Genomic DNA, 72,089 nt, shown 5'->3' on the forward strand with positions numbered 1-72,089 from the left:
ACAGCCGATCGCGCTAGCCAATTGCGCCACGGAGACAGTCGTGCTCCACTCCCATCACCATCAGAACATATCTTCAAAGCTATCATCCTAGAGAAAAAAAAGCACCTCACCTCCACTGGGTGGGCTCGTACCTCCAACCTTTCGGTTAACAGCCTATCGCGGTAGCCAATTGCGCCACGGAGACACTCCTGCTTCACTCTCACCACCATCAGAACATATCTTCAAAGCTATCAGCCCAAAGAAAAAAAAGCGCCGCACCACCACCGGATGGGCTCGTACCTCCAACCTTTCGGTTAACAGCCGATGGTGCTAGCTGATTGCGCCACGGAGACAGTCGTGCTCCTCTCTCACCACCATCAGAACATATCTTCAAATCTATCAGCCTGAAGAAAAAAAAGCACCTCACCTCCGCCGGGTGGCTCGTACCTGCAACCTTTCGGTTAACAGCCTATCGCGGTAGCCAATTGCGCCACGGAGACAGTCCTGCTACACTCTGACCACCATGAGAACCTAACTTCAAAGCTTTCAGCCCAAAGAAAAAAAAGCGCCGCACCACCACCGGGTGGGCTCGTACCTCCAACCTTTCGTTACCAGCCGATCGCGCTAGCCAATTGCACCACGGAGACAGTCGTGCTCCATTCTCACCGCCATCAGGACATATCTTCAAAGCTATCAGTCCAAAGAAAAAAAGCGCCACACCACCACCGGATTAGCTCGTACCTCCAACCTTCCAGTTAACAGCCGATGGTACTAGCCAATCGCGCCACGGAGACAGTCCTGCTCCACTCTCACCACCACCAGAACATATCTTCATAGCTATCAGCCCAAAGAATAAAAATCAACACACCACTCCCGGGAGGGCTCGAACCTCCACCGTTTCGGTTAACAGCCGATCGCATAGCCAATTGCGCCACGGAGACAGTCGTGCTCCACTCTCACCATCGTCAGAACATTTCTTCAGAGCTATCAGCCCAAACAAAAAAAAAGTGCCACACCACCACCAGGTGGGCTCGTACCTCCAACTTTTCGGTTAACAGCCGATCGCGCTAGCCAATTGCGCCACGGAGACAGTCGTGCTCAACTCTCACCACCATCAGAACATATCTTCAAAGCTATCAGCCAAAAAAAAAGCGCCGCACCACCACCGGGTGGGCTCGAACCTCCAACCTTTCGGTTAAAGGCCGATCGCGCTAGCCAATTGCGCCACGGAGACAGTCGTGCTCCACTCTCACCACCATCAGAACATATCTTCAAAGCTATCAGCCCAAAGAAAAAAAAAGCGCCGCACCACCACCGGGTGGGCTCGTACCTCCAACCTTTCGATTAACAGCCGATCGCGCTAGCCAATTGCGCCACGGAGACAGTCCTATGCCACTCACCGCCATCAGAACATATTTACAAAGCTATCAGCCCAAATAAAAAATAGCAACACACCACTCCCGGTAGGGCTCGAACCTCTAACCTTTCCGTTAACAGCCGATCGCATAGCCAATTGCGCCACGGAGACAGTCGTGCTCCACTCTAACCACCGGCAGAACATATCTTCAAAGCTATCAGCCCAAAGAATAAAAAGCAACACATCGCTCCCCGGAGGGCTCGAACCTCCAACGTTTCAGTAACAGTCGATCGCATAGCCGATTGCGCCACGGAGACAGTCGTGCTCCACTCTCACCATCGTCAGAACATATCTTCAAAGCTATCTGCAAAAAGAAAAAAAAGCGCCGCACCCCCACCGGGTGGGCTCGAACCTCCATCCTTTCGGTTAAAGGCCGATCGCGCTAGCCAATTGCGCCACGGAGACAGTCGTGCTCCACTCTCACCACCATCAGAACATATCTTCAAAGCTAACAGCCCAAAGAAAAAAAAACGCCGCACCACCACCGGGAGGGCTCGTACCTCCAACCTTTCGATTAACAGCCGATCGCGCTAGCCAATTGCGCCACGGAGACAGTCCTGCGCCACTCACCGCCATCAGAACATATCTTCAAAGCTATCAGCCCAAAGAAAAAAAAGCAACACACCACTCCCGGTAGGGCTCGAACCTCCAACCTTTACGTTAACAGCCGATCGCGTAGCAAATTGCGCCACGGAGACAGTCGTGCTCCACTCTAACCACCGGCAGAACATTTCTTCAGAGCTATCAGCCCAAAGAAAAAAGGCGCCGCACCACCACCGGGTGGGCTCGTACCTCCAGCCTTTCGGTTAACAGCCGATCGCGCTAGCCAATTGCGCCACGGAGACAGTCGTGCTCCACTCTCAGCCCCATTAGAACATATCTTCAAAGTTATCAGCCCAAAGAAAAAAAAGCGCCGCACCACCACCGGGTGGGCTCGAACCTCCAACCTTTCAGTTAACAGCCGATCGCGGTAGCCAATTTCGCCACCGAGATAGTCCTGCTCCACTCTCACCACCAACACAACATATCTTCAAAGCTATCAGCCCAAAGAAAAAAAGCCACACACTACTCGCGGCAGGGCTCGAACCTCCAACCTTTCAGTTAACAGCCGATCACATAGCCAATTGCGCCATACAGTCGTGCTCCACTCTCACAACCGTCAGAACATTTCTTCAGAGCTAACAGCCCAAAGGAAAAGAAGTGCCGCACCAACACCGGGTGGGCTCGAACCTCCAACCTCTCGGTTAACAGCCCATTGCGCTAGCCAATTGCGCCACGGAGACAGTCGTGCTCCACTCTCACCACCATCAGAACATATCTTCAAAGCTATCAACCCAAAGAAAAAGAAGCGCCGCACCTCCACCGGGTGGGCTCGTACCTCCAACCTTTCGGTTAACAGCCGATCGCGCTAGCCAATTGCGCCACGAAGACAGTCGTGCTCCACTCTCACCACCATCAGAACATATCTTCAAAGCTATCGGCCCAAAGAAAAAAATGCGCCGCACCAACACCATGTGAGCTCGTACCTCCAACCTTTCGGTTAACAGCCAATCGCGCCAGCCAATTGCGCCACGGAGACAGTCCTGCTCCACTCTCAACACCATCAGAACATATCTTCAAAGGTATCAGCCCAAAGAAAAAAAGGAACACACCACTCCCGGGAGGGCTCGAACCTCCAACCTTTCGGTTAACAGCCGATCGTATAGCCAATTGTGCCACGGAGAAAGTCGTGCTCCACTCTCACCAGCGTCAGAACATTTCTTCAGAGCTATCAGCCCAAAGAAAAAAAAGCGCCGCACCACCACCGGGTGGGCTCGTGCCTCCAACCTTTCGGTTAACAGCCGATCGCGCTAGCCACTTGCGCCACGGAGACAGTCGTGCTCCACTCTGACCGCCATCAGAACAAATCTTCAAAGCTATCAGCTCAAAGAAAAAAAAGCGCCGCACCACCACTGGGTAGGCTTGAACCTCCAACCTTTCAAATAACAGCCGATCGCATAGCCAATTGCGCCACGAAGACAGTCGTGCTCCACTCTCACCACCGTCAGAACATTTCTTCAGAGCTATCAGCCCAAAGGAAAAAAAGCGCCGCACCACCACTGGGTGGGCATGAACCTCCAACCTGCCGGTTAACAGCCGATCGCGCTAGCCAATTTCGCCAAGGAGACAGTCGTGCTCCACTCCCATCACCATCAGAACATATCTTCAAAGCTATCAGCCTAAAGAAAGAAAGCACCTCACCTCCGCCGGGTGGCTCGTACCTGCAACCTTTCGGTTAACAGCCTATCGCGGTAGCCAATTGCGCCACGGAGACAGTCCTGCTCCACTCTGACCACCATGAGAACCTATCTTCAAAGCTATCAGCCCAAAGAAAAAAAAGCGCCTCACCTCCACTGGGTGGGCTCGTACCTCCAACCTTTCGGTTAACAGCCTATCACGGTAGCCAATTGCGCCACGGAGACAGTCCTGCTCTACTCTCACCACCATCAGAACATATCTTCAAAGCTATCAGCCCAAAGAAAAAAAAGCGCCGCACCACCACCGGATGGGCTCGTACCTCTTACCTTTCGGTTAACAGCCGATGGTGCTAGCTGATTGCGCCACGGAGACAGTCGTGCTCCTCTCTCACCACCATCAGAACATATCTTCAAATCTATCAGCCAAAAGAAAAAAAAGCACCTCACCTCCGCCGGGTGGCTCGTACCTGCAACCTTTCGGTTAACAGCCTATCGCGGTAGCCAATTGCGCCACGGAGACAGTCCTGCTCCACTCTGACCACCATGAGAACCTATCTTCAAAGCTATCAGCCCAAAGAAAAAAAAGCGCCGCACCACCACCGGGTGGGCTCGTACCTCCAACCTTTCGTTTAACAGCCGATCGCGCTAGCCAATTGCACCACGGAGACAGTCGTGCTCCACTCTCACCGCCATCAGGACATATCTTCAAAGCTATCAGTCCAAAGAAAAAAAGCGCCACACCACCACCGGATGAGCTCGTACCTCCAACCTTCCGGTTAACAGCCGATGGTACTGGCCAATCGCGCCACGGAGACAGTCCTGCTCCACTCTCACCACCACCAGAACATATCTTCATAGCTATCAGCCCAAAGAAAAAAAAGCAACACACCACTCCCGGGAGGGCTCGAACCTCCACCGTTCCAGTTAACAGCCGATCGCATAGCCAATTGCGCCACGGAGACAGTCGTGCTCCACTCTCACCATCGTCAGAACATTTCTTCAGAGCTATCAGCCCAAACAAAAAAAAAAGCGCCACACCACCACCAGGTGGGCTCGTACCTCCAAGTTTTCGGTTAACAGCCGATCGCGCTAGCCAATTGCGCCACGGAGACAGTCGTGCTCCACTCTCACCACCATCAGAACATATCTTCAAAGCTATCAGCCAAAAAAAAAGCGCCGCACCACCACCGGGTGGGCTCGAACCTCCAATCTTTCGGTTAAAGGCCGATCGCGCTAGCCAATTGCGCCACGGAGACAGTCGTGCTCCACTCTCACCACCATCAGAACATATCTTCAAAGCAATCAGCCCAAAGAAAAAAAAAGCGCCGCACCACCACCGGGTGGGCTCGTACCTCCAACCTTTCGATTAACAGCCGATCGCGCTAGCCAATTGCGCCACGGAGACAGTCCTATGCCACTCACCGCCATCAGAACATATTTTCAAAGCTATCAGCCCAAAGAAAAAATAGCAACACACCACTCCCGGTAGGGCTCGAACCTCCAACCTTTCCGTTAACAGCCGATCGCGTAGCCAGTTGCGCCACGGAGACAGTCGTGCTCCACTCTAACCACCGGCAGAACATTTCTTCAGAGCTATCAGCCCAAAGAAAAAAAAGCGCCGCACCACCACCGGGTGGGCTCGTACCTCCAACCTCTCGGTTAACAGCCGATCGCGCTAGCCAATTGCGCCACGGAGACAGTCGTGCTCCACTCTCAGCCCCATCAGAACATATCTTCAAAGTTACCAGCCCAAAGAAAAAAAGCGCCGCACCACCACCGGGTGGGCTCGAACCTCCAACCTTTCGGTTAACAGCCGATCGCGGTGGCCAATTGCGCCAGGGAGATAGTCCTGTTCCACCCTCACCACCAACAGAACATATCTTCAAAGCTGTCAGCCCAAAGAAAAAAAAGCAACACACTACTCGCGGGAGGGCTCGAACCTCCAACCTTTCGGTTAACAGCCGATCGCGCTAGCCAATTGCGCCACGGAGACAGTCGTGCTCCACTCTCACCACCATCAGAACATATCTTCAAAGCTATCCGCCCAAAGAAAAAAAAATGCGCCGCACCAACACCATGTGGGCTCGTACCTCCAACCTTTCGGTTAACAGCCTATCGCGGTAGCCAATTGCGTCACGGAGACAGTCCTGCTCCACTCTCACCACCATGAGAACCTATCTTCAAATCTATCAGCCCAAAGAAAAAAAAGCAACACACCACTCCCGGGAGGGCTCCAACATCCAACCTTTCAGTTAACAGCCGATCGAATAGCCCATTGCGCCACGGAGACAGTCGTGCTCCACTCTCACCACCATCAGAACCTATCTTCAAAGCTATCAGCCCAAAGAAAAAAAAAGCGCCGCACCACCACCGGGTGGGCTCGTACCTCCAACCTTTCGTTTAACAGCTGATCGCGCGAGCCAATTGCACCACGGAGACACTCGTGCTCCTCTCTCACCACCATCAGAACATATCTTCAAATCTATCAGCCTAAAGAAAAAAAAGCACCTCACCTCCGCCGGGTGGCTCGTACCTTCAACCTTTCGGTTAACAGCCTATCGCGGTAGCCAATTGCGCCACGGAGACAGTCCTGCTCCACTCTTACCACCATGAGAACCTATCTTCAAAGCTATCAGCCCAAAGAAAAAAAAAGCGCCGCACCACCACCGGGTGGGCTCGTACCTCCAACCTTTCGTTTAACAGCCGATCGCGCTAGCCAATTGCACCACAGAGACAGTCGTGCTCCACTCTCACCGCCATCAGGACATATCTTCAAAGCTATCAGTCCAAAGAAAAAAAGCCACACACTATTCGCGGCAGGGCTCGAACCTCCAACCTTTCAGTTAACAGCCGATCACATAGCCAATTGCGCCATACAGTCGTGCTCCACTCTCACAACCGTCAGAACATTTCTTCAGAGCTAACAGCCCAAAGGAAAAAAAGCGCCGCACCAACACCGGGTGGGCTCGAACCTCCAACCTCTCGGTTAACAGCCCATTGCGCTAGCCAATTGCGCCACGGAGACAGTCGTGCTCCACTCTCACCACCATCAGAACATATCTTCAAAGCTATAAACCCAAAGAAAAAGAAGCGCCGCACCTCCACCGGGTGGGCTCGTACCTCCAACCTTTCGGTTAACAGCCGATCGCGCTAGCCAATTGCGCCACGAAGACAGTCGTGCTCCACTCTCACCACCATCAGAACATATCTTCAAAGCTATCGGCCCAAAGAAAAAAATGCGCCGCACCAACACCATGTGAGCTCGTACCTCCAACCTTTCGGTTAACAGCCAATCGCGCCAGCCAATTGCGCCACGGAGACAGTCCTGCTCCACTCTCAACACCATCAGAACATATCTTCAAAGCTATCAGCCCAAAGAAAAAAAGCAACACACCACTCCCGGGAGGGCTCGAACCTCCAACCTTTCGGTTAACAGCCGATCGTATAGCCAATTGTGCCACGGAGAATGTCGTGCTCCACTCCCACCAGCGTCAGAACATTTCTTCAGAGCTATCAGCCCAAAGAAAAAAAAGCGCCGCACCACCACCGGGTGGGCTCGTGCCTCCAACCTTTCGGTTAACAGCCGATCGCGCTAGCCACTTGCGCCACGGAGACAGTCGTGCTCCACTCTGACCGCCATCAGAACAAATCTTCAAAGCTATCAGCTCAAAGAAAAAAAAGCGCCGCACCACCACTGGGTAGGCTTGAACCTCCAACCTTTCAAATAACAGCCGATCGCATAGCCAATTGCGCCACGAAGACAGTCGTGCTCCACTCTCACCACCGTCAGAACATTTCTTCAGAGCTATCAGCCCAAAGGAAAAAAAGCGCCGCACCACCACTGGGTGGGCATGAACCTCCAACCTGCCGGTTAACAGCCGATCGCGCTAGCCAATTTCGCCAAGGAGACAGTCGTGCTCCACTCCCATCACCATCAGAACATATCTTCAAAGCTATCAGCCTAAAGAAAGAAAGCACCTCACCTCCGCCGGGTGGCTCGTACCTGCAACCTTTCGGTTAACAGCCTATCGCGGTAGCCAATTGCGCCACGGAGACAGTCCTGCTCCACTCTGACCACCATGAGAACCTATCTTCAAAGCTATCAGCCCAAAGAAAAAAAAGCGCCTCACCTCCACTGGGTGGGCTCGTACCTCCAACCTTTCGGTTAACAGCCTATCACGGTAGCCAATTGCGCCACGGAGACAGTCCTGCTCTACTCTCACCACCATCAGAACATATCTTCAAAGCTATCAGCCCAAAGAAAAAAAAGCGCCGCACCACCACCGGATGGGCTCGTACCTCTTACCTTTCGGTTAACAGCCGATGGTGCTAGCTGATTGCGCCACGGAGACAGTCGTGCTCCTCTCTCACCACCATCAGAACATATCTTCAAATCTATCAGCCAAAAGAAAAAAAAAGCACCTCACCTCCGCCGGGTGGCTCGTACCTGCAACCTTTCGGTTAACAGCCTATCGCGGTAGCCAATTGCGCCACGGAGACAGTCCTGCTCCACTCTGACCACCATGAGAACCTATCTTCAAAGCTATCAGCCCAAAGAAAAAAAAGCGCCGCACCACCACCGGGTGGGCTCGTACCTCCAACCTTTCGTTTAACAGCCGATCGCGCTAGCCAATTGCACCACGGAGACAGTCGTGCTCCACTCTCACCGCCATCAGGACATATCTTCAAAGCTATCAGTCCAAAGAAAAAAAGCGCCACACCACCACCGGATGAGCTCGTACCTCCAACATTCCGGTTAACAGCCGATGGTACTGGCCAATCGCGCCACGGAGACAGTCCTGCTCCACTCTCACCACCACCAGAACATATCTTCATAGCTATCAGCCCAAAGAAAAAAAAGCAACACACCACTCCCGGGAGGGCTCGAACCTCCACCGTTCCAGTTAACAGCCGATCGCATAGCCAATTGCGCCACGGAGACAGTCGTGCTCCACTCTCACCATCGTCAGAACATTTCTTCAGAGCTATCAGCCCAAACAAAAAAAAAGCGCCACACCACCACCAGGTGGGCTCGTACCTCCAACTTTTCGGTTAACAGCCGATCGCGCTAGCCAATTGCGCCACGGAGACAGTCGTGCTCCACTCTCACCACCATCAGAACTTATCTTCAAAGCTATCAGCCAAAAAAAAAGCGCCGCACCACCAACGGGTGGGCTCGAACCTCCAATCTTTCGGTTAAAGGCCGATCGCGCTAGCCAATTGCGCCACGGAGACAGTCGTGCTCCACTCTCACCACCATCAGAACATATCTTCAAAGCAATCAGCCCAAAGAAAAAAAAAGCGCCGCACCACCACCGGGTGGGCTCGTACCTCCAACCTTTCGATTAACAGCCGATCGCGCTAGCCAATTGCGCCACGGAGACAGTCCTATGCCACTCACCGCCATCAGAACATATTTTCAAAGCTATCAGCCCAAAGAAAAAATAGCAACACACCACTCCCGGTAGGGCTCGAACCTCCAACCTTTCCGTTAACAGCCGATCGCGTAGCCAGTTGCGCCACGGAGACAGTCGTGCTCCACTCTAACCACCGGCAGAACATTTCTTCAGAGCTATCAGCCCAAAGAAAAAAAAGCGCCGCACCACCACCGGGTGGGCTCGTACCTCCAACCTCTCGGTTAACAGCCGATCGCGCTAGCCAATTGCGCCACGGAGACAGTCGTGCTCCACTCTCAGCCCCATCAGAACATATCTTCAAAGTTACCAGCCCAAAGAAAAAAAGCGCCGCACCACCACCGGGTGGGCTCGAACCTCCAACCTTTCGGTTAACAGCCGATCGCGGTGGCCAATTGCGCCAGGGAGATAGTCCTGTTCCACCCTCACCACCAACAGAACATATCTTCAAAGCTGTCAGCCCAAAGAAAAAAAAGCAACACACTACTCGCGGGAGGGCTCGAACCTCCAACCTTTCGGTTAACAGCCGATCGCGCTAGCCAATTGCGCCACGGAGACAGTCGTGCTCCACTCTCACCACCATCAGAACATATCTTCAAAGCTATCCGCCCAAAGAAAAAAAAATGCGCCGCACCAACACCATGTGGGCTCGTACCTCCAACCTTTCGGTTAACAGCCTATCGCGGTAGCCAATTGCGTCACGGAGACAGTCCTGCTCCACTCTCACCACCATGAGAACCTATCTTCAAAGCTATCAGCCCAAAGAAAAAAAAGCAACACACCACTCCCGGGAGGGCTCCAACATCCAACCTTTCAGTTAACAGCCGATCGAATAGCCCATTGCGCCACGGAGACAGTCGTGCTCCACTCTCACCACCATCAGAACCTATCTTCAAAGCTATCAGCCCAAAGAAAAAAAAGCGCCGCACCACCACCGGGTGGGCTCGTACCTCCAACCTTTCGTTTAACAGCTGATCGCGCGAGCCAATTGCACCACGGAGACACTCGTGCTCCTCTCTCACCACCATCAGAACATATCTTCAAATCTATCAGCCTAAAGAAAAAAAAGCACCTCACCTCCGCCGGGTGGCTCGTACCTTCAACCTTCCGGTTAACAGCCGATGGTACTGGCCAATCGCGCCACGGAGACAGTCCTGCTCCACTCTCACCACCACCAGAACATATCTTCATAGCTATCAGCCCAAAGAAAAAAAAGCAACACACCACTCCCGGGAGGGCTCGAACCTCCACCGTTCCAGTTAACAGCCGATCGCATAGCCAATTGCGCCACGGAGACAGTCGTGCTCCACTCTCACCATCGTCAGAACATTTCTTCAGAGCTATCAGCCCAAACAAAAAAAAAAGCGCCACACCACCACCAGGTGGGCTCGTACCTCCAAGTTTTCGGTTAACAGCCGATCGCGCTAGCCAATTGCGCCACGGAGACAGTCGTGCTCCACTCTCACCACCATCAGAACATATCTTCAAAGCTATCAGCCAAAAAAAAAGCGCCGCACCACCACCGGGTGGGCTCGAACCTCCAATCTTTCGGTTAAAGGCCGATCGCGCTAGCCAATTGCGCCACGGAGACAGTCGTGCTCCACTCTCACCACCATCAGAACATATCTTCAAAGCAATCAGCCCAAAGAAAAAAAAAGCGCCGCACCACCACCGGGTGGGCTCGTACCTCCAACCTTTCGATTAACAGCCGATCGCGCTAGCCAATTGCGCCACGGAGACAGTCCTATGCCACTCACCGCCATCAGAACATATTTTCAAAGCTATCAGCCCAAAGAAAAAATAGCAACACACCACTCCCGGTAGGGCTCGAACCTCCAACCTTTCCGTTAACAGCCGATCGCGTAGCCAGTTGCGCCACGGAGACAGTCGTGCTCCACTCTAACCACCGGCAGAACATTTCTTCAGAGCTATCAGCCCAAAGAAAAAAAAGCGCCGCACCACCACCGGGTGGGCTCGTACCTCCAACCTCTCGGTTAACAGCCGATCGCGCTAGCCAATTGCGCCACGGAGACAGTCGTGCTCCACTCTCAGCCCCATCAGAACATATCTTCAAAGTTACCAGCCCAAAGAAAAAAAGCGCCGCACCACCACCGGGTGGGCTCGAACCTCCAACCTTTCGGTTAACAGCCGATCGCGGTGGCCAATTGCGCCAGGGAGATAGTCCTGTTCCACCCTCACCACCAACAGAACATATCTTCAAAGCTGTCAGCCCAAAGAAAAAAAAGCAACACACTACTCGCGGGAGGGCTCGAACCTCCAACCTTTCGGTTAACAGCCGATCGCGCTAGCCAATTGCGCCACGGAGACAGTCGTGCTCCACTCTCACCACCATCAGAACATATCTTCAAAGCTATCCGCCCAAAGAAAAAAAAATGCGCCGCACCAACACCATGTGGGCTCGTACCTCCAACCTTTCGGTTAACAGCCTATCGCGGTAGCCAATTGCGTCACGGAGACAGTCCTGCTCCACTCTCACCACCATGAGAACCTATCTTCAAATCTATCAGCCCAAAGAAAAAAAAGCAACACACCACTCCCGGGAGGGCTCCAACATCCAACCTTTCAGTTAACAGCCGATCGAATAGCCCATTGCGCCACGGAGACAGTCGTGCTCCACTCTCACCACCATCAGAACCTATCTTCAAAGCTATCAGCCCAAAGAAAAAAAAAGCGCCGCACCACCACCGGGTGGGCTCGTACCTCCAACCTTTCGTTTAACAGCTGATCGCGCGAGCCAATTGCACCACGGAGACACTCGTGCTCCTCTCTCACCACCATCAGAACATATCTTCAAATCTATCAGCCTAAAGAAAAAAAAGCACCTCACCTCCGCCGGGTGGCTCGTACCTTCAACCTTTCGGTTAACAGCCTATCGCGGTAGCCAATTGCGCCACGGAGACAGTCCTGCTCCACTCTGACCACCATGAGAACCTATCTTCAAAGCTATCAGCCCAAAGAAAAAAAAGCGCCGCACCACCACCGGGTGGGCTCGTACCTCCAACCTTTCGTTTAACAGCCGATCGCGCTAGCCAATTGCACCACGGAGACAGTCGTGCTCCACTCTCACCGCCATCAGGACATATCTTCAAAGCTATCAGTCCAAAGAAAAAAAGCCACACACTATTCGCGGCAGGGCTCGAACCTCCAACCTTTCAGTTAACAGCCGATCACATAGCCAATTGCGCCATACAGTCGTGCTCCACTCTCACAACCGTCAGAACATTTCTTCAGAGCTAACAGCCCAAAGGAAAAAAAGCGCCGCACCAACACCGGGTGGGCTCGAACCTCCAACCTCTCGGTTAACAGCCCATTGCGCTAGCCAATTGCGCCACGGAGACAGTCGTGCTCCACTCTCACCACCATCAGAACATATCTTCAAAGCTATAAACCCAAAGAAAAAGAAGCGCCGCACCTCCACCGGGTGGGCTCGTACCTCCAACCTTTCGGTTAACAGCCGATCGCGCTAGCCAATTGCGCCACGAAGACAGTCGTGCTCCACTCTCACCACCATCAGAACATATCTTCAAAGCTATCGGCCCAAAGAAAAAAATGCGCCGCACCAACACCATGTGAGCTCGTACCTCCAACCTTTCGGTTAACAGCCAATCGCGCCAGCCAATTGCGCCACGGAGACAGTCCTGCTCCACTCTCAACACCATCAGAACATATCTTCAAAGCTATCAGCCCAAAGAAAAAAAGCAACACACCACTCCCGGGAGGGCTCGAACCTCCAACCTTTCGGTTAACAGCCGATCGTATAGCCAATTGTGCCACGGAGAATGTCGTGCTCCACTCCCACCAGCGTCAGAACATTTCTTCAGAGCTATCAGCCCAAAGAAAAAAAAGCGCCGCACCACCACCGGGTGGGCTCGTGCCTCCAACCTTTCGGTTAACAGCCGATCGCGCTAGCCACTTGCGCCACGGAGACAGTCGTGCTCCACTCTGACCGCCATCAGAACAAATCTTCAAAGCTATCAGCTCAAAGAAAAAAAAGCGCCGCACCACCACTGGGTAGGCTTGAACCTCCAACCTTTCAAATAACAGCCGATCGCATAGCCAATTGCGCCACGAAGACAGTCGTGCTCCACTCTCACCACCGTCAGAACATTTCTTCAGAGCTATCAGCCCAAAGGAAAAAAAGCGCCGCACCACCACTGGGTGGGCATGAACCTCCAACCTGCCGGTTAACAGCCGATCGCGCTAGCCAATTTCGCCAAGGAGACAGTCGTGCTCCACTCCCATCACCATCAGAACATATCTTCAAAGCTATCAGCCTAAAGAAAGAAAGCACCTCACCTCCGCCGGGTGGCTCGTACCTGCAACCTTTCGGTTAACAGCCTATCGCGGTAGCCAATTGCGCCACGGAGACAGTCCTGCTCCACTCTGACCACCATGAGAACCTATCTTCAAAGCTATCAGCCCAAAGAAAAAAAAGCGCCTCACCTCCACTGGGTGGGCTCGTACCTCCAACCTTTCGGTTAACAGCCTATCACGGTAGCCAATTGCGCCACGGAGACAGTCCTGCTCTACTCTCACCACCATCAGAACATATCTTCAAAGCTATCAGCCCAAAGAAAAAAAAGCGCCGCACCACCACCGGATGGGCTCGTACCTCTTACCTTTCGGTTAACAGCCGATGGTGCTAGCTGATTGCGCCACGGAGACAGTCGTGCTCCTCTCTCACCACCATCAGAACATATCTTCAAATCTATCAGCCAAAAGAAAAAAAAGCACCTCACCTCCGCCGGGTGGCTCGTACCTGCAACCTTTCGGTTAACAGCCTATCGCGGTAGCCAATTGCGCCACGGAGACAGTCCTGCTCCACTCTGACCACCATGAGAACCTATCTTCAAAGCTATCAGCCCAAAGAAAAAAAAGCGCCGCACCACCACCGGGTGGGCTCGTACCTCCAACCTTTCGTTTAACAGCCGATCGCGCTAGCCAATTGCACCACGGAGACAGTCGTGCTCCACTCTCACCGCCATCAGGACATATCTTCAAAGCTATCAGTCCAAAGAAAAAAAGCGCCACACCACCACCGGATGAGCTCGTACCTCCAACATTCCGGTTAACAGCCGATGGTACTGGCCAATCGCGCCACGGAGACAGTCCTGCTCCACTCTCACCACCACCAGAACATATCTTCATAGCTATCAGCCCAAAGAAAAAAAAGCAACACACCACTCCCGGGAGGGCTCGAACCTCCACCGTTCCAGTTAACAGCCGATCGCATAGCCAATTGCGCCACGGAGACAGTCGTGCTCCACTCTCACCATCGTCAGAACATTTCTTCAGAGCTATCAGCCCAAACAAAAAAAAAGCGCCACACCACCACCAGGTGGGCTCGTACCTCCAACTTTTCGGTTAACAGCCGATCGCGCTAGCCAATTGCGCCACGGAGACAGTCGTGCTCCACTCTCACCACCATCAGAACTTATCTTCAAAGCTATCAGCCAAAAAAAAAGCGCCGCACCACCAACGGGTGGGCTCGAACCTCCAATCTTTCGGTTAAAGGCCGATCGCGCTAGCCAATTGCGCCACGGAGACAGTCGTGCTCCACTCTCACCACCATCAGAACATATCTTCAAAGCAATCAGCCCAAAGAAAAAAAAAGCGCCGCACCACCACCGGGTGGGCTCGTACCTCCAACCTTTCGATTAACAGCCGATCGCGCTAGCCAATTGCGCCACGGAGACAGTCCTATGCCACTCACCGCCATCAGAACATATTTTCAAAGCTATCAGCCCAAAGAAAAAATAGCAACACACCACTCCCGGTAGGGCTCGAACCTCCAACCTTTCCGTTAACAGCCGATCGCGTAGCCAGTTGCGCCACGGAGACAGTCGTGCTCCACTCTAACCACCGGCAGAACATTTCTTCAGAGCTATCAGCCCAAAGAAAAAAAAGCGCCGCACCACCACCGGGTGGGCTCGTACCTCCAACCTCTCGGTTAACAGCCGATCGCGCTAGCCAATTGCGCCACGGAGACAGTCGTGCTCCACTCTCAGCCCCATCAGAACATATCTTCAAAGTTACCAGCCCAAAGAAAAAAAGCGCCGCACCACCACCGGGTGGGCTCGAACCTCCAACCTTTCGGTTAACAGCCGATCGCGGTGGCCAATTGCGCCAGGGAGATAGTCCTGTTCCACCCTCACCACCAACAGAACATATCTTCAAAGCTGTCAGCCCAAAGAAAAAAAAGCAACACACTACTCGCGGGAGGGCTCGAACCTCCAACCTTTCGGTTAACAGCCGATCGCGCTAGCCAATTGCGCCACGGAGACAGTCGTGCTCCACTCTCACCACCATCAGAACATATCTTCAAAGCTATCCGCCCAAAGAAAAAAAAATGCGCCGCACCAACACCATGTGGGCTCGTACCTCCAACCTTTCGGTTAACAGCCTATCGCGGTAGCCAATTGCGTCACGGAGACAGTCCTGCTCCACTCTCACCACCATGAGAACCTATCTTCAAAGCTATCAGCCCAAAGAAAAAAAAGCAACACACCACTCCCGGGAGGGCTCCAACATCCAACCTTTCAGTTAACAGCCGATCGAATAGCCCATTGCGCCACGGAGACAGTCGTGCTCCACTCTCACCACCATCAGAACCTATCTTCAAAGCTATCAGCCCAAAGAAAAAAAAAGCGCCGCACCACCACCGGGTGGGCTCGTACCTCCAACCTTTCGTTTAACAGCTGATCGCGCGAGCCAATTGCACCACGGAGACACTCGTGCTCCTCTCTCACCACCATCAGAACATATCTTCAAATCTATCAGCCTAAAGAAAAAAAAGCACCTCACCTCCGCCGGGTGGCTCGTACCTTCAACCTTTCGGTTAACAGCCTATCGCGGTAGCCAATTGCGCCACGGAGACAGTCCTGCTCCACTCTGACCACCATGAGAACCTATCTTCAAAGCTATCAGCCCAAAGAAAAAAAAGCGCCGCACCACCACCGGGTGGGCTCGTACCTCCAACCTTTCGTTTAACAGCCGATCGCGCTAGCCAATTGCACCACGGAGACAGTCGTGCTCCACTCTCACCGCCATCAGGACATATCTTCAAAGCTATCAGTCCAAAGAAAAAAAAGCGCCACACCACCACCGGATGAGCTCGTACCTCCAACAATCCGGTTAACAGCCGATGGTACTGGCCAATCGCGCCACGGAGACAGTCCTGCTCCACTCTCACCACCACCAGAACATATCTTCATAGCTATCAGCCCAAAGAAGAAAAAGCAACACACCACTCCCGGGAGGGCTCGAACCTCCACCGTTTCAGTTAACAGCCGATCGCATAGCCAATTGCGCCACGGAGACAGTCGTGCTCCACTCTCACCATCGTCAGAACATTTCTTCAGAGCTATCAGCCCAAACAAAAAAAAGCGCCACACCACCACCAGGTGGGCTCGTACCTCCAACTTTTCGGTTAACAGCCGATCGCGCTAGCCAATCGCGCCACGGAGACAGTCGTGCTCCACTCTCACCACCATCAGAACATATCTTCAAAGCTATCAGCCCAAAGAAATAAATGCGCCGCACCAACACCATGTGAGCTCGTACCTCCAACCTTTCGGTTAACAGCCAATCGCGCCAGCAAATTGCGCCACGGAGACAGTCCTGCTCAACTCTCAACATCATCAGAACATATCTTCAAAGGTATCAGCCCAAAGAAAAAAAGCAACACACCACTCCCGGGAGGGCTCGAACCTCCAACCTTTCGGTTAACAGCCGATCGCATAGCCAATTGTGCCACGGAGACAGTCGTGCTCCACTCTCACCAGCGTCAGAACATTTCTTCAGAGCTATCAGCCCAAAGAAAAAAAAGCGCCGCACCACCACCGGGTGGGCTCGTGCCTCCAACTTTTCGGTTAACAGCCGATCGCGCTAGCCACTTGCGCCACGGAGACAGTCGTGCTCCACTCTCACCGCCATCAGAACAAATCTTCAAAGCTATCTGCTCAAAGAAAAAAAAGCGCCGCACCACCACTGGGTAGGCTTGAACCTACAACCTTTCGGTTAACAGCCGATGGTGCTAGCTGATTGCGCCACGGAGACAATCGTGCTCCTCTGTCACCACCATCAGAACATATCTTCATTATCTATCAGCCTGAAGAAAAAAAAGCACCTCACCTCTGCCGGGTGGCTCGTACCTGCAACCTTTCGGTTAACAGCCTATCGCGGTAGCCAATTGCGCCACGGAGACAGTCCTGCTACACTCTGACCACCATGAGAACCTAACTTCAAAGCTTTCAGCCCAAAGAAAAAAAAGCGCCGCACCACCACCGGGTGGGCTCGTACCTCCAACCTTTCGTTAACAGCCGATCGCGCTAGCCAATTGCACCACGGAGACAGTCGTGCTCCATTCTCACCGCCATCAGGACATATCTTCAAAGCTATCAGTCCAAAGAAAAAAAGCGCCACACCACCACCGGATTAGCTCGTACCTCCAACCTTCCAGTTAACAGCCGATGGTACTAGCCAATCGCGCCACGGAGACAGTCCTGCTCCACTCTCACCACCACCAGAACATATCTTCATAGCTATCAGCCCAAAGAATAAAAATCAACACACCACTCCCGGGAGGGCTCGAACCTCCACCGTTTCGGTTAACAGCCGATCGCATAGCCAATTGCGCCACGGAGACAGTCGTGCTCCACTCTCACCATCGTCAGAACATTTCTTCAGAGCTATCAGCCCAAACAAAAAAAAAAGTGCCACACCACCACCAGGTGGGCTCGTTCCTCCAACTTTTCGGTTAACAGCCGATCGCGCTAGCCAATTGCGCCACGGAGACAGTCGTGCTCCACTCTCACCACCATCAGAACATATCTTCAAAGCTATCAGCCAAAAAAAAAGCGCCGCACCACCACCGGGTGGGCTCGAACCTCCAACCTTTCGGTTAAAGGCCGATCGCGCTAGCCAATTGCGCCACGGAGACAGTCGTGCTCCACTCTCACCACCATCAGAACATATCTTCAAAGCTATCAGCCCAAACAAAAAAAAAGCGCCGCACCACCACCGGGTGGGCTCGTACCTCCAACCTTTCGATTAACAGCCGATCGCGCTAGCCAATTGCGCCACGGAGACAGTCCTATGCCACTCACCGCCATCAGAACATATTTACAAAGCTATCAGCCCAAAGAAAAAATAGCAACACACCACTCCCGGTAGGGCTCGAACCTCTAACCTTTCCGTTAACAGCCGATCGCATAGCCGATTGCGCCACGGAGACAGTCGTGCTCCACTCTCACCATCGTCAGAACATATCTTCAAAGCTATCTGCAAAAAGAAAAAAAAGCGCCGCACCTTCACCGGGTGGGCTCGAACCTCCATCCTTTCGGTTAAAGGCCGATCGCGCTTGCCAATTGCGCCACGGAGACAGTCGTGCTCCACTCTCACCACCATCAGAACATATCTTCAAAGCTATCAGCCCAAAGAAAAAAAAAACGCCGCACCACCACCGGGAGGGCTCGTACCTCCAACCTTTCGATTAACAGCCGATCGCGCTAGCCAATTGCGCCACGGAGACAGTCCTGCGCCACTCACCGCCATCAGAACATATCTTCAAAGCTATCAGCCCAAAGAAAAAAAAGCAACACACCACTCCCTGTAGGGCTCGAACCTCCAACCTTTACGTTAACAGCCGATCGCGTAGCAAATTGCGCCACGGAAACAGTCGTGCTCCACTCTAACCACCGGCAGAACATTTCTTCAGAGCTATCAGCCCAAAGAAAAAAGGCGCCGCACCACCACCGGGTGGGCTCGTACCTCCAGCCTTTCGGTTAACAGCCGATCGCGCTAGCCAATTGCGCCACGGAGACAGTCGTGCTCCACTCTCAGCCCCATTAGAACATATCTTCAAAGTTATCAGCCCAAAGAAAAAAAGCGCCGCACCACCACCGGGTGGGCTCGAACCTCCAACCTTTCAGTTAACAGCCGATCGCGGTAGCCAATTTCGCCACCGAGATAGTCCTGCTCCACTCTCACCACCAACACAACATATCTTCAAAGCTATCAGCCCAAAGAAAAAAAGCCACACACTACTCGCGGCAGGGCTCGAACCTCCAGCTTTCAGTTAACAGCCGATCACATAGCCAATTGCGCCATACAGTCGTGCTCCACTCTCACAACCGTCAGAACATTTCTTCAGAGCTAACAGCCCAAAGGAAAAAAAGCGCCGCACCAACACCGGGTGGGCTCGAACCTCCAACCTCTCGGTTAACAGCCCATAGCGCTAGCCAATTGCGCCACGGAGACAGTCGTGCTCCACTCTCACCACCATCAGAACATATCTTCAAAGCTATCAACCCAAAGAAAAAGAAGCGCCGCACCTCCACCGGGTGGGCTCGTACCTCCAACCTTTCGGTTAACAGCCGATCGCGCTAGCCAATTGCGCCACGAAGACAGTCGTGCTCCACTCTCACCACCATCAGAACATATCTTCAAAGCTATCGGCCCAAAGAAAAAAATGCGCCGCACCAACACCATGTGAGCTCGTACCTCCAACCTTTCGGTTAACAGCCAATCGCGCCAGCCAATTGCGCCACGGAGACAGTCCTGCTCCACTCTCAACACCATCAGAACATATCTTCAAAGCTATCAGCCCAAAGAAAAAAAGCAACACACCACTCCCGGGAGGGCTCGAACCTCCAACCTTTCGGTTAACAGCCGATCGTATAGCCAATTGTGCCACGGAGAAAGTCGTGCTCCACTCTCACCAGCGTCAGAACATTTCTTCAGAGCTATCAGCCCAAAGAAAAAAAGCGCCGCACCACCACCGGGTGGGCTCGTGCCTCCAACCTTTCGGTTAACAGCCGATCGCGCTAGCCACTTGCGCCACGGAGACAGTCGTGCTCCACTCTGACCGCCATCAGAACAAATCTTCAAAGCTATCAGCTCAAAGAAAAAAAAGCGCCGCACCACCACTGGGTAGGCTTGAACCTCCAACCTTTCAAATAACAGCCGATCGCATAGCCAATTGCGCCACGAAGACAGTCGTGCTCCACTCTCACCACCGTCAGAACATTTCTTCAGAGCTATCAGCCCAAAGGAAAAAAAGCGCCGCACCACCACTGGGTGGGCATGAACCTCCAACCTGCCGGTTAACAGCCGATCGCGCTAGCCAATTTCGCCAAGGAGACAGTCGTGCTCCACTCCCATCACCATCAGAACATATCTTCAAAGCTATCAGCCTAAAGAAAGAAAGCACCTCACCTCCGCCGGGTGGCTCGTACCTGCAACCTTTCGGTTAACAGCCTATCGCGGTAGCCAATTGCGCCACGGAGACAGTCCTGCTCCACTCTGACCACCATGAGAACCTATCTTCAAAGCTATCAGCCCAACGAAAAAAAAGCGCCTCACCTCCACTGGGTGGGCTCGTACCTCCAACCTTTCGGTTAACAGCCTATCACGGTAGCCAATTGCGCCACGGAGACAGTCCTGCTCTACTCTCACCACCATCAGAACATATCTTCAAAGCTATCAGCCCAAAGAAAAAAAAGTGCCGCACCACCACCGGATGGGCTCGTACCTCTTACCTTTCGGTTAACAGCCGATGGTGCTAGCTGATTGCGCCACGGAGACAGTCGTGCTCCTCTCTCACCACCATCAGAACATATCTTCAAATCTATCAGCCAAAAGAAAAAAAAGCACCTCACCTCCGCCGGGTGGCTCGTACCTGCAACCTTTCGGTTAACAGCCTATCGCGGTAGCCAATTGCGCCACGGAGACAGTCCTGCTCCACTCTGACCACCATGAGAACCTATCTTCAAAGCTATCAGCCCAAAGAAAAAAAAGCGCCGCACCACCACCGGGTGGGCTCGTACCTCCAACCTTTCGTTTAACAGCCGATCGCGCTAGCCAATTGCACCACGGAGACAGTCGTGCTCCACTCTCACCGCCATCAGGACATATCTTCAAAGCTATCAGTCCAAAGAAAAAAAGCGCCACACCACCACCGGATGAGCTCGTACCTCCAACCTTCCGGTTAACAGCCGATGGTACTGGCCAATCGCGCCACGGAGACAGTCCTGCTCCACTCTCACCACCACCAGAACATATCTTCATAGCTATCAGCCCAAAGAAGAAAAAGCAACACACCACTCCCGGGAGGGCTCGAACCTCCACCGTTCCAGTTAACAGCCGATCGCATAGCCAATTGCGCCACGGAGACAGTCGTGCTCCACTCTCACCATCGTCAGAACATTTCTTCAGAGCTATCAGCCCAAACAAAAAAAAGCGCCACACCACCACCAGGTGGGCTCGTACCTCCAACTTTTCGGTTAACAGCCGATCGCGCTAGCCAATTGCGCCACGGAGACAGTCGTGCTCCACTCTCACCACCATCAGAACATATCTTCAAAGCTATCAGCCAAAAAAAAGCGCCGCACCACCACCGGGTGGGCTCGAACCTCCAATCTTTCGGTTAAAGGCCGATCGCGCTAGCCATTTGCGCCACGGAGACAGTCGTGCTCCACTCTCACCACCATCAGAACATATCTTCAAAGCAATCAGCCCAAAGAAAAAAAAGCGCCGCACCACCACCGGGTGGGCTCGTACCTCCAACCTTTCGATTAACAGCCGATCGCGCTAGCCAATTGCGCCACGGAGACAGTCCTATGCCACTCACCGCCATCAGAACATATTTTCAAAGCTATCAGCCCAAAGAAAAAATAGCAACACACCACTCCCGGTAGGGCTCGAACCTCCAACCTTTCCGTTAACAGCCGATCGCGTAGCCAGTTGCGCCACGGAGACAGTCGTGCTCCACTCTAACCACCGGCAGAACATTTCTTCAGAGCTATCAGCCCAAAGAAAAAAAAGCGCCGCACCACCACCTTGTGGGCTCGTACCTCCAACCTCTCGGTTAACAGCCGATCGCGCTAGCCAATTGCGCCACGGAGACAGTCGTGCTCCACTCTCAGCCCCATCAGAACATATCTTCAAAGTTATCAGCCCAAAGAAAAAAAGCGCCGCACCACCACCGGGTGGGCTCGAACCTCCAACCTTTCGGTTAACAGCCGATCGCGGTGGCCAATTGCGCCAGGGAGATAGTCCTGTTCCACCCTCACCACCAACAGAACATATCTTCAAAGCTGTCAGCCCAAAGAAAAAAAAGCAACACACTACTCGCGGGAGGGCTCGAACCTCCAACCTTTCGGTTAATAGCCGATCGCGCTAGCCAATTGCGCCACGGAGACAGTCGTGCTCCACTCTCACCACCATCAGAACATATCTTCAAAGCTATCAGCCCAAAGAAAAAAAAATGCGCCGCACCAACACCATGTGGGCTCGTACCTCCAACCTTTCGGTTAACAGCCGATCGCGCCAGCCAATGGCGCCACGGAGACAGTCCTGCTCCACTCTCAACACCATCAGAACATATCTTCAAAGCTATCAGCCCAAAGAAAAAAAGCAACACACCACTCCCGGGAGGGCTCGAACCTCCAACCTTTCGGTTAACAGCCGATCGTATAGCCAATTGCGCCACGGAGACAGTCGTTCTCCACTCTCACCACCGTCAGAACATTTCTTCAGAGCTATCAGCCCAAAGGAAAAAAAGCGCCGCACCACCACTGGGTGGGCACGAACCTCCAACCTGTCGGTTAATAGCCGATCGCGCTAGCCAATTGCGCCACGGAGACAGTCGTGCTCCACTCCCATCACCATCAGAACATATCTTCAAAGCTATCATCCTAGAGAAAAAAAAAGCACCTCACCTCCACTGGGTGGGCTCGTACCTCCAACCTTTCGGTTAACAGCCTATCGCGGCAGCCAATTGCGCCACGGAGACAGTCCTGCTCCACTCTCACCACCATCAGAACATATCTTCAAAGCTATCAGCCCAAAGAAAAAAAAGCGCCGCACCACCACCGGATGGGCTCGTACCTCCAACCTTTCGGTTAACAGCCGATGGTGCTAGCTGATTGCGCCACGGAGACAGTCGTGCTCCTCTCTCACCACCATCAGAACATATCTTCAAATCTATCAGCCTAAAGAAAAAAAAGCACCTCACCTCCGCCGGGTGGCTCGTACCTGCAACCTTTCGGTTAACAGCCTATTGCGGTAGCCAATTGCGCCACGGAGACAGTCCTGCTCCACTCTGACCACCATGAGAACCTATCTTCAAAGCTATCACCCCAAAGAAAAAAAAGCGCCGCACCACCACCGGGTGGGCTCGTACCTCCAACCTTTCGTTTAACAGCCAATCGCGCTAGCCAGTTGCACCACGGAGACAGTCGTGCTCCACTCTCACCGCCATCAGTACATATCTTCAAAGCTATCAGTCCAAAGAAAAAAAGCGCCGCACCACCACCGGGTGGGCTCGAACCTCCAACCTCTCGGTTAACAGCCGATCGCGGTAGCCAATTGCGCCACGGAGATAGTCCTGCTTCACCCTCACCACCAACAGAACATATCTTCAAAGCTGTCAGCCCAAAGAAAAAAAAGCAACACACTACTCGCGGGAGGGCTCGAACCTCCAACCTTTCGGTTAACAGCCGATCGCGCCAGCCAATTGCGCCACGGAGACAGTCCTGCTCCACTCTCAACACCATCAGAACATATCTTCAAAGCTATCAGCCCAAGAAAAAAAAGCAACACACCACTCCCGGGAGGGCTCAAACCTCCAACCTTTCGGTTAACAGCCGATCGCATAGCCAATTGCGCCACGGAGACAGTCGTGCTCCACTCTCACCACCATCAGAACATATCTTCAAAGCTATCAGCCCAAAGAAAAAAAAAGCGCCGCACCACCACCGGGTGGTTTCGTACCTGCAACCTTTCGGTTAACAGCCTATCGCGGTAGCCAATTGCGTCACGGAGACAGTCCTGCTCCACTCTCACCACCATGAGAACCTATCTTCAAAGCTATCAGCCCAAAGAAAAAAAAAGCAACACACCACTCCCGGGAGGGCTCGAACATCCAACCTTTCAGTTAACAGCCGATCGCGTAGCCAGTTGCGCCACGGAGACAGTCGTGCTCCACTCTAACCACCGGCAGAACATTTCTTCAGAGCTATCAGCCCAAAGAAAAAAAAGCGCCGCACCACCACCGCGTGGGCTCTTACCTCCAACCTCTCGGTTAACACCCGATCGCGCTAGCCAATTGCGCCACGGAGACAGTCGTGCTCCACTCTCAGCCCCATCAAAACATATCTTCAAAGCTATCAGCCCAAAGAAAAAAAGCGCCGCACCACAACCGGATGGGCTCGTACCTCCAACCTTTCGGTTAACAGCCGATCGTACTAGCCAATTGCGCCACGGAGACAGTCCTGCTCCACTCTCACCACCACCAGAACATATCTTCAAAGCTATCAGCCCAAAGAATAAAAAGCAACACACCACTCCCGGGAGGGCTCGAACCTGCAACCTTTCGGTTAACAGCCTATCGCGGTAGCCAATTGCGCCACAGAGACAGACCTGCTCCACTCTCACCACCATTAGAACCTATCTTCAAAGCTATCAGCCCAAAGAAAAAAAAGCAACACATCACTCCCGGGAGGGCTCAAACATCCAACCTTTCAGTTAAAAGCCGATCGAATAGCCAATTGCGCCACGGAGACAGTCGTGCTCCACTCTCACCACCATCAGAACATATCCTCAAAGCTTTCAGCCCAAATAAAAAAAGCGCAGCACCACCACCGGGTGGGCTCGTACCTCCAACCTTTCGTTTAACAGCCGATCGCGCTAGCCAATTGCACCACGGAGACAGTCGTGCTCCACTCTCACCACCATCAGGACATATCTTCAAAGCTATCAGCCCAAAGAAAAAAAAAGCGCCGCACCACCACCGGGTGGGGTCTAATTCCAACTTTTCGGTTAACAGCCGACCGCGCTAGCCAATTGCGCCACGGAGACAGTCGCGCCCCATTCTCACCACCATCAGAACATATCTTCAAAGCTATCAGCCCAAAGAAAAAAAAGCGCCGCACCACCACCGGGTGAGCTCGTACCTTCAACCTTTCGATTAACAGCCGATCGCGCTAGCCAATTGCGCCACGGAGTCAGTCCTGCGCCACTCTCGCCGCCATCAGAACATATCTTCAAAGCTGTCGGCCCAAAGAAAAAAAAGCAACACACTACTCGCGGGAGGGCTCGAACCTCCAACCTTTCGGTTAACAGCCGATCGCGCTAGCCAATTGCGCCACGGAGACAGTCGTGGTCCACTCTCACCACCATCAGAACATATCTTCAAAGCTATCAGCCCAAAGAAAAAAAATGCGCCGCACCAACACCATGTGGGCTCGTACCTCCAACCTTTCGGTTAACAGCCGATCGCGCCAGCCAATTGCGCCATGGAGACAGTCCTGCTCCACTCTCAACACCATCAGAACATATCTTCAAAGCTATCAGCCCAAAGAAAAAAAGCAACACACCACTCCCGGTAGGGCTCGAACCTCCAACCTTTCCGTTAACAGCCGATCGCATAGCCAATTGCGCCACGGAGACAGTCGTGCTCCACCCTCACCACCATCAGAACATATCTTCAAAGCTATCAGCCGAAAAAAAGCGCCGCACCAACACCGGGTGGGCTCGAACCTCCAACTTTACGGTTAAAGGCCGATCACGCTAGACAATTGCGCCACGGAGACAGTCGTGCTCCACTTTCACCACCATCAGAACATATCTTCAAAGCTATCAGCCCAAAGAAAAAAAAAGCGCCGCACCACCACCGGGTGGTTTCGTACCTCCAACCTTTCGATTAACAGCCGATCGCGCTAGCCAATTGCGCCACGGAGACAGTCCTGCTCCACTCTCACCACCATCAGAACATATTTTCAAAGCTATCAGCCTAAAGAAAACAAAGCGCCTGACCTCCCCGGGTGGCTCGTACCTGCAACCTTTCGGTTAACAGCCTATCGCGGTAGCCAATTGCGTCACGGAGACAGTCCTGCTCCACTCTCACCACCATGAGAACCTATCTTCAAAGCTATCAGCCCAAAGAAAAAAAAGCAACACACCACTCCCGGGAGGGCTCGAACATCCAACCTTTCAGTTAACAGCCGATCAAATAGCCAATTGCGATACGGAGACAGTCGTGCTCCACTCTCACCACCATCAGAACCTATCTTCAAAGCTATCAGCCCAAAGAAAAAAAAAGCGCCGCACCACCACCAAGTGGGCTCGTACCTCCAACCTTTCGTTTAACAACCGATCGCGCTAGCCAATTGCACCACGGAGACAGTCGTGCTCCACTCTCACCACCATCAGGACATATCTTCAAAGCTATCAGCCCAAAAAAAAGCGCCGCACCACAACCGCATGGGCTCGTACCTCCAACCTTTCGGTTAACAGCCGATGGTACTAGCCAATTGCGCCACGGAGACAGTCCTGCTCCACTCTCACCACCACCAGAACATATCTTCAAAGCTATCAGCCCAAAGAATAAAAAGCAACACACCACTCCCGGAGGGCTCGAACCTGCAACCTTTCGGTTAACAGCCTATCGCGGTAGCCAATTGCGCCACAGAGACAGTCCTGCTCCCTCTCACCACCATTAGAACCTATCTTCAAAGCTATCAGCCCAAAGAAAAAATAGCAACACACCACTCCCGGTAGGGCTCGAACCTCCAACCTTTCCGTTAACAGCCGATCGCGTAGCCAGTTGCGCCACGGAGACAGTCGTGCTCCACTCTAACCACCGGCAGAACATTTCTTAAGAGCTACCAGCCCAAAGAAAAAAAAGCGCCGCACCACCACCGCGTGGGCTCGTACCTCCAACCTCTCGGTTAACACCCGATCGCGCTAGCCAATTGCGCCACGGAGACAGTCGTGCTCCACTCTCAGCCCCATCAAAACATATCTTCAAAGTTATCAGCCCAAAGAAAAAAAGCGCTGCACCACTACCGCGTGGGCTCGAACCTCCAACCTTTCGGTTGACAGCCGATCGCGGTAGCCAATTGCGCCACGGAGATAGTCCTGCTCCACCCTCACCACCAACAGAACATATCTTCAAAGCTGTCAGCCCAAAGAAAAAAAAGCAACACACTACTCGCGGGAGGGCTCGAACCTCCAACCTTTCGGTTAACAGCCGATCGCGCTAGCCAGTTGCGCCACGGAGACAGTCGTGCTCCACTCTCACCACCATCAGAACACATCTTCAAAGCTATCAGCCCAAAGAAAAAAAATGCGCCGCACCAACACCATGTGGGCTCGTACCTCCAACCTTTCGGTTAACAGCCGATCGCGCCAGCCAATTGCGCCACGGAGACAGTCCTGTTCCACTCTCAACACCATCAGAACATATCTTCAAAGCTATCAGCCCAAAGAAAAAAAGCAACACACCACTCCCGGGAGGGCTCGAACCTCCAACCTTTCGGTTAACAGCCGATCGCATAGCCAATTGCGCCACGGAGACAGTCGTGCTCCACTCTCACCACCATCAGAACATATCTTCAAAGCTATCAGCCAAAAAAAAAGCGCCGCACCACCACCGGGTGGGCTCGAACCTCCAACCTTTCGGTTAAAGGCCGATCGCGCTAGCCAATTGCGCCACGGAGACAGTCATGCTCCACTCTCACCACCATGAGGACATAGCTTCAAAGCTATCAGCCCAAAGAAAAAAAACGCCGCACCACAACCGGATGGACTCGTACCTCCAACCTTTCGGTTAACAGCCGACGGCACTAGCCAATTGCGCCACGGAGACAGTCGTGCTCCACTCTCACCACCATCAGAACATATCTTCAAAGCTATCAGCCAAAAAAAAAGCGCCGCACCACCACCGGGTGGGCTCGAACCTCCAACCTTTCGTTTAAAGGCCGATCGCGCTAGCCAATTGCGCCACGGAGACAGTCGTGCTCCACTCTCACCACCATCAGAACATATCTTCAAAGCTATCAGCCCAAAGAAAAAAAAGCGCCGCACCACCACCGGGTGAGCTCGTACCTCCAAGCTTTCGATTAACAGCCGATCGCGCTAGCCAATAGCGCCACGGAGACAGTCCTGCGCCACTCACCGCCATCAGAACATATTTTCAAAGCTATCAGCCCAAAGAAAAAAAAGCGCCGCACCACCACCGGGTGGGCTCGTACCTCCAACCTTTCAATTAACAGCCCATAGCGCTAGCCAATTGCGCCACGGAGACAGTCATGCTCCACTCTCACCATCGTCAGAACATTTCTTCAGAGCTATCAGCCCAAAGAAAAATAAAGCGCCGCACCACCACCGGGTGGGCTCAAATCTCCATACTTTCGCTTAACAGTCGATCACGCTAGCCAATTGCGCCATGAAGGGAGTCGTGCTCCACTCTCACCACCATTAGAACATATCTTCAAAGCTATCAGCCGAAAAAAAAAAAGCGCTGCACCACCACCGGGTGGGCTCGAACCTCCAACCTTTCGGTTAAGAGCCGAACGCGCTAGCCAATTGCGCCACGGAGGCAGTCCCGCTCGACTCTCACCACCACCAGAACATATGTTCAAAGCTATCAGCGCAAAGAAAAGAGCAACACACCTCTCCCGGGTGGGCTCGAACCTCAAACCTTTCGGTTAACAGCCGATCGCGCTAGCCACTTCCGCATCGGAGACAGTCCGGCTCCACTCTCACCACCGTCAGAACATTTCTTCAGAGCTATCAGCTCAAAGAAAAAAATGCGCCGCACCACCATCGGGTGGGCTCGAACCTCCAACGTTTCGGTTAACAGCCAATCGCGCTAGCCAATTGCGCCATGGAGACACTCCTGTTCCACTCTCACCGCTATCAGAACATATCTTCAAAGCTATCAGCCCAAAGAAAAAAAAGCAACACACCACTTCTGGGAGTGCTCGAACCTCCAACCTTTCAGTTAACAGCCCATCGCGCTAGCAATTGTGCCACGGAGACAGTCGTGCTCCACTCTCACCACCGTCAGAACATTTCTTCAGAGCTAACAGCCCAAAGAAAAAAAAGCACCGCACCACCACCAGGTGGGCTCGAACCTCCAACCTTTCGGTTAACAGCCGATCGCGCTAGCCAATTGCGCCATGGAAACAGTCGTGCTCCACTCTCACCACCGTCAGAACATTTCTTCAGAGCTATCAGCCCAAAGAAAAAAAAGCGCCGCACCACCGCTGGGTGGGCTCGAACCTCCAACCTTTCAGTTAATACCCCATCGCGCTAGCCAATTACGCCACGGAGACAGTCGTGCTCCACTCTCACCACCATCAGAACATATCTTCAAAGCTATAAGCGCAAAGAAAAAAAAGCAACACACCACTCCCCGGAGGGCTCGAACCTCCAAACTTTTGGTTAACAGCCGACCGCGCTAGCCAATTGCGTCACGGAGACAGTCGTGCTCCACTCCGACCACCATCACAACATATCTTCAAAGCTATCAGCGCAAAGAAAAAAGCAACACACCACTCCCGGGAGAGCTCGAACCTCCAACCTTTTGGTTAACAGCCGATCGCGCTAGCCAATTGCGCCACGGAGACAGTCCTGCTCCACTCTCAACACCGTCAGATCATTTTTTCAGAGCTATCAGCCCAAAGAAAAAAAAGCGCCGCACCACCATCGGGTGGGCTCGAACCTCCAACGTTTCAGTTAACAGCCAATCGCGCTAGCCAATAGCGCCACGGAGACAGTCGTGCTCCACTCTCACCACCGTCAGAACATTTATTCAGAGCTATCAGGCCAAAAAAAACCCCCCGCACCACCACCGGGTGGGCTCGAACCTCCAACGTTTCAGTTAACAGCCAATCGCGCTAGCCAATTGCGCCATGGAGACAGTCCTGCTACACTCTCACCACCATCAGAACATATCTTCAAAGCTATCAGCCCAAAGAAAAAAAGCAACACACCACTCCCGGGAGGGCTTGAACCTCAAACCTTTCAGTTAACAGCCGATCACGCTAGCCAATTGCGCCACGGAGACAGTCGTGCTCCACTATCACCACCGTCAGAACATTTCTTCAGAGCTATCAGCCCAAAGGAAAAAAAGCGCCGCACCACCACCGGGTGGGCTCGAGCGTCCAACATTTCGGTCAATAGCCCATCGCGCTAGCCAATTACGCCACGGAGACAGTCGTGCTCCACTCTCACCACCATCAGAACATAACTTCAAAGCTATCAGCGCAAAGAAAAAAGCAACACACCACTCCCGGGAGGGCTCGAACCTCCAACCTTTCGGTTAACAGCCGATCGCGCTAGCCAATTGCGCCAAGGAGACAGTCATGCTCCACTCTCACTACCGTCAGAACATATCTTCAAAGCTATAAGCGCAAAGAAAAAAAAGCAACACACCACTCCCGGGAGGGCTCGAACCTCCAAACTTTTGGTTAACAGCCGACCGCGCTAGCCAATTGCGCCACGGAGACAGTCGTGCTCCACTCCCACCACCATCACAACATATCTTCAAAGCTATCAGCGCAAAGAAAAAAGCAACACACCACTCCCGGGAGAGCTCGAACCTCCAAACTTTCGGTTACCAGCCGATCGCGCTAGCCGATTGCGCCACGGAGACAGTCCTGCTCCACTCTCACCATCATCAGAACATATCCTAAACTATCAGCCCAAAAAAAAAGCAACACACCACTCCCGGGAGGGCTCGAACCTCCAACCTTTCAGTTAACAGCTCATCGCGCTAGCAAATTGCGCCACGGAGACAGTCATGCTCCACTCTCACCACCGTCAGAAAATTTCTTCAGAGCTATCAGCCCAAAGAAAAAAAAAAGCGCCGCACCACCACCGGGTGGGCTCAAACCTCCATACTTTCGCTTAACAGTCGATCACGCTAGCCAATTGCGCCATGAAGAGAGTCGTGCTCCACTCTCACCACCATCAGAACATATCTTCAAAGCTATCAGCCGAAAGAAAAAAAGCGCTGCACCACCACCGGGTGGGCTCGAACCTCCAACCTTTCGGTGAAGAGCCGATCGCGCTAGCCAATTGCGCCACGGAGACAGTCCCGCTCCACTCTCACCACCACCAGAACATATGTTCAAAGCTATCAGCGCAAAGAAAAAAGCAACACACCACTCCCGGGAGAGCTCGAACCTCCAACCTTTCGGTTAACAGCCGATCGCGCTAGCCAATTGCGCCACGGAGACAGTCCTGTTCCACTCTCACCACCATCAGAACATATCTTCAAAGCTATCAGCCCAAAGAAAAAAAAGCAACACACCACTCCTGGGAGGGCTCGAACCTCCAACCTTTCGGTTAATAGCCCATCGCGCTAGCCAATTACGCCACGGAGACAGTCGTGCTCCACTCTCACCACCATCAGAACATATCTTCAAAGCTATAAGCGCAAAGAAAAAAAAGGCAACACACCACTCCCGGGAGGACTCGAACCTCCAAACTTTTGGTTAACAGCCGACCGCGCTAGCCAATTGCGCCACGGAGACAGTCGTGCTCCACTCCCACCACCATCAAAACATATCTTCAAAGCTATCAGCGCAAAGAAAAAAGCAACACACCACTCCGGGGTGGGCTCGAACCTCCAACCTTTCGGTTAACAGCCGATCGCGCTAGCCAATTGCGCCATGGAGACAGTCCTGTTCCACTCTCACCACCATCAGAACATATCTTCAAAGCTATCAGCCCAAAGAAAAAAAAGCAACACACCACTCCTGGGAGGGCTCGAACCTCCAACCTTTCGGTTAATAGCCCATCGCGCTAGCCAATTACGCCACGGAGACAGTCGCGCTCCACTCTCACCACCGTCCGAACATTTCTTCACAGCTATCAGCCCAAAGAAAAAAAAGCGCCGCACCAACACCGGGTGGGCTCGAACCTCCGACCTTTCGGTTAATACCCCATCGCGCTAGCCAATTACACCACGGAGACAGTCGTGCTCCACCCTCACCACCCTCAGAACATATCTTCAAAGCTAAAAGCGCAAAGAAAATAAAAGCAACACACCACTCCCGGGAGGGCTCGAACCTCCAAACTTTTGGTTAACAGCCGACCGCGCTAGCCAATCGCGCCACGGAGACAGTCGTGCTCCACTCCCACCACCATCACAACATATCTTCAAAGCTATCAGCGCAAAGAAAAAAGCAACACAGCACTCCCGGGAGAGCTCGAACCTCCAACCTTTCGGTTAACAGCCGATCGCGCTAGCCAATTGCGCCACGGAGACAGTCCTGCTCCACACTCACCACCGTCAGAACATTTTTTCAGAGCTATCAGCCCAAAGAAAAAAAAGCGCCGCACCACCATCGGGTGGGCTCGAACCTCCAACGTTTCAGTTAACAGCCAATCGCGCTAGCTAATAGCGCCACGGAGACAGTCGTGCTCCACTCTCACCACCGTCAGAACATTTCTTCAGAGCTATCAGCCCAAAGAAAAAAAAGCGCCGCACCACCACCGGGTGGGCTCGAACCTCCAACTTTCCGGTTAACAGCCGATCGCGCTAGCCAATTGCGCCATGGAGACAGTCCTGCTACACTCTCACCACCATCAGAACATATCTTCAAAGCTATCAGCCCAAAGAAAAAAAAGCAACACACCACTCCCGGGATGGCTCGAACCTCCAACCTTTAGGTTAACAGCCGATCGCGCTAGCCAATTGCGCCACGGAGACAGTCGTGCTCCACTCTCACCACCGTCATAACATTTCTTCAAAGCTATCAGCCCAGTGGAAAAAAGCGCCGCACCACCACCGGGTGGGCTCGAACCTCCAACCTTTCGGTTAACAGCCGATCGCGCTAGCCAATTGCGCCAAGGAGACAGTCATGCTCCACTCTCACCACCGTCAGAACATTTCTCCAGAGCTATCAGCCCAAAGAAAAAAAGCGCCGCACCACCATCGGGTGGGCTCGAACCTCCAACCTTTCGGTTAACAGCCCATCGCGCTAGCCAATATCGCCACGGAGACAGTTCTGCTCCACTCTCACTACTGCCAGAACATATCTTCAAAGCTATAAGCGCAAAAAAAAGCAACACACCACTCCCGGGAGGGCTCGAACCTCCAAACTTTTGGTTAACAGCCGATCGCGCTAGCCAATCGCGCTACGGAGACAGTCCCGCTCCACTCTCACCACCACCAGAACATATGTTCAAAGCTATCAGCGCAAAGGAAAAAGCAGCACACCACTCCCGGGTGGGCTCGAACCTCCAACATTTCGGTTAACAGCCGATCGCGCTAGCCACTTCCGCATCGGAGACAGTCCGGCTCCATTCTGACCACCGTCAGAATATTTCTTCAGAGCTATGAGCCAAAGAAAAAAAAGCGCCGCACCACCACCGGGTGGGCTCGAACCTCCAACCTTTCGGTTAACAGCTGATGGCGCTAGCCAATTGCGCCATGAAGACAGTCCTGTTTCACTCTCACCAGCATCAGAACATATCTTCAAAGCTATCAGCCCAAAGAAAAAAAAGCAACACACCACTCCTGGGAGGGCTCGAACCTCCAACCTTTCAGTTAACAGCCCATAGCGCTAGCCAATTGCGCCACGGAGACAGTCATGCTCCACTCTCACCATCGTCAGAACATTTCTTCGGAGCTATCAGCCCAAAGAAAAATAAAGCGCCGCACCACCACCGGGTGGGCTCAAACCTCCATACTTTCGCTTAACAGTCGATCACGCTAGCCAATTGCGCCATGAAGAGAGTCGTGCTCCACTCTCACCACCATCAGAACATATCTTCAAAGCTATCAGCCGAAAGAAAAAAAGCGCTGCACCACCACCGGGTGGGCTCGAACCTCCAACCTTTCGGTTAAGAGCCGAACGCGCTAGCCAATTGCGCCACGGAGGCAGTCCCGCTCCACTCTCACCACCACCAGAACATATGTTAAAAGCTATCAGCGCAAAGAAAAAAGCAACACACCTCTCCCGGGTGGGCTCGAACCTCAAACCTTTCGGTTAACAGCCGATCGCGCTAGCCACTTCCGCATCGGAGACAGTCCGGCTCCACTCTCACCACCGTCAGAACATTTCTTCAGAGCTATCAGCCCAAAGAAAAAAATGCGCCCCACCACCATCGGGTGGGCTCGAACCTCCAACGTTTCGGTTAACAGCCAATCGCGCTAGCCAATTGCGCCATGGAGACAGTCCTGTTCCACTCTCACCGCTATCAGAACATATCTTCAAAGCTATCAGCCCAAAGAAAAAAAAGCAACACACCACTCCTGGGAGGGCTCGAACCTCCAACCTTTCAGTTAACAGCCCATCGCGCTAGCAATTGTGCCACGGAGACAGTCGTGCTCCACTCTCACCACCGTCAGAACATTTCTTCAGAGCTAACAGCCCAAAGAAAAAAAAGCACCGCACCACCACCAGGTGGGCTCGAACCTCCAACCTTTCGGTTAACAGCCGATCGCGCTAGCCAATCGCGCCACGGAGACAGTCGTGCTCCACTCTCACCACCGTCAGAACATTTCTTCAGAGCTATCAGCCCAGAGGAAAAAAGCGCCGCACCACCACCGGGTGGGCTCGAGCGTCCAACCTTTCGGTTAATAGCCCATCGCGCTAGCCAATTACGCCACGGAGACAGTCGTGCTCCACTCTCACCACCGTCAGAACAATTCTTCAGAGCTATCAGCCCAAAGAAAAAAAAGCGCCGCACCACCGCTGGGTGGGCTCGAACCTCCAACCTTTCGGTTAATACCCCATCGCGCTAGCCAATTACGCCACGGAGACAGTCGTGCTCCACTCTCACCACCATCAGAACATATCTTCAAAGCTATAAGCGCAAAGAAAAAAAAGCAACACACCACTCCCCGGAGGGCTCGAACCTCCAAACTTTTGGTTAACAGCCGACCGCGCTAGCCAATTGCGTCACGGAGACAGTCGTGCTCCACTCCGACCACCATCACAACATATCTTCAAAGCTATCAGCGCAAAGAAAAAAGCAACACACCACTCCCGGGAGAGCTCGAACCTCCAACCTTTCGGTTAACAGCCGATCGCGCTAGCCAATTGCGCCACGGAGACAGTCCTGCTCCACTCTCACCACCGTCAGAACATTTCTTCAGAGCTATCAGCCCAAAGACAAAAAAGCGCCGCAACACCATCGGGTGGGCTCGAACCTCCAACGTTTCGATTAACAGCCAATCGCGCTAGCCAATTGCGCCACGGAGACAATCGTGCTCCACTCTCACCACCGTCAGAATATTTCTTCAGAGCTATGAGCCCAAAGAAAAAAAAAGCGCCGCACCACCACCGGGTGGGCTCGATCCTCCAACCTTTCGGTTAACCGCCGATCGCGCTAGCCAATTGCGCCATGGAGACAGTCCTGTTCCACTCTCACCACCATCACAACATATCTTCAAAGCTATCAGCCCTAAGAAAAAAAAGCAACACACAACTCCTGGGAGGGCTTGAACCTCAAACCTTTCAGTTAACAGCCGATCACGCTAGCCAATTGCGCCACGGAGACAGTCGTGCTCCACTCTCACCACCGTCAGAACATTTCTTCAGAGCTATCAGCCCAAAGGAAAAAAAGCGCCGCACCACCACCGGGTGGGCTCGAGCGTCCAACATTTCGGTCAATAGCCCATCGCGCTAGCCAATTACGCCACGGAGACAGTCGTGCTCCACTCTCACCACCATCAGAACATAACTTCAAAGCTATCATCGCAAAGAAAAAAGCAACACACCACTCCCGGGAGGGCTCGAACCTCCAACCTTTCGGTTAACAGCCCATCGCGCTAGCCAATTGCGCCACGGAGACAGTCATGCTTCACTCTCACTACCGTCAGAACATTTCTTCAGAGCTATCAGCCCAAAGAAAAAAAAGCGCCGCACCACCACCGGGTGGGCTCGAACCTTCAACCTTTTGGTTAACAGCCGATCGCGCTAGCAAATTGCGCCACGGAGAGAGTCGTGCTCCACTCTCACCGCCGTCAGAACATTTCTTCAGAGCTATCAGCCTAAAGAAAAAAAAAGCGCCGCACCACCACCGGGTAGGCTCAAACCTCCATACTTTCGCTTAACAGTCGATCACGCTAGCCAATTGCGCCATGGAGAGAGTCGTGCTCCACTCTCACCACCATCAGAACATATCTTCAAAGCTATCAGCCGAAAGAAAAAAAGCGCTGCACCACCACCGGGTGGGCTCGAACCTCCAACCTTTCGGTTAAGAGCCGATCGCGCTAGCCAATTGCGCCATGGAGACAGCCCCGCTCCACTCTCACCACCACCAGAACATATGTTCAAAGCTATCAGCGCAAAGCAAAAAGCAACACACCTCTCCCGGGTGGGCTCGAACCTCCAACCTTTCGGTTAACAGCCGATCGCGCTAGCCACTTCCGCATCGGAGACAGTCCGGCTCCACTCTCACCACCGTCAGAACATTTCTTCAGAGCTATCAGCCCAAAGAAAAAAAAGCGCCGCACCACCATCGGGTGGGCTCGCACCTCCAACGTTTCGGTTAACAGCCAATCGCGCTAGCCTATTGCGCCACGGAGACAGTCGTGCTCCACTCTCACCACCGTCAGAATATTTCTTCAGAGCTATGAGCCAAAGAAAAAAAAGCGCCGCACCACCACCGGGTGGGCTCGAACTTCCAACCTTTCGGCTAACAGCCGATGGTGCTAGCCAATTGCGCCATGGAGACAGTCCTGTTCCACTCTCACCACCATCAGAACATATCTTCAAAGCTATCAACCCAAAGAAAAAAAAGCAACACACCACTCCTGGGAGGGCTCGAACCTCCAACCTTTCAGTTAACAGCCCATCGCGCTAGCCAATTGCGCCACGGAGACAGTCGTGCTCCACTCTCACCACCATCACAACATATCTTCAAAGCTATCAGCCCAAAGAAAAAAAAGCCCCACTCCACCACCGCATGGGCTCGAACCTCCAAACTTTCGGTTACCAGCCGATCGCGCTAGCCGATTGCGCCACGGAGACAGTCCTGCTCCACTCTCACCACCATCAGAACATATCTTCAAAGCTATCAGCCCAAAGAAAAAAAAGCGCCGCACCATCATCGGGTGGGCTCGAACCTCCAACCTTTCGGTTAACAGCCCATCGCGCTAGCCAATTGCGCCACGGAGACAGTCATGCTCCACTCTCACTACCGTCAGAACATTTCTTCAGAGCTATCAGCCCAAAGAAAAAAAAGCGCCGCACCACCACCGGGTGGGCTCGAACCTCCAACCTTTTGGTTAACAGCCGATCGCGCTAGCAAATTGCGCCACGGAGAGAGTCGTGCTCCTTTCTCACCACCAACAGAACATATCTCCAAAGCTATCAGCCTAAAGAAAAAAATGCGCCGCACCACCATCGGGTGGGCTCGAACCTCCAACGTTTCGGTTAACAGCCAATCGCGCTAGCGAATAGCGCCATGGAGACAGTCCTGTTCCACTCTCACCGCTATCAGAACATATCTTCAAAGCTATCAGCCCAAAGAAAAAAAGCAACACACCACTCCCGGGAGGGCTCGAACCTCCAACCTTTCGGTTAACAGCCGATCGTATAGCCAATTGTGCCACGGAGAAAGTCGTGCTCCACTCCCACCAGCGTCAGAACATTTCTTCAGAGCTATCAGCCCAAAGAAAAAAAAGCGCCGCACCACCACCGGGTGGGCTCGTGCCTCCAACCTTTCGGTTAACAGCCGATCGCGCTAGCCACTTGCGCCACGGAGACAGTCGTGCTCCACTCTGACCGCCATCAGAACAAATCTTCAAAGCTATCAGCTCAAAGAAAAAAAAGCGCCGCACCACCACTGGGTAGGCTTGAACCTCCAACCTTTCAAATAACAGCCGATCGCATAGCCAATTGCGCCACGAAGACAGTCGTGCTCCACTCTCACCACCGTCAGAACATTTCTTCAGAGCTATCAGCCCAAAGGAAAAAAAGCGCCGCACCACCACTGGGTGGGCATGAACCTCCAACCTGCCGGTTAACAGCCGATCGCGCTAGCCAATTTCGCCAAGGAGACAGTCGTGCTCCACTCCCATCACCATCAGAACATATCTTCAAAGCTATCAGCCTAAAGAAAGAAAGCACCTCACCTCCGCCGGGTGGCTCGTACCTGCAACCTTTCGGTTAACAGCCTATCGCGGTAGCCAATTGCGCCACGGAGACAGTCCTGCTCCACTCTGACCACCATGAGAACCTATCTTCAAAGCTATCAGCCCAAAGAAAAAAAAGCGCCTCACCTCCACTGGGTGGGCTCGTACCTCCAACCTTTCGGTTAACAGCCTATCACGGTAGCCAATTGCGCCACGGAGACAGTCCTGCTCTACTCTCACCACCATCAGAACATATCTTCAAAGCTATCAGCCCAAAGAAAAAAAAGCGCCGCACCACCACCGGATGGGCTCGTACCTCTTACCTTTCGGTTAACAGCCGATGGTGCTAGCTGATTGCGCCACGGAGACAGTCGTGCTCCTCTCTCACCACCATCAGAACATATCTTCAAATCTATCAGCCAAAAGAAAAAAAAGCACCTCACCTCCGCCGGGTGGCTCGTACCTGCAACCTTTCGGTTAACAGCCTATCGCGGTAGCCAATTGCGCCACGGAGACAGTCCTGCTCCACTCTGACCACCATGAGAACCTATCTTCAAAGCTATCAGCCCAAAGAAAAAAAAGCGCCGCACCACCACCGGGTGGGCTCGTACCTCCAACCTTTCGTTTAACAGCCGATCGCGCTAGCCAATTGCACCACGGAGACAGTCGTGCTCCACTCTCACCGCCATCAGGACATATCTTCAAAGCTATCAGTCCAAAGAAAAAAAGCGCCACACCACCACCGGATGAGCTCGTACCTCCAACATTCCGGTTAACAGCCGATGGTACTGGCCAATCGCGCCACGGAGACAGTCCTGCTCCACTCTCACCACCACCAGAACATATCTTCATAGCTATCAGCCCAAAGAAAAAAAAGCAACACACCACTCCCGGGAGGGCTCGAACCTCCACCGTTCCAGTTAACAGCCGATCGCATAGCCAATTGCGCCACGGAGACAGTCGTGCTCCACTCTCACCATCGTCAGAACATTTCTTCAGAGCTATCAGCCCAAACAAAAAAAAAGCGCCACACCACCACCAGGTGGGCTCGTTCCTCCAACTTTTCGGTTAACAGCCGATCGCGCTAGCCAATTGCGCCACGGAGACAGTCGTGCTCCACTCTCACCACCATCAGAACATATCTTCAAAGCTATCAGCCAAAAAAAAAGCGCCGCACCACCACCGGGTGGGCTCGAACCTCCAATCTTTCGGTTAAAGGCCGATCGCGCTAGCCAATTGCGCCACGGAGACAGTCGTGCTCCACTCTCACCACCATCAGAACATATCTTCAAAGCAATCAGCCCAAAGAAAAAAAAAGCGCCGCACCACCACCGGGTGGGCTCGTACCTCCAACCTTTCGATTAACAGCCGATCGCGCTAGCCAATTGCGCCACGGAGACAGTCCTATGCCACTCACCGCCATCAGAACATATTTTCAAAGCTATCAGCCCAAAGAAAAAATAGCAACACACCACTCCCGGTAGGGCTCGAACCTCCAACCTTTCCGTTAACAGCCGATCGCGTAGCCAGTTGCGCCACGGAGACAGTCGTGCTCCACTCTAACCACCGGCAGAACATTTCTTCAGAGCTATCAGCCCAAAGAAAAAAAAGCGCCGCACCACCACCGGGTGGGCTCGTACCTCCAACCTCTCGGTTAACAGCCGATCGCGCTAGCCAATTGCGCCACGGAGACAGTCGTGCTCCACTCTCAGCCCCATCAGAACATATCTTCAAAGTTACCAGCCCAAAGAAAAAAAGCGCCGCACCACCACCGGGTGGGCTCGAACCTCCAACCTTTCGGTTAACAGCCGATCGCGGTGGCCAATTGCGCCAGGGAGATAGTCCTGTTCCACCCTCACCACCAACAGAACATATCTTCAAAGCTGTCAGCCCAAAGAAAAAAAAGCAACACACTACTCGCGGGAGGGCTCGAACCTCCAACCTTTCGGTTAACAGCCGATCGCGCTAGCCAATTGCGCCACGGAGACAGTCGTGCTCCACTCTCACCACCATCAGAACATATCTTCAAAGCTATCCGCCCAAAGAAAAAAAAATGCGCCGCACCAACACCATGTGGGCTCGTACCTCCAACCTTTCGGTTAACAGCCTATCGCGGTAGCCAATTGCGTCACGGAGACAGTCCTGCTCCACTCTCACCACCATGAGAACCTATCTTCAAAGCTATCAGCCCAAAGAAAAAAAAGCAACACACCACTCCCGGGAGGGCTCCAACATCCAACCTTTCTGTTAACAGCCGATCGAATAGCCCATTGCGCCACGGAGACAGTCGTGCTCCACTCTCACCACCATCAGAACCTATCTTCAAAGCTATCAGCCCAAAGAAAAAAAAAGCGCCGCACCACCACCGGGTGGGCTCGTACCTCCAACCTTTCGTTTAACAGCTGATCGCGCGAGCCAATTGCACCACGGAGACACTCGTGCTCCTCTCTCACCACCATCAGAACATATCTTCAAATCTATCAGCCTAAAGAAAAAAAAGCACCTCACCTCCGCCGGGTGGCTCGTACCTTCAACCTTTCGGTTAACAGCCTATCGCGGTAGCCAATTGCGCCACGGAGACAGTCCTGCTCCACTCTGACCACCATGAGAACCTATCTTCAAAGCTATCAGCCCAAAGAAAAAAAAGCGCCGCACCACCACCGGGTGGGCTCGTACCTCCAACCTTTCGTTTAACAGCCGATCGCGCTAGCCAATTGCACCACGGAGACAGTCGTGCTCCACTCTCACCGCCATCAGGACATATCTTCAAAGCTATCAGTCCAAAGAAAAAAAAGCGCCACACCACCACCGGATGAGCTCGTACCTCCAACAATCCGGTTAACAGCCGATGGTACTGGCCAATCGCGCCACGGAGACAGTCCTGCTCCACTCTCACCACCACCAGAACATATCTTCATAGCTATCAGCCCAAAGAAGAAAAAGCAACACACCACTCCCGGGAGGGCTCGAACCTCCACCGTTTCAGTTAACAGCCGATCGCATAGCCAATTGCGCCACGGAGACAGTCGTGCTCCACTCTCACCATCGTCAGAACATTTCTTCAGAGCTATCAGCCCAAACAAAAAAAAGCGCCACACCACCACCAGGTGGGCTCGTACCTCCAACTTTTCGGTTAACAGCCGATCGCGCTAGCCAATCGCGCCACGGAGACAGTCGTGCTCCACTCTCACCACCATCAGAACATATCTTCAAAGCTATCAGCCCAAAGAAATAAATGCGCCGCACCAACACCATGTGAGCTCGTACCTCCAACCTTTCGGTTAACAGCCAATCGCGCCAGCCAATTGCGCCACGGAGACAGTCCTGCTCAACTCTCAACATCATCAGAACATATCTTCAAAGGTATCAGCCCAAAAAAAAAAAGCAACACACCACTCCCGGGAGGGCTCGAACCTCCAACCTTTCGGTTAACAGCCGATCGCATAGCCAATTGTGCCACGGAGACAGTCGTGCTCCACTCTCACCAGCGTCAGAACATTTCTTCAGAGCTATCAGCCCAAAGAAAAAAAAGCGCCGCACCACCACCGGGTGGGCTCGTGCCTCCAACCTTTCGGTTAACAGCCGATCGCGCTAGCCACTTGCGCCACGGAGACAGTCGTGCTCCACTCTCACCGCCATCAGAACAAATCTTCAAAGCTATCTGCTCAAAGAAAAAAAAGCGCCGCACCACCACTGGGTAGGCTTGAACCTACAACCTTTCGGTTAACAGCCGATGGTGCTAGCTGATTGCGCCACGGAGACAATCGTGCTCCTCTGTCACCACCATCAGAACATATCTTCATTATCTATCAGCCTGAAGAAAAAAAAGCACCTCACCTCTGCCGGGTGGCTCGTACCTGCAACCTTTCGGTTAACAGCCTATCGCGGTAGCCAATTGCGCCACGGAGACAGTCCTGCTACACTCTGACCACCATGAGAACCTAACTTCAAAGCTTTCAGCCCAAAGAAAAAAAAGCGCCGCACCACCACCGGGTGGGCTCGTACCTCCAACCTTTCGTTAACAGCCGATCGCGCTAGCCAATTGCACCACGGAGACAGTCGTGCTCCATTCTCACCGCCATCAGGACATATCTTCAAAGCTATCAGTCCAAAGAAAAAAAGCGCCACACCACCACCGGATTAGCTCGTACCTCCAACCTTCCAGTTAACAGCCGATGGTACTAGCCAATCGCGCCACGGAGACAGTCCTGCTCCACTCTCACCACCACCAGAACATATCTTCATAGCTATCAGCCCAAAGAATAAAAATCAACACACCACTCCCGGGAGGGCTCGAACCTCCACCGTTTCGGTTAACAGCCGATCGCATAGCCAATTGCGCCACGGAGACAGTCGTGCTCCACTCTCACCATCGTCAGAACATTTCTTCAGAGCTATCAGCCCAAACAAAAAAAAAGTGCCACACCACCACCAGGTGGGCTCGTTCCTCCAACTTTTCGGTTAACAGCCGATCGCGCTAGCCAATTGCGCCACGGAGACAGTCGTGCTCCACTCTCACCACCATCAGAACATATCTTCAAAGCTATCAGCCAAAAAAAAAGCGCCGCACCACCACCGGGTGGGCTCGAACCTCCAACCTTTCGGTTAAAGGCCGATCGCGCTAGCCAATTGCGCCACGGAGACAGTCGTGCTCCACTCTCACCACCATCAGAACATATCTTCAAAGCTATCAGCCCAAACAAAAAAAAAGCGCCGCACCACCACCGGGTGGGCTCGTACCTCCAACCTTTCGATTAACAGCCGATCGCGCTAGCCAATTGCGCCACGGAGACAGTCCTATGCCACTCACCGCCATCAGAACATATTTACAAAGCTATCAGCCCAAAGAAAAAATAGCAACACACCACTCCCGGTAGGGCTCGAACCTCTAACCTTTCCGTTAACAGCCGATCGCATAGCCAATTGCGCCACGGAGACAGTCGTGCTCCACTCTAACCACCGGCAGAACATATCTTCAAAGCTATCAGCCCAAAGAATAAAAAGCAACACATCGCTCCCCGGAGGGCTCGAACCTCCAACGTTTCAGTAACAGACGATCGCATAGCCGATTGCGCCACGGAGACAGTCGTGCTCCACTCTCACCATCGTCAGAACATATCTTCAAAGCTATCTGCAAAAAGAAAAAAAAAGCGCCGCACCTTCACCGGGTGGGCTCGAACCTCCATCCTTTCGGTTAAAGGCCGATCGCGCTTGCCAATTGCGCCACGGAGACAGTCGTGCTCCACTCTCACCACCATCAGAACATATCTTCAAAGCTATCAGCCCAAAGAAAAAAAAAAACGCCGCACCACCACCGGGACAGCTCGTACCTCCAACCTTTCGATTAACAGCCGATCGCGCTAGCCAATTGCGCCACGGAGACAGTCCTGCGCCACTCACCGCCATCAGAACATATCTTCAAAGCTATCAGCCCAAAGAAAAAAAAGCAACACACCACTCCCTGTAGGGCTCGAACCTCCAACCTTTCCGTTAACAGCCGATCGCGTAGCAAATTGCGCCACGGAAACAGTCGTGCTCCACTCTAACCACCGGCAGAACATTTCTTCAGAGCTATCAGCCCAAAGAAAAAAGGCGCCGCACCACCACCGGGTGGGCTCGTACCTCCAGCCTTTCGGTTAACAGCCGATCGCGCTAGCCAATTGCGCCACGGAGACAGTCGTGCTCCACTCTCAGCCCCATTAGAACATATCTTCAAAGTTATCAGCCCAAAGAAAAAAAGCGCCGCACCACCACCGGGTGGGCTCGAACCTCCAACCTTTCAGTTAACAGCCGATCGCGGTAGCCAATTTCGCCACCGAGATAGTCCTGCTCCACTCTCACCACCAACACAACATATCTTCAAAGCTATCAGCCCAAAGAAAAAAAGCCACACACTACTCGCGGCAGGGCTCGAACCTCCAGCTTTCATTTAACAGCCGATCACATAGCCAATTGCGCCATACAGTCGTGCTCCACTCTCACAACCGTCAGAACATTTCTTCAGAGCTAACAGCCCAAAGGAAAAAAAGCGCCGCACCAACACCGGGTGGGCTCGAACCTCCAACCTCTCGGTTAACAGCCCATAGCGCTAGCCAATTGCGCCACGGAGACAGTCGTGCTCCACTCTCACCACCATCAGAACATATCTTCAAAGCTATCAACCCAAAGAAAAAGAAGCGCCGCACCTCCACCGGGTGGGCTCGTACCTCCAACCTTTCGGTTAACAGCCGATCGCGCTAGCCAATTGCGCCACGAAGACAGTCGTGCTCCACTCTCACCACCATCAGAACATATCTTCAAAGCTATCGGCCCAAAGAAAAAAATGCGCCGCACCAACACCATGTGAGCTCGTACCTCCAACCTTTCGGTTAACAGCCAATCGCGCCAGCCAATTGCGCCACGGAGACAGTCCTGCTCCACTCTCAACACCATCAGAACATATCTTCAAAGCTATCAGCCCAAAGAAAAAAAGCAACACACCACTCCCGGGAGGGCTCGAACCTCCAACCTTTCGGTTAACAGCCGATCGTATAGCCAATTGTGCCACGGAGAAAGTCGTGCTCCACTCTCACCAGCGTCAGAACATTTCTTCAGAGCTATCAGCCCAAAGAAATAAAGCGCCGCACCACCACCGGGTGGGCTCGTGCCTCCAACCTTTCGGTTAACAGCCGATCGCGCTAGCCACTTGCGCCACGGAGACAGTCGTGCTCCACTCTGACCGCCATCAGAACAAATCTTCAAAGCTATCAGCTCAAAGAAAAAAAAGCGCCGCACCACCACTGGGTAGGCTTGAACCTCCAACCTTTCAAATAACAGCCGATCGCATAGCCAATTGCGCCACGAAGACAGTCGTGCTCCACTCTCACCACCGTCAGAACATTTCTTCAGAGCTATCAGCCCAAAGGAAAAAAAGCGCCGCACCACCACTGGGTGGGCATGAACCTCCAACCTGCCGGTTAACAGCCGATCGCGCTAGCCAATTTCGCCAAGGAGACAGTCGTGCTCCACTCCCATCACCATCAGAACATATCTTCAAAGCTATCAGCCTAAAGAAAGAAAGCACCTCACCTCCGCCGGGTGGCTCGTACCTGCAACCTTTCGGTTAACAGCCTATCGCGGTAGCCAATTGCGCCACGGAGACAGTCCTGCTCCACTCTGACCACCATGAGAACCTATCTTCAAAGCTATCAGCCCAACGAAAAAAAAGCGCCTCACCTCCACTGGGTGGGCTCGTACCTCCAACCTTTCGGTTAACAGCCTATCACGGTAGCCAATTGCGCCACGGAGACAGTCCTGCTCTACTCTCACCACCATCAGAACATATCTTCAAAGCTATCAGCCCAAAGAAAAAAAAGTGCCGCACCACCACCGGATGGGCTCGTACCTCTTACCTTTCGGTTAACAGCCGATGGTGCTAGCTGATTGCGCCACGGAGACAGTCGTGCTCCTCTCTCACCACCATCAGAACATATCTTCAAATCTATCAGCCAAAAGAAAAAAAAGCACCTCACCTCCGCCGGGTGGCTCGTACCTGCAACCTTTCGGTTAACAGCCTATCGCGGTAGCCAATTGCGCCACGGAGACAGTCCTGCTCCACTCTGACCACCATGAGAACCTATCTTCAAAGCTATCAGCCCAAAGAAAAAAAAGCGCCGCACCACCACCGGGTGGGCTCGTACCTCCAACCTTTCGTTTAACAGCCGATCGCGCTAGCCAATTGCACCACGGAGACAGTCGTGCTCCACTCTCACCGCCATCAGGACATATCTTCAAAGCTATCAGTCCAAAGAAAAAAAGCGCCACACCACCACCGGATGAGCTCGTACCTCCAACCTTCCGGTTAACAGCCGATGGTACTGGCCAATCGCGCCACGGAGACAGTCCTGCTCCACTCTCACCACCACCAGAACATATCTTCATAGCTATCAGCCCAAAGAAGAAAAAGCAACACACCACTCCCGGGAGGGCTCGAACCTCCACCGTTCCAGTTAACAGCCGATCGCATAGCCAATTGCGCCACGGAGACAGTCGTGCTCCACTCTCACCATCGTCAGAACATTTCTTCAGAGCTATCAGCCCAAACAAAAAAAAGCGCCACACCACCACCAGGTGGGCTCGTACCTCCAACTTTTCGGTTAACAGCCGATCGCGCTAGCCAATTGCGCCACGGAGACAGTCGTGCTCCACTCTCACCACCATCAGAACATATCTTCAAAGCTATCAGCCAAAAAAAAAGCGCCGCACCACCACCGGGTGGGCTCGAACCTCCAATCTTTCGGTTAAAGGCCGATCGCGCTAGCCATTTGCGCCACGGAGACAGTCGTGCTCCACTCTCACCACCATCAGAACATATCTTCAAAGCAATCAGCCCAAAGAAAAAAAAGCGCCGCACCACCACCGGGTGGGCTCGTACCTCCAACCTTTCGATTAACAGCCGATCGCGCTAGCCAATTGCGCCACGGAGACAGTCCTATGCCACTCACCGCCATCAGAACATATTTTCAAAGCTATCAGCCCAAAGAAAAAATAGCAACACACCACTCCCGGTAGGGCTCGAACCTCCAACCTTTCCGTTAACAGCCGATCGCGTAGCCAGTTGCGCCACGGAGACAGTCGTGCTCCACTCTAACCACCGGCAGAACATTTCTTCAGAGCTATCAGCCCAAAGAAAAAAAAGCGCCGCACCACCACCTTGTGGGCTCGTACCTCCAACCTCTCGGTTAACAGCCGATCGCGCTAGCCAATTGCGCCACGGAGACAGTCGTGCTCCACTCTCAGCCCCATCAGAACATATCTTCAAAGTTATCAGCCCAAAGAAAAAAAGCGCCGCACCACCACCGGGTGGGCTCGAACCTCCAACCTTTCGGTTAACAGCCGATCGCGGTGGCCAATTGCGCCAGGGAGATAGTCCTGTTCCACCCTCACCACCAACAGAACATATCTTCAAAGCTGTCAGCCCAAAGAAAAAAAAGCAACACACTACTCGCGGGAGGGCTCGAACCTCCAACCTTTCGGTTAACAGCCGATCGCGCTAGCCAATTGCGCCACGGAGACAGTCGTGCTCCACTCTCACCACCATCAGAACATATCTTCAAAGCTATCAGCCCAAAGAAAAAAAAAATGCGCCGCACCAACACCATGTGGGCTCGTACCTCCAACCTTTCGGTTAACAGCCGATCGCGCCAGCCAATGGCGCCACGGAGACAGTCCTGCTCCACTCTCAACACCATCAGAACATATCTTCAAAGCTATCAGCCCAAAGAAAAAAAGCAACACACCACTCCCGGGAGGGCTCGAACCTCCAACCTTTCGGTTAACAGCCGATCGTATAGCCAATTGCGCCACGGAGACAGTCGTTCTCCACTCTCACCACCGTCAGAACATTTCTTCAGAGCTATCAGCCCAAAGGAAAAAAAGCGCCGCACCACCACTGGGTGGGCACGAACCTCCAACCTGTCGGTTAATAGCCGATCGCGCTAGCCAATTGCGCCACGGAGACAGTCGTGCTCCACTCCCATCACCATCAGAACATATCTTCAAAGCTATCATCCTAGAGAAAAAAAAAGCACCTCACCTCCACTGGGTGGGCTCGTACCTCCAACCTTTCGGTTAACAGCCTATCGCGGCAGCCAATTGCGCCACGGAGACAGTCCTGCTCCACTCTCACCACCATCAGAACATATCTTCAAAGCTATCAGCCCAAAGAAAAAAAAGCGCCGCACCACCACCGGGTGGGCTCGTACCTCCAACCTTTCGTTTAACAGCCAATCGCGCTAGCCAGTTGCACCACGGAGACAGTCGTGCTCCACTCTCACCGCCATCAGGACATATCTTCAAAGCTATCAGTCCAAAGAAAAAAAGCGCCGCACCACCACCGGGTGGGCTCGAACCTCCAACCTCTCGGTTAACAGCCGATCGCGGTAGCCAATTGCGCCACGGAGATAGTCCTGCTTCACCCTCACCACCAACAGAACATATCTTCAAAGCTGTCAGCCCAAAGAAAAAAAAGCAACACACTACTCGCGGGAGGGCTCGAACCTCCAACCTTTCGGTTAACAGCCGATCGCGCCAGCCAATTGCGCCACGGAGACAGTCCTGCTCCACTCTCAACACCATCAGAACATATCTTCAAAGCTATCAGCCCAAGAAAAAAAAGCAACACACCACTCCCGGGAGGGCTCAAACCTCCAACCTTTCGGTTAACAGCCGATCGCATAGCCAATTGCGCCACGGAGACAGTCGTGCTCCACTCTCACCACCATCAGAACATATCTTCAAAGCTATCAGCCCAAAGAAAAAAAAAGCGCCGCACCACCACCGGGTGGTTTCGTACCTGCAACCTTTCGGTTAACAGCCTATCGCGGTAGCCAATTGCGTCACGGAGACAGTCCTGCTCCACTCTCACCACCATGAGAACCTATCTTCAAAGCTATCAGCCCAAAGAAAAAAAAGCAACACACCACTCCCGGGAGGGCTCGAACATCCAACCTTTCAGTTAACAGCCGATCGCGTAGCCAGTTGCGCCACGGAGACAGTCGTGCTCCACTCTAACCACCGGCAGAACATTTCTTCAGAGCTATCAGCCCAAAGAAAAAAAAGCGCCGCACCACCACCGCGTGGGCTCTTACCTCCAACCTCTCGGTTAACACCCGATCGCGCTAGCCAATTGCGCCACGGAGACAGTCGTGCTCCACTCTCAGCCCCATCAAAACATATCTTCAAAGCTATCAGCCCAAAGAAAAAAAGCGCCGCACCACAACCGGATGGGCTCGTACCTCCAACCTTTCGGTTAACAGCCGATCGTACTAGCCAATTGCGCCACGGAGACAGTCCTGCTCCACTCTCACCACCACCAGAACATATCTTCAAAGCTATCAGCCCAAAGAATAAAAAGCAACACACCACTCCCGGGAGGGCTCGAACCTGCAACCTTTCGGTTAACAGCCTATCGCGGTAGCCAATTGCGCCACAGAGACAGTCCTGCTCCACTCTCACCACCATTAGAACCTATCTTCAAAGCTATCAGCCCAAAGAAAAAAAAGCAACACATCACTCCCGGGAGGGCTCAAACATCCAACCTTTCAGTTAAAAGCCGATCGAATAGCCAATTGCGCCACGGAGACAGTCGTGCTCCACTCTCACCACCATCAGAACATATCCTCAAAGCTTTCAGCCCAAATAAAAAAAAGCGCAGCACCACCACCGGGTGGGCTCGTACCTCCAACCTTTCGTTTAACAGCCGATCGCGCTAGCCAATTGCACCACGGAGACAGTCGTGCTCCACTCTCACCACCATCAGGACATATCTTCAAAGCTATCAGCCCAAAGAAAAAAAAGCGCCGCACCACCACCGGGTGGGGTCTAATTCCAACTTTTCGGTTAACAGCCGACCGCGCTAGCCAATTGCGCCACGGAGACAGTCGCGCCCCATTCTCACCACCATCAGAACATATCTTCAAAGCTATCAGCCCAAAGAAAAAAAAGCGCCGCACCACCACCGGGTGAGCTCGTACCTTCAACCTTTCGATTAACAGCCGATCGCGCTAGCCAATTGCGCCACGGAGTCAGTCCTGCGCCACTCTCGCCGCCATCAGAACATATCTTCAAAGCTGTCGGCCCAAAGAAAAAAAAGCAACACACTACTCGCGGGAGGGCTCGAACCTCCAACCTTTCGGTTAACAGCCGATCGCGCTAGCCAATTGCGCCACGGAGACAGTCGTGGTCCACTCTCACCACCATCAGAACATATCTTCAAAGCTATCAGCCCAAAGAAAAAAAATGCGCCGCACCAACACCATGTGGGCTCGTACCTCCAACCTTTCGGTTAACAGCCGATCGCGCCAGCCAATTGCGCCATGGAGACAGTCCTGCTCCACTCTCAACACCATCAGAACATATCTTCAAAGCTATCAGCCCAAAGAAAAAAAGCAACACACCACTCCCGGTAGGGCTCGAACCTCCAACCTTTCCGTTAACAGCCGATCGCATAGCCAATTGCGCCACGGAGACAGTCGTGCTCCACTCTCACCACCATCAGAACATATCTTCAAAGCTATCAGCCGAAAAAAAGCGCCGCACCAACACCGGGTGGGCTCGAACCTCCAACCTTACGGTTAAAGGCCGATCACGCTAGACAATTGCGCCACGGAGACAGTCGTGCTCCACTTTCACCACCATCAGAACATATCTTCAAAGCTATCAGCCCAAAGAAAAAAAAAGCGCCGCACCACCACCGGGTGGTTTCGTACCTCCAACCTTTCGATTAACAGCCGATCGCGCTAGCCAATTGCGCCACGGAGACAGTCCTGCTCCACTCTCACCACCATCAGAACATATTTTCAAAGCTATCAGCCTAAAGAAAACAAAGCGCCTGACCTCCCCGGGTGGCTCGTACCTGCAACCTTTCGGTTAACAGCCTATCGCGGTAGCCAATTGCGTCACGGAGACAGTCCTGCTCCACTCTCACCACCATGAGAACCTATCTTCAAAGCTATCAGCCCAAAGAAAAAAAAGCAACACACCACTCCCGGGAGGGCTCGAACATCCAACCTTTCAGTTAACAGCCGATCAAATAGCCAATTGCGATACGGAGACAGTCGTGCTCCACCCTCACCACCATCAGAACCTATCTTCAAAGCTATCAGCCCAAAGAAAAAAAAAGCGCCGCACCACCACCAAGTGGGCTCGTACCTCCAACCTTTCGTTTAACAACCGATCGCGCTAGCCAATTGCACCACGGAGACAGTCGTGCTCCACTCTCACCACCATCAGGACATATCTTCAAAGCTATCAGCCCAAAAAAAAGCGCCGCACCACAACCGCATGGGCTCGTACCTCCAACCTTTCGGTTAACAGCCGATGGTACTAGCCAATTGCGCCACGGAGACAGTCCTGCTCCACTCTCACCACCACCAGAACATATCTTCAAAGCTATCAGCCCAAAGAATAAAAAGCAACACACCACTCCCGGAGGGCTCGTACCTGCAACCTTTCGGTTAACAGCCTATCGCGGTAGCCAATTGCGCCACAGAGACAGTCCTGCTCCCTCTCACCACCATTAGAACCTATCTTCAAAGCTATCAGCCCAAAGAAAAAATAGCAACACACCACTCCCGGTAGGGCTCGAACCTCCAACCTTTCCGTTAACAGCCGATCGCGTAGCCAGTTGCGCCACGGAGACAGTCGTGCTCCACTCTAACCACCGGCAGAACATTTCTTAAGAGCTACCAGCCCAAAGAAAAAAAAGCGCCGCACCACCACCGCGTGGGCTCGTACCTCCAACCTCTCGGTTAACACCCGATCGCGCTAGCCAATTGCGCCACGGAGACAGTCGTGCTCCACTCTCAGCCCCATCAAAACATATCTTCAAAGTTATCAGCCCAAAGAAAAAAAGCGCTGCACCACTACCGCGTGGGCTCGAACCTCCAACCTTTCGGTTGACAGCCGATCGCGGTAGCCAATTGCGCCACGGAGATAGTCCTGCTCCACCCTCACCACCAACAGAACATATCTTCAAAGCTGTCAGCCCAAAGAAAAAAAAGCAACACACTACTCGCGGGAGGGCTCGAACCTCCAACCTTTCGGTTAACAGCCGATCGCGCTAGCCAGTTGCGCCACGGAGACAGTCGTGCTCCACTCTCACCACCATCAGAACACATCTTCAAAGCTATCAGCCCAAAGAAAAAAAATGCGCCGCACCAACACCATGTGGGCTCGTACCTCCAACCTTTCGGTTAACAGCCGATCGCGCCAGCCAATTGCGCCACGGAGACAGTCCTGTTCCACTCTCAACACCATCAGAACATATCTTCAAAGCTATCAGCCCAAAGAAAAAAAGCAACACACCACTCCCGGGAGGGCTCGAACCTCCAACCTTTCGGTTAACAGCCGATCGCATAGCCAATTGCGCCACGGAGACAGTCGTGCTCCACTCTCACCACCATCAGAACATATCTTCAAAGCTATCAGCCAAAAAAAAAGCGCCGCACCACCACCGGGTGGGCTCGAACCTCCAACCTTTCGGTTAAAGGCCGATCGCGCTAGCCAATTGCGCCACGGAGACAGTCATGCTCCACTCTCACCACCATCAGGACATATCTTCAAAGCTATCAGCCCAAAGAAAAAAAACGCCGCACCACAACCGGATGGACTCGTACCTCCAACCTTTCGGTTAACAGCCGACGGCACTAGCCAATTGCGCCACGGAGACAGTCGTGCTCCACTCTCACCACCATCAGAACATATCTTCAAAGCTATCAGCCAAAAAAAAAGCGCCGCACCACCACCGGGTGGGCTCGAACCTCCAACATTTCGTTTAAAGGCCGATCGCGCTAGCCAATTGCGCCACGGAGACAGTCGTGCTCCACTCTCACCACCATCAGAACATATCTTCAAAGCTATCAGCCCAAAGAAAAAAAAGCGCCGCACCACCACCGGGTGAGCTCGTACCTCCAACCTTTCGATTAACAGCCGATCGCGCTAGCCAATAGCGCCACGGAGACAGTCCTGCGCCACTCACCGCCATCAGAACATATTTTCAAAGCTATCAGCCCAAAGAAAAAAAAGCGCCGCACCACCACCGGGTGGGCTCGTACCTCCAACCTTTCAATTAACAGCCGATCGCGCTAGCCAATTGTGCCACGGAGACAGTCCTGCGCCACTCTAACCACAGGCAGAACATTTCTTCAGAGCTATCAGCCCAAAGAAAAAAAAGCGCTGCACCACCACCGGGTGGGCTCGTACCTCCAACCTTTCGGTTAACAGCCGATCGCGCTAGCCAATTGCGCCACGGAGACAGTCGTGCTCCACTCTAACCACAGGCAGAACATTTTTTCAGAGCTATCAGCCCAAAGAAAAAAAAGCGCTGCACCACCACCGGGTGGGCTCGTACCTCCAACCTTTCGGTTAACAGCCGATCGCGCTAGCCAATTGCGCAACAGAGACAGTCGTGCTCCACTCTCACCCCCATCAGAACATATCTTCAAAGTTACCAGCCCAAAAAAAGCGCCGCACCACCACCGGGTGGGCTCGAACCTCCAACTGTTCGGTTAACAGCCGATCGCGGTAGCCAATTGCGCCACGGAGATAGTCCTGCTCCACTCTCACCACCAACAGAACATATCTTCAAAGCTATCAGCCCAAAGAAAAAAAGCAACACATTACTCGCGCGGAGGGCTCGAACCTCCAACCTTTCAGTTAACAGCCGATCGCATAGCCAATTGCGCCATGGAGACAGTCGTAGTCCAATCTCACAACCGTCAGAACATATCTTCAAAGCTATCAGCGCAAAGAAAGAAAAGCGCCGCACCACCACCGGGTGGGCTCGTACCTCCAACCTTTCGGTTAACAGCCGATCGCGCTAGCCAATTGTGCCACGGAGACAGTCGTGCTCCACTCTCACCACCATCAGAACATATCTTCAAAGCTATCAGCCAAAAGAAAAAAAAGCGCCGCCCCCCCACCGGGTTGGCTCGAACCTCCATCCTTTCGGTTAAAGGCCGGTCGCGCTAGCCAATTGCGCCACGGAGACAGTCGCGCTCCACTCTCACCACCATCAGAACATATCTTCAAAGCTATCAGCCCAAAGAAAAAAAGCGCCGCACCACCACCGGAAGGCTCGTACCTCCAACCTTTCGATAAACAGCCGATCGCGCTAGCCAATTGCGCCACGGAGACAGTCCTGTGCCACTCACCGCCATCAGATCATATCTTCAAAGCTATCAGCCCAAAGAAAAAAAAGCAACACACCACTCCCGGTAGGGCTCCAACCTCCAACCTTTCCGTTAACAGCCGATCGCATAGCCAATTGCGCCACGGAGACAGTCGTGTTCCACTCTAACCACCGGCAGAACATTTCTTCAGAGCTATCAGCCCAAAGAAAAAAAGCGCCGCACCACCACCGGGTGGGCTCGTACTTCCAACCTTTCGCTTAACAGCCGATCGCGCTAGCCAATTGCGCCACAGAGATAGTCCTGCTCCACTGTCACCACAAACACAACATATCTTCAAAGCTATCAGCCCAAGGAAAAAAAGCCACACACTACTCGCGGGAGACTCGAACCTCCAACCTTTCAGTTAACAGCCGATCGCATAGCCAATTGCGCCATACAGCCGTGCTCCACTCTCACAACCGTCAGAACATTTCTTCAGAGCTATCAGCCCAAAGGAAATAAAGCGCCGCACCAACACCGGGTGGGCTCGAACCTCCAACCTTTCGGTTAACAGCCCATCGCGCTAGCCAATTGCGCCACGGAGACAGTCGTGCTCCACTCTCACCACCATGAGAACCTATCTTCAAAGCTATCAGCCCAGAGAAAAAAAAGCAACACACCGCTCCCGGGAGGGCTCGAACATCCAACCTTTCAGTTAACAGCCGATCGAATAGCCAATTGCGCCACGGAGACAGTCGTGCTCCACTCTCACCACCATCAGGACATATCTTCAAAGCTATCAGCCCAAAGAAAAAAAGCGCCGCACCACAACCGGATGGGCTCGTACCTCCAACCTTTCGGTTAACAGCCGATGGTACTAGCCAATTGCGCCACGGAGACAGTCCTGCTCCACTCTCACCACCACCAGAACATATCTTCAAAGCTATCAGCCCAAAGAATAAAAAGCAACACACCACTCCCGGGAGGGCTCGAACCTCCAACGTTTCAGTTAACAGCCGATCGCATAGCCAATTGCGCCACGGAGACAGTCGTGCTCCACTCTCACCATCGTCAGAAAATTTCTTCAGAGCTATCAGCCCAAACAAAAACAAAGCGTCGCACCACCACCAGGTGGGCTCGTACCTCCAACCTTTCGGTTAACAGCCGATCGCGCTAGCCAATTGCGCCACGGAGACAGTCCTGCTCCACTTTCACCACCATCAGAACATAGCTTCAAAGCTATCAGCCTAAAGAAAAAAAAAGCAACACACCGCTCCCGGGAGGGCTCGAACATCCAACCTTTCAGTTAACAGCCGATCGAATAGCCAATTGCGCCACGGAGACAGTCGTGCTCCACTCTCACCACCTTCAGAACATATCTTCAAAGCTATCAGCCCAAAGAAAAAAAAGCGCCGCACCACCACCGGTTAGGCTCGTACCTCCAACCTTTCGTTTAACAGCCGATCGCGCTAGCCAATTGCACCACGGAGACAGTCGTGCTCCACTCTCACCACCATCAGGACATATCTTCAAAGCTATCAGCCCAGAGAAAAAAAAAGCGCCGCACCACCACCGGGTGGGGTCGAACCTCCAACCTTTCGGTTAACAGCCGATCGCGCTAGCCAATCGAGCCACGGAGACAGTCGCGCCTCATTCTCACCACCATCAGAACATATCTTCAAAGCTATCAGCCCAAAGAAAAAAAAACGCCGCACCACCACTGGGTGGGCTCGTACCTCCAACCTTTCAATTAACAGCCAATCGCGCTAGCCAATTGTGCCACGGAGACAGTCCTGCGCCACTCTCACCGCCATCAGAACATATCTTCAAAGCTATCAGCGCAAAGAAAAAAAAGCAACACACCACTCCCGGGAGGGCTCGAACCTCCAACCTTTCCGTTAACAGCCGATCGCATAGCCAATTGCGCCACGGAGACAGTCGTGCTCCACTCTAACCACAGGCAGAACATTTCTTCAGAGCTATCAGCCCAAAGAAAAAAAAGCGCTGCACCACCACCGGGTGGGCTCGTACCTCCAACCTTTCGGTTAACAGCCGATCGCGCTAGCCAATTGCGCAACAGAGACAGTCGTGCTCCACTCTCACCCCCATCAGAACATATCTTCAAAGTTACCAGCCCAAAAAAAAGCGCCGCACCACCACCGGGTGGGCTCGAACCTCCAACCGTTCGGTTAACAGCCGATCGCGGTAGCCAATTGCGCCACGGAGATAGTCCTGCTCCACTCTCACCACCAACAGAACATATCTTCAAAGCTATCAGCCTAAAGAAAAAAAGCAACACATTACTCGCGGGAGGGCTCGAACCTCCAACCTTTCAGTTAACAGCCGATCGCATAGCCAATTGCGCCATGGAGACAGTCGTGCTCCAATCTCACAACCGTCAGAACATATCTTCAAAGCTATCAGCGCAAAGAAAGAAAAGCGCCGCACCACCACCGGGTGGGCTCGTACCTCCAACCTTTCGGTTAACAGCCGATCGCGCTAGCCAATTGTGCCACGGAGACAGTCGTGCTCCACTCTCACCACCATCAGAACATATCTTCAAAGCTATCAGCCAAAAGAAAAAAAAGCGCCGCCCCCCCACCGGGTTGGCTCGAACCTCCATCCTTTCGGTTAAAGGCCGGTCGCGCTAGCCAATTGCGCCACGGAGACAGTCGCGCTCCACTCTCACCACCATCAGAACATATCTTCAAAGCTATCAGCCCAAAGAAAAAAAGCGCCGCACCACCACCGGGAGGGCTCGTACCTCCAACCTTTCGATAAACAGCCGATCGCGCTAGCCAATTGCGCCACGGAGACAGTCCTGTGCCACTCACCGCCATCAGAACATATCTTCAAAGCTATCAGCCCAAAGAAAAAAAAGCAACACACCACTCCCGGTAGGGCTCCAACCTCCAACCTTTCCGTTAACAGCCGATCGCATAGCCAATTGCGCCACGGAGACAGTCGTGTTCCACTCTAACCACCGGCAGAACATTTCTTCAGAGCTATCAGCCCAAAGAAAAAAAGCACCGCACCACCACCGGGTGGGCTCGTGCTTCCAACCTTTCGGTTAACAGCCGATCGCGCTAGCCAATTGCGCCACAGAGACAGTCGTGCTCCACTCTCAGCCCCATTAGAACATATCTTCAAAGTTATCAGCCCAAAGAAAAAAAGCGCCGCATCACCACCGGGTGGGCTCGAATCTCCAACCTTTTGGTTAACAGCCGATTGCAGTAGCCAATTTCGCCACAGAGATAGTCCTGCTCCACTGTCACCACAAACACAACATATCTTCAAAGCTATCAGCCCAAGGAAAAAAAGCCACACACTACTCGTGGGAGACTCGAACCTCCAACCTTTCAGTTAACAGCCGATCGCATAGCCAATTGCGCCATACAGCCGTGCTCCACTCTCACAACCGTCAGAACATTTCTTCAGAGCTATCAGCCCAAAGGAAAAAAAGCGCCGCACCAACACCGGGTGGGCTCGAACCTCCAACCTCTCGGTTAACAGCCCATCGCGCTAGCCAATTGCGCCACGGAGACAGTCGTGCTCCACTCTCACCACCATGAGAACCTATCTTCAAAGCTATCAGCCCAGAGAAAAAAAAGCAACACACCACTCCCGGGAGGGCTCGAACATCCAACCTTTCAGTTAACAGCCGATCGAATAGCCAATTACGCCACGGAGACAGTCGTGCTCCACTCTCACCACCATCAGAACATATCTTCAAAGCTATCAGCCCAAAGAAAAAAAAGCGCCGCACCACCACCGGTTAGGCTCGTACCTCCAACCTTTCGTTTACCAGCCGATCGCGCTAGCCAATTGCACCACGGAGACAGTCGTGCTCCACTCTCACCACCATCAGGACATATCTTCAAAGCTATCAGCCCAGAGAAAAAAAAGCGCCGCACCACCACCGGGTGGGGTCGAACCTCCAACCTTTCGGTTAACAGCCGATCGCGCTAGCCAATCGCGCCACGGAGACAGTCGTGCCCCATTCTCACCACCATCAGAACATATCTTCAAAGCTATCAGCCCAAAAAAAAAGCGCCGCACCACCACCGGGTGGGCTCGTACCTCCAACCTTTCAATTAACAGCCGATCGCGCTAGCCAATTGTGCCACGGAGACAGTCCTGCGCCACTCTCACCGCCATCAGAACATATCTTCAAAGCTATCAGCGCAAAGAAAAAAAAGCAACACACCACTCCCGGGAGGGCTCGAACCTCCAACCTTTCCGTTAACAGCCGATCGCATAGCCAATTGCGCCACGGAGACAGTCGTGCTCCACTCTAACCACAGGCAGAACATTTCTTCAGAGCTATCAGCCCAAAGAAAAAAAAGCGCCGCACCACCACCGGGTGGGCTCGTACCTCCAACCTTTCGGTTAACAGCCGATCGCGCTAGCCAATTGCGCAACAGAGACAGTCGTGCTCCACTCTCACCCCCATCAGAACATATCTTCAAAGTTACCAGCCCAAAAAAAAGCGCCGCACCACCACCGGGTGGGCTCGAACCTCCAACCTTTCGGTTAACTGCCGATCGCGGTTGCCAATTGCGCCACGGAGATAGTCCTGCTCCACTCTCACCACCAACAGAACATATCTTCAAAGCTATCAGCCCAAAGAAAAAAAGCAACACATTACTCGCGGGAGGGCTCGAACCTCCAACCTTTCAGTTAACAGCCGATCGCATAGCCAATTGCGCCATGGAGACAGTCGTGCTCCAATCTCACAACCGTCAGAACATATCTTCAAAGCTATCAGCGCAAAGAAAGAAAAGCGCCGCACCACCACCGGGTGGGCTCGTACCTCCAACCTTTCGGTTAACAGCCGATCGCGCTAGTCAATTGTGCCACGGAGACAGTCGTGCTCCACTCTCACCACCATCAGAACATATCTTCAAAGCTATCAGCCAAAAGAAAAAAAAAGCGCCGCCCCCCCACCGGGTTGGCTCGAATCTCCATCCTTTCGGTTAAAGGCCGGTCGCGCTAGCCAATTGCGCCACGGAGACAGTCGCGCTCCACTCTCACCACCATCAGAACATATCTTCAAAGCTATCAGCCCAAAGAAAAAAAGCGCCGCACCACCACCGGGAGGGCTCGTACCTCCAACCTTTCGATAAACAGCCGATCGCGCTAGACAATTGCGCCACGGAGACAGTCCTGTGCCACTCACCGCCATCAGAACATATCTTCAAAGCTATCAGCCCAAAGAAAAAAAGCAACACACCACTCCCGGTAGGGCTCCAACCTCCAACCTTTCCGTTAACAGCCGATCGCATAGCCAATTGCGCCACGGAGACAGTCGTGTTCCACTCTAACCACCGGCAGAACATTTCTTCAGAGCTATCAGCCCAAAGAAAAAAAGCGCCGCACCACCACCGGGTGGGCTCGTACCTCCAACCTTTCGGTTAACAGCCGATCGCGCTAGCCAATTGCGCCAAAGAGACAGTGGTGCTCCACTCTCAGCCCCATTAGAACATATCTTCAAAGTTATCAGCCCAAAGAAAAAAAGCGCCGCACCACCACCGGGTGGGCTCGAACCTCCAACCTTTTGGTTAACAGCCGATCGCAGTAGCCAGTTTCGCCACAGAGATAGTCCTGCTCCACTGTCACCACAAACACAACATATCTTCAAAGCTATCAGCCCAAGGAAAAAAAGCCACACACTACTCGCGGGAGACTCGAACCTCCAACCTTTCAGTTAACAGCCGATCGCATAGCCAATTGCGCCATACAGTCGTGCTCCACTCTCACAACCGTCAGAACATTTCTTCAGAGCTATCAGCCCAAAGAAAAAAAAGCGCCGCACCAACACCGGGTGGGCTCGAACCTCCAACCTCTCGGTTAACAGCCCATCGCGCTAGCCAATTGCGCCACGGAGACAGTCGTGCTCCACTCTCACCACCATCAAAAGATATCTTCAAAGCTATCAGCCCAAAGAAAAAGAAGCGCCGCACCTCCACTGGGTGGGCTCGTACCTCCAACCATTCGGTTAACAGCCGATCGCGCTAGCCGATTGCGCCACGGAGACAGTCGTGCTCCACTCTCACCACCAGCAGAACATATCTTCAAAACTATCGGCCCAAAGAAAAAAATTCGCCGCACCAACACCATGTGGGCTCGTACCTCCAAACTTTCGGTAAACAGCCAATCGCGCCAGCCAATTGCGCCACGGAGACAGTCGTGCTCCACTCTCACCAGCGTCAGAACATTTCTTCAGAGCTATCAGCCCAAAGAAAAAAAAGCGCCGCACCACCACCGGATGGGCTCGTGCCTCCAACCTTTCGGTTAACAGCCGATCGCGCTAGCCACTTGCGCCACGGAGACAGTCGTGCTCCACTCTCACTGCCATCAGAACAAATCTTCAAAGCTATCAGCTCAAAGAAAAAAAAGCGCCGCACCACCACTGGGTGGGCTTGAACCACCAACCTTTCAAATAACAGCCGATCGCATAGCCAATTGCGCCACGAAGACAGTCGTGCTCCACTCTCACCACCATCAGAACATATCTTCAAAGCTATCAGCCTAAAGAAAAAAAAGCGCCAGACCTCCCCGGGTGGCTCGTACCTGCAACCTTTCGGTTAATGGCCTATCGCGGTAGCCAATTGCGTCACGGAGACAGTCCTGCTCCACTCTCACCACCATGAGAACCTATCTTCAAAGCTATCAGCCCAAAGAAAAAAAAGCAACACACCACTCCCGGGAGGGCTCGAACATTCAACCTTTCAGTTAACAGCCGATCGAATAGCCAATTGCGCCACGGAGACAGTCGTGCTCCACTCTCACCACCATCAGAACATATCTTCAAAGCTATCAGCCCAAAGAAAAAAAAGCGCCGCACCACCACCGGGTGGGCTCGTACCTCCAACCTTTCGTTTAACAGCCGATCGCGCTAGCCAATTGCACCACGGAGACAGTCGCGCTCCACTCTCACCACCATCAGGGCATATCTTCAAAGTTATCAGCCCAAAGAAAAAAAGCGCCGCACCACAACCGGATGGGCTCGTACCTCCAACCTTTCGGTTAACAGCCGATGGTACTAGCCAATTGCGCCACGGAGACAGTCCTGCTCCACTCTCACCACCACCAGAACATATCTTCAAAGCTATCAGCCCGAAGAATAAAAAGCAACACACCACTCCCGGGAGGGCTCGAACCTCCAACGTTTCAGTTAACAGCCGATCGCATAGCCAATTGCGCCATGGAGACAGTCGTGCTCCAATCTCACAACCGTCAGAACATATCTTCAAAGCTATCAGCCCAAAGAAAGAAAAGCGCCGCACCACCACCGGGTGGGCTCGTACCTCCAACCTTTCGGTTAACAGCCGATCGCGCTAGCCAATTGTGCCACGGAGACAGTCGTGCTCCACTCTCACCACCATCAGAACATATCTTCAAAGCTATCAGCCAAAAGAAAAAAAAAGCGCCGCCCCCCCACCGGGTTGGCTCGAACCTCCATCCTTTCGGTTAAAGGCCGGTCGCGCTACCCAATTGCGCCACGGAGACAGTCGCGCTCCACTCTCACCACCATCAGAACATATCTTCAAAGCTATCAGCCCAAAGAAAAAAAGCGCCGCACCACCACCGGGAGGGCTCGTACCTCCAACCTTTCGATCAACAGCCGATCGCGCTAGCCAATTGCGCCACGGAGACAGTCCTGCGCCACTCACCGCCATCAGAACATATCTTCAAAGCTATCAGCCCAAAGAAAAAAAAGCAACACACCACTCCCGGTAGGGCTCCAACCTCCAACCTTTCCGTTAACAGCCGATCGCATAGCCAATTGCGCCACGGAGACAGCCGTGTTTCACTCTAACCACCGGCAGAACATTTCTTCAGAGCTATCAGCCCAAAGAAAAAAAGCGCCGCACCACCACCGGGTGGGCTCGTACCTCCAACCTTTCGGTTAACAGCCGATCGCGCTAGCCAATTGCGCCACAGAGACAGTCGTGCTCCACTCTCAGCCCCATTAGAACATATCTTCAAAGTTATCAGCCCAAAGAAAAAAAGCGCCGCACCACCACCGGGTGGGCTCGAACCTCCAACCTTTTGGTTAACAGCCGATCGCAGTAGCCAATTTCGCCACAGAGATAGTCCTGCTCCACTGTCACCACAAACACATCTTCAAAGCTATCAGCCCAAAGAAAAAAAGCCACACACTACTCGCGGGAGACTCGAACCTCCAACCTTTCAGTTAACAGCCGATCGCATAGCCAATTGCGCCATACAGTCGTGCTCCACTCTCACAACCGTCAGAACATTTCTTCAGAGCTATCAGCCCAAAGGAAAAAAAGCGCCGCACCAACACCGGGTGGGCTCGAACCTCCAACCTCTCGGTTAACAGCCCATCGCGCCAGCCAATTGCGCCACGGAGACAGTCGTGCTCCACTCTCACCAGCGTCAGAACATTTCTTCACAGCTTTCAGCCCAAAGAAAAAAAAGCGCCGCACCACCACCGGGTGGGCTCGTGCCTCCAACCTTTCGGTTAACAGCCGATCGCGCTAGCCACTTGCGCCACGGAGACAGTCGTGCTCCACTCTCACCGCCATCAGAACAAATCTTCAAAGCTATCAGCTCAAAGAAAAAAAAGCGCCGCACCACCACTGGGTGGGCTTGAACCTCCAACCTTTCAAATAACAGCCGATCGCATAGCCAATTGCGCCACGAACACAGTCGTGCTCCACTCTCACCACCATCAGAACATATCTTCAAAGCTATCAGCCTAAAGAAAAAAAAGCGCCTGACCTCCCCGGGTGGCTCGTACCTGCAACCTTTCGGTTAACAGCCTATCGCGGTAGCCAATTGCGTCACGGAGACAGTCCTGCTCCACTCTAACCACCATGAGAACCTATCTTCAAAGCTATCAGCCCAAAGAAAAAAAAGCAACACACCACTCCCGGGAGGGCTCGAACATTCAACCTTTCAGTTAACAGCCGATCGAACAGCCAATTGCGCCACGGAGACAGTCGTGCTCCACTCTCACCACCATCAGAACATATCTTCAAAGCTATCAGCCCAAAGAAAAAAAAGCGCCGCACCACCACCGGGTGGGCTCGTACCTCCAACCTTTCGTTTAACAGCCGATCGCGCTAGCCAATTGCGCCACGCAGACAGTCGTGCTCCGCTGTCACCACCATCAGAACATATCTTCAAAGCTATCAGCCTAAAGAAAAAAAACCGCCTGACGTCCCCGGGTGGCTCGTACCTGCAACCTTTCGGTTAACAGCCTATCGCGGTAGCCAATTGCGTCACGGAGACAGTCCTGTTCCACTCTCACCACCATGAGAACCTATCTTCAAAGCTATCAGCCCAAAGAAAAAAAAGCAACACACCACTCCCGGGAGGGCTCGAACATTCAACCTTTCAGTTAACAGCCGATCGAATAGCCAATTGCGCCACGGAGACAGTCGTGCTCCACTCTCACCACCATCAGAACATATCTTCAAAGCTATCAGCCCAAAGAAAAAAAAGCGCCGCACCACAACCGGATGGGCTCGTACCTCCAACATTTCGGTTAACAGCCGATGGTACTAGCCAATTGCGCCACGGAGACAGTCCTGCTCCACTCTCACCACCACCAGAACATATCTTCAAAGCTATCAGCCCAAAGAATAAAAAGCAACACACCACTCCCGGGAGGGCTCGAACCTCCAACGTTTCAGTTAACAGCCGATCGCATAGCCAATTGCGCCACGGAGACAGTCGTGCTCCACTCTCACCATCGTCAGAACATTTCTTCAGAGCTATCAGCCCAAACAAAAAAAGCGTCGCACCACCACCAGGTGGGCTCGTACCTCCAACCTTTCGGTTAACAGCCGATCGCGCTAGCCACTTGCGCCACGGAGACAGTCGTGCTCCACTCTCACCGCCATCAGAACAAATCTTCAAAGCTATCAGCTCAAAGAAAAAAAAGCGCCGCACCACCACTGGGTGGGCTTGAACCTCCAACCTTTCAAATAACAGCCGATCGCATAGCCAATTGCGCCACGAACACAGTCGTGCTCCACTCTCACCACCATCAGAACATATCTTCAAAGCTATCAGCCTAAAGAAAAAAAAGCGCCTGACCTCCCCGGGTGGCTCGTACCTGCAACCTTTCGGTTAACAGCCTATCGCGGTAGCCAATTGCGTCACGGAGACAGTCCTGCTCCACTCTAACCACCATGAGAACCTATCTTCAAAGCTATCAGCCCAAAGAAAAAAAAGCAACACACCACTCCCGGGAGGGCTCGAACATTCAAACTTTCAGTTAACAGCCGATCGAACAGCCAATTGCGCCACGGAGACAGTCGTGCTCCACTCTCACCACCATCAGAACATATCTTCAAAGCTATCAGCTCAAAGAAAAAAAAGCGCCGCACCACCACCGGGTGGGCTCGTACCTCCAACCTTTCGTTTAACAGCCGATCGCGCTAGCCAATTGCGCCACGCAGACAGTCGTGCTCCGCTCTCACCACCATCAGAACATATCTTCAAAGCTATCAGCCTAAAGAAAAAAAACCGCCTGACGTCCCCGGGTGGCTCGTACCTGCAACCTTTCGGTTAACAGCCTATCGCGGTAGCCAATTGCGTCACGGAGACAGTCCTGCTCCACTCTCACCACCATGAGAACCTATCTTCAAAGCTATCAGCCCAAAGAAAAAAAAGCAACACACCACTCCCGGGAGGGCTCGAACATTCAACCTTTCAGTTAACAGCCGATCGAATAGCCAATTGCGCCACGGAGACAGTCGTGCTCCACTCTCACCACCATCAGAACATATCTTCAAAGCTATCAGCCCAAAGAAAAAAAAGCGCCGCACCACAACCGGATGGGCTCGTACCTCCAACATTTCGGTTAACAGCCGATGGTACTAGCCAATTGCGCCACGGAGACAGTCCTGCTCCACTCTCACCACCACCAGAACATATCTTCAAAGCTATCAGCCCAAAGAATAAAAAGCAACACACCACTCCCGGGAGGGCTCGAACCTCCAACGTTTCAGTTAACAGCCGATCGCATAGCCAATTGCGCCACGGAGACAGTCGTGCTCCACTCTCACCATCGTCAGAACATTTCTTCAGAGCTATCAGCCCAAACAAAAAAAGCGTCGCACCACCACCAGGTGGGCTCGTACCTCCAACCTTTTGGTTAACAGCCGATCGCGCTAGCCAATTGCGCCACGAAGACAGTCGTGCTCCGCTCTCACCACCATCAGAACATATCTTCAAAGCTATCAGCCTAAAGAAAAAAAAGTGCCTGACCTCCCCGGGTGGCTCGTACCTGCAACCTTTCGGTTAACAGCCTATCGCGGTAGCCAATTGCGTCACGGAGACAGTCCTGCTCCACTCTCACCACCATGAGAACCTATCTTCAAAGCTATCAGCCCAAAGAAAAAAAAGCAACACACCACTCCCGGGAGGGCTCGAACATTCAACCTTTCAGTTAACAGCCGATCGAATAGCCAATTGCGCCACGGAGACAGTCGTGCTCCACTCTCACCACCATCAGAACATATCTTCAAAGCTATCAGCCCAAAGAAAAAAAAGCGCCGCACCACCACCGGGTGGGCTCGTACCTCCAACCTTTCGTTTAACAGCCGATCGCGCTAGCCAATTGCACCACGGAGACTGTCGTGCTCCACTCTCACCACCATCAGGACATATCTTCAAAGTTATCAGCCCAAAGAAAAAAAGTGCCGCACCACAACCGGTTGGGCTCGTACCTCCAACCTTTCGGTTAACAGCCGATGGTACTAGCCAATTGCGCCACGGAGACAGTCCTGCTCCACTCTCACCACCACCAGAACATATCTTCAAAGCTATCAGCCCAAAGAATAAAAAGCAACACACCAATCCCGGGAGGGCTCGAACCTCCAACGTTTCAGTTAACAGCCGATCGCATAGCCAATTGCGCCATGGAGACAGTCGTGCTCCACTCTCACCATTGTCAGAACATTTCTTCAGAGCTATCAGCCCAAACAAAAAAAAGCGTCGCACCACCACCAGCTGGGCTCGTACCTCCAACCTTTCGGTTAACAGCCGATCGCGCTAGGCAATTGCGCCACGGAGACAGTCGTGCTCCGCTCTCACCACCATCAGAACATATCTTCAAAGCTATCAGCCTAAAGAAAAAAAAAAGCGCCTCACCTCCCCCGGTTGGCTCGTACCTGCAAGCTTTCGGTTAACAGCCTATCGCGGTAGCCAATTGCGCCACAGAGACAGTCCTGCTCCACTCTCACCACCATGAGAACCAATCTTCAAAGCTATCAGCCCAAAGAAAAAAAAGCAACACACCACTCCCGGGAGGGCACGAACATCCAACCTTTCAGTTAACAGCCGATCGAATAGCCAATTGCGCCACGGAGACAGTCGTGCTCCACTCTCACCACCATCAGAACATATCTTCAAAGCTATCAGCCCAAAGAAAAAAAAGCGCCGCACCACCACCGGGTGGGCTCGTACCTCCAACCTTTCGTTTAACAGCCGATCGCGCTAGCCAATTGCACCACGGAGACAGTCGTGCTCCACTCTCACCACCATCAGGACATATCTTCAAAGTTATCAGTTCAAAGAAAAAAAGCGCCGCACCACAACCGGATGGGCTCGTACCTCCAACCTTTCGGTTAACAGCCGATGGTACTAGCCAATTGCGCCACGGAGACAGTCCTGCTCCACTCTCACCACCACCAGAACATATCTTCAAAGCTATCAGCCCAAAGAATAAAAAGCAACACACCACTCCCGGGAGGGCTCGAACCTCCAACGTTTCAGTTAACAGCCGATCGCATAGCCAATTGCGCCACGGAGACAGTCGTGCTCCACTCTCACCATCGTCAGAACATTTCTTCAGAGCTATCAGCCCAAACAAAAAAAGCGTCGCACCACCACCAGGTGGGCTCGTACCTCCAACCTTTCGGTTAACAGCCGATCGCGCTAGCCACTTGCGCCACGGAGACAGTCGTGCTCCACTCTCACCGCCATCAGAACAAATCTTCAAAGCTATCAGCTCAAAGAAAAAAAAGCGCCGCACCACCACTGGGTGGGCTTGAACCTCCAACCTTTCAAATAACAGCCGATCGCATAGCCAATTGCGCCACGAACACAGTCGTGCTCCACTCTCACCACCATCAGAACATATCTTCAAAGCTATCAGCCTAAAGAAAAAAAAGCGCCTGACCTCCCCGGGTGGCTCGTACCTGCAACCTTTCGGTTAACAGCCTATCGCGGTAGCCAATTGCGTCACGGAGACAGTCCTGCTCCACTCTAACCACCATGAGAACCTATCTTCAAAGCTATCAGCCCAAAGAAAAAAAAGCAACACACCACTCCCGGGAGGGCTCGAACATTCAACCTTTCAGTTAACAGCCGATCGAACAGCCAATTGCGCCACGGAGACAGTCGTGCTCCACTCTCACCACCATCAGAACATATCTTCAAAGCTATCAGCCCAAAGAAAAAAAAGCGCCGCACCACCACCGGGTGGGCTCGTACCTCCAACCTTTCGTTTAACAGCCGATCGCGCTAGCCAATTGCGCCACGCAGACAGTCGTGCTCCGCTCTCACCACCATCAGAACATATCTTCAAAGCTATCAGCCTAAAGAAAAAAAACCGCCTGACGTCCCCGGGTGGCTCGTACCTGCAACCTTTCGGTTAACAGCCTATCGCGGTAGCCAATTGCGTCACGGAGACAGTCCTGCTCCACTCTCACCACCATGAGAACCTATCTTCAAAGCTATCAGCCCAAAGAAAAAAAAGCAACACACCACTCCCGGGAGGGCTCGAACATTCAACCTTTCAGTTAACAGCCGATCGAATAGCCAATTGCGCCACGGAGACAGTCGTGCTCCACTCTCACCACCATCAGAACATATCTTCAAAGCTATCAGCCCAAAGAAAAAAAAGCGCCGCACCACAACCGGATGGGCTCGTACCTCCAACATTTCGGTTAACAGCCGATGGTACTAGCCAATTGCGCCACGGAGACAGTCCTGCTCCACTCTCACCACCACCAGAACATATCTTCAAAGCTATCAGCCCAAAGAATAAAAAGCAACACACCACTCCCGGGAGGGCTCGAACCTCCAACGTTTCAGTTAACAGCCGATCGCATAGCCAATTGCGCCACGGAGACAGTCGTGCTCCACTCTCACCATCGTCAGAACATTTCTTCAGAGCTATCAGCCCAAACAAAAAAAGCGTCGCACCACCACCAGGTGGGCTCGTACCTCCAACCTTTTGGTTAACAGCCGATCGCGCTAGCCAATTGCGCCACGAAGACAGTCGTGCTCCGCTCTCACCACCATCAGAACATATCTTCAAAGCTATCAGCCTAAAGAAAAAAAAGTGCCTGACCTCCCCGGGTGGCTCGTACCTGCAACCTTTCGGTTAACAGCCTATCGCGGTAGCCAATTGCGTCACGGAGACAGTCCTGCTCCACTCTCACCACCATGAGAACCTATCTTCAAAGCTATCAGCCCAAAGAAAAAAAAGCAACACACCACTCCCGGGAGGGCTCGAACATTCAACCTTTCAGTTAACAGCCGATCGAATAGCCAATTGCGCCACGGAGACAGTCGTGCTCCACTCTCACCACCATCAGAACATATCTTCAAAGCTATCAGCCCAAAGAAAAAAAAGCGCCACACCACCACCGGGTGGGCTCGTACCTCCAACCTTTCGTTTAACAGCCGATCGCGCTAGCCAATTGCACCACGGAGACTGTCGTGCTCCACTCTCACCACCATCAGGACATATCTTCAAAGTTATCAGCCCAAAGAAAAAAAGTGCCGCACCACAACCGGATGGGCTCGTACCTCCAACCTTTCGGTTAACAGCCGATGGTACTAGCCAATTGCGCCACGGAGACAGTCCTGCTCCACTCTCACCACCACCAGAACATATCTTCAAAGCTATCAGCCCAAAGAATAAAAAGCAACACACCAATCCCGGGAGGGCTCGAACCTCCAACGTTTCAGTTAACAGCCGATCGCATAGCCAATTGCGCCATGGAGACAGTCGTGCTCCACTCTCACCATTGTCAGAACATTTCTTCAGAGCTATCAGCCCAAACAAAAAAAAGCGTCGCACCACCACCAGCTGGGCTCGTACCTCCAACCTTTCGGTTAACAGCCGATCGCGCTAGGCAATTGCGCCACGGAGACAGTCGTGCTCCGCTCTCACCACCATCAGAACATATCTTCAAAGCTATCAGCCTAAAGAAAAAAAAGCGCCTCACCTCCCCCGGTTGGCTCGTACCTGCAACCTTTCGGTTAACAGCCTATCGCGGTAGCCAATTGCGCCACAGAGACAGTCCTGCTCCACTCTCACCACCATGAGAACCAATCTTCAAAGCTATCAGCCCAAAGAAAAAAAAGCAACACACCACTCCCGGGAGGGCACGAACATCCAACCTTTCAGTTAACAGCCGATCGAATAGCCAATTGCGCCACGGAGACAGTCGTGCTCCACTCTCACCACCATCAGAACATATCTTCAAAGCTATCAGCCCAAAGAAAAAAAAGCGCCGCACCACCACCGGGTGGGCTCGTACCTCCAACCTTTCGTTTAACAGCCGATCGCGCTAGCCAATTGCACCACGGAGACAGTCGTGCTCCACTCTTACCACCATCAGGACATATCTTCAAAGTTATCAGTTCAAAGAAAAAAAGCGCCGCACCACAACCGGATGGGCTCGTACCTCCAACCTTTCGGTTAACAGCCGATGGTACTAGCCAATTGCGCCACGGAGACAGTCCTGCTCCACTCTCACCACCACCAGAACATATCTTCAAAGCTATCAGCCCAAAGAATAAAAAGCAACACACCACTCCCGGGAGGGCTCGAACCTCGAACGTTTCAGTTAACAGCCGATCGCATAGCCAATTGCGCCATGGAGACAGTCGTGCTCCAATCTCACAACCGTCAGAACATATCTTCAAAGCTATCAGCCCAAAGAAAGAAAAGCGCCGCACCACCACCGGGTGGGCTCGTACCTCCAACCTTTCGGTTAACAGCCGATCGCGCTAGCCAATTGTGCCACGGAGACAGTCGTGCTCCACTCTCACCACCATCAGAACATATCTTCAAAGCTATCAGCCAAAAGAAAAAAAAGCGCCGCCCCCCCACCGGGTTGGCTCGAACCTCCATCCTTTCGGTTAAAGGCCGGTCGCGCTAGCCAATTGCGCCACGGAGACAGTCGCGCTCCACTCTCACCACCATCAGAACATATCTTCAAAGCTATCAGCCCAAAGAAAAAAAGCGCCGCACCACCACCGGGAGGGCTCGTACCTCCAACCTTTCGATCAACAGCCGATCGCGCTAGCCAATTGCGCCACGGAGACAGTCCTGCGCCACTCACCGCCATCAGAACATATCTTCAAAGCTATCAGCCCAAAGAAAAAAAAGCAACACACCACTCCCGGTAGGGCTCCAACCTCCAACCTTTCCGTTAACAGCCGATCGCATAGTCAATTGCGCCACGGAGACAGTCGTGTTCCACTCTAACCACCGGCAGAACATTTCTTCAGAGCTATCAGCCCAAAGAAAAAAAGCGCCGCACCACCACCGGGTGGGCTCGTACCTCCAACCTTTCGGTTAACAGCCGATCGCGCTAGCCAATTGCGCCACAGAGACAGTCGTGCTCCACTCTCAGCCCCATTAGAACATATCTTCAAAGTTATCAGCCCAAAGAAAAAAAGCGCCGCACCACCACCGGGTGGGCTCGAACCTCCAACCTTTTGGTTAACAGCCGATCGCAGTAGCCAATTTCGCCACAGAGATAGTCCTGCTCCACTGTCACCACAAACACAACATATCTTCAAAGCTATCAGCCCAAAGAAAAAAAGCCACACACTACTCGCGGGAGACTCGAACCTCCAACCTTTCAGTTAACAGCCGATCGCATAGCCAATTGCGCCTTACAGTCGTGCTCCACTCTCACAACCGTCAGAACATTTCTTCAGAGCTATCAGCCCAAAGGAAAAAAAGCGCCGCACCAACACCGGGTGGGCTCGACCCTCCAACCTCTCGGTTAACAGCCCATCGCGCTAGCCAATTGTGCCACGGAGACAGTCGTGCTCCACTCTCACCACCATCAGAAGATATCTTCAAAGCTATCAGCCCAAAGAAAAAGAAGCGCCGCACCTCCACCGGGTGGGCTCGTACCTCTAACCTTTCGGTTAACAGCCGATCGCGCTAGCCGATTGCGCCACGGAGACAGTCGTGCTCCACTCTCACCACCAGCAGAACATATCTTCAAAGCTATCGGCCCAAAGTAAAAAATTCGCCGCACCAACACCATGTGGGCTCGTACTTCCAAACTTTCGGTTAACAGCCAATCGCGCCAGCAAATTGCGCCACGGAGACAGTCGTGCTCCACTCTCACCAGCGTCAGAACATTTCTTCACAGCTATCAGCCCAAAGAAAAAAAAGCGCCGCACCACCACCGGGTGGGCTCGTGCCTCCAACCTTTCGGTTAACAGCCGATCGCGCTAGCCACTTGCGCCACGGAGACAGTCGTGCTCCACTCTCACCGCCATCAGAACAAATCTTCAAAGCTATCAGCTCAAAGAAAAAAAAGCGCCGCACCACCACTGGGTGGGCTTGAACCTCCAATCTTTCAAATAACAGCCGATCGCATAGCCAATTGCGCCACGAACACAGTCGTGCTCCACTCTCACCACCATCAGAACATATCTTCAAAGCTATCAGCCTAAAGAAAAAAAAGCGCCTGACCTCCCCGGGTGGCTCGTACCTGCAACCTTTCGGTTAACAGCCTATCGCGGTAGCCAATTGCGTCACGGAGACAGTCCTGCTCCACTCTCACCACCATGAGAACCTATCTTTAAAGCTATCAGCCCAAAGAAAAAAAAAGCAACACACCACTCCCGGGAGGGCTCGAACATTCAACCTTTCAGTTAACAGCCTATCGAACAGCCAATTGCGCCACGGAGACAGTCGTGCTCCACTCTCACCACCATTAGAACATATCTTCAAAGCTATCAGCCCAAAGAAAAAAAAGCGCCGCACCACCACCGGGTGGGCTCGTACCTCCAACCTTTCGTTTAACAGCCGATCGCGCTAGCCAATTTCGCCACGGAGACAGTCGTGCTCCGCTCTCACCACCATCAGAACATATCTTCAAAGCTATCAGCCTAAAGAAAAAAAAGCGCCTGACCTCCCCGGGTGGCTCGTACCTGCAACCTTTCGGTTAACAGCCTATCGCGGTAGCCAATTGCGTCACGGAGACAGTCCTGCTCCACTCTCACCACCATGAGAACCTATCTTCAAAGCTATCAGCCCAAAGAAAAAAAAGCAACACACCACTCCCGGGAGGGCTCGAACATTCAACCTTTCAGTTAACAGCCGATCGAATAGCCAATTGCGCCACGGAGACAGTCGTGCTCCACTCTCACCACCATCAGAACATATCTTCAAAGCTATCAGCCCAAAGAAAAAAAGCGCCGCACCACAACCGGATGGGCTCGTACCTCCAA

The 72,089-nt window shown here is 52.8% G+C and overlaps 2 non-coding genes across 2 annotated transcripts; both read right to left on the bottom strand.

Moving 5' to 3' along the window:
- Positions 1–28,380: 28,380 nt before the first annotated feature.
- Positions 28,381–28,454, bottom strand: TRNAK-CUU (transfer RNA lysine (anticodon CUU)). The gene has a single exon. It is a non-coding gene; the product is annotated as a tRNA-Lys (tRNA).
- A 5,224-nt stretch (positions 28,455–33,678) lies between these two features.
- Positions 33,679–33,752, bottom strand: TRNAK-CUU (transfer RNA lysine (anticodon CUU)). Its single transcript has one exon. It is a non-coding gene; the product is annotated as a tRNA-Lys (tRNA).
- Between the last annotated feature and the right edge of the window lie 38,337 nt (positions 33,753–72,089).

Source organism: Rhipicephalus microplus, unplaced genomic scaffold (assembly GCF_043290135.1).
Source record: "Rhipicephalus microplus isolate Deutch F79 unplaced genomic scaffold, USDA_Rmic scaffold_12, whole genome shotgun sequence".
Lineage (NCBI taxonomy): Eukaryota > Metazoa > Arthropoda > Arachnida > Ixodida > Ixodidae > Rhipicephalus > Rhipicephalus microplus.